General features: G+C 37.9%; 3 protein-coding genes across 3 annotated transcripts; all 3 read left to right on the top strand.

Moving 5' to 3' along the window:
- The first annotated feature begins 3,519 nt into the window (after positions 1–3,519).
- On the top strand, positions 3,520–18,375 carry pygmb (phosphorylase, glycogen, muscle b). The gene is made up of 20 exons (XM_073836311.1): positions 3,520–3,862; positions 5,280–5,381; positions 7,180–7,258; positions 7,911–8,014; positions 8,113–8,244; positions 8,806–8,917; positions 9,024–9,106; positions 9,209–9,352; positions 9,528–9,620; positions 10,904–11,050; positions 11,321–11,484; positions 12,098–12,212; positions 12,680–12,781; positions 12,860–13,007; positions 13,222–13,280; positions 13,363–13,504; positions 13,608–13,815; positions 14,496–14,630; positions 14,760–14,826; positions 16,927–18,375. Exons 1-20 carry the CDS (start codon positions 3,620–3,622, stop codon positions 17,074–17,076), a joined length of 2,529 nt encoding a protein of 842 aa, XP_073692412.1. The 5' UTR covers positions 3,520–3,619; the 3' UTR covers positions 17,077–18,375.
- A 5,057-nt stretch (positions 18,376–23,432) lies between these two features.
- On the top strand, positions 23,433–27,180 carry LOC141331295 (uncharacterized). Its single transcript, XM_073836310.1, has one exon. It carries the CDS (start codon positions 23,735–23,737, stop codon positions 26,609–26,611), a length of 2,877 nt encoding a protein of 958 aa, XP_073692411.1. The 5' UTR covers positions 23,433–23,734; the 3' UTR covers positions 26,612–27,180.
- A 58-nt stretch (positions 27,181–27,238) lies between these two features.
- On the top strand, positions 27,239–55,005 carry clcn5b (chloride channel, voltage-sensitive 5b). Its single transcript, XM_073836312.1, has 12 exons — positions 27,239–27,302; positions 34,841–34,989; positions 35,062–35,161; positions 37,064–37,251; positions 40,022–40,144; positions 41,213–41,419; positions 41,789–41,869; positions 43,871–44,434; positions 45,726–45,912; positions 46,544–46,942; positions 49,096–49,312; positions 51,093–55,005. The coding sequence occupies exons 2-12, from the start codon at positions 34,885–34,887 to the stop codon at positions 51,181–51,183; spliced, it is 2,262 nt and encodes a 753-aa protein (XP_073692413.1). The 5' UTR covers positions 27,239–27,302; positions 34,841–34,884; the 3' UTR covers positions 51,184–55,005.
- The last annotated feature ends 6,191 nt before the right edge of the window (positions 55,006–61,196 follow it).

Below are 61,196 nucleotides of genomic sequence, written 5' to 3'. Positions count from 1 at the left end.
TGTGATGCTTTTTTGGCTAAAGGTTGCAGGCTTGACTTCTACTGGCTTTGATGAGAGGGTCTGTATTACTATTACAGAAAGCGTAATGGTTAACTTGGATCATGTATGTTTTGATAACCAATCACATTAAAGCCCTGACGTCACTGAATTTTAGTCAGTTGTGCGACACTCAATCGCCGTTTAGGGATACCATGGGAATGAATGGAAAGTGCCGTAAATTGAATCCTACCTGTCGCCAAAAGTCAGTGACTTCTCTAATAAAACAGCATTTTTGTCTCAGTGTAAACTCTAAAAATAGTTAATTCCAAAAATATTGTGTTGTGTGAAACATAGAAAACTAGCCGATTAGCATTAAATGATAAGCTGTTTGTTTCCTCTAAAAAACTGTTTATTCAGCATAGTGAAGCCTCTCCACTATTGACATTCTTAAAATTGAATGATGGAAAATAAAACTGAAAATAGAATTGTGATACTCAATCTGTGTTTACGGATGCCAAATGAGAAGTGCTGTAAACTGAATCCTACTTGTCGCAAAAAGTCAGTGACTTCTCTAATAAAACAGCATTTTTTTCTTGGTGTAAACTCTAGAAATAGTTAATTCCAAAAATATTGTTTAGTGTTAAAACACGTTGAAAATTGCCTACAAATGATGCCACAGAATTTACAGGTATTTTTAAACTGATGTGTGAATGAGGCTTTACCGGTAAAAAGGCGGAACATCATTGCCTTTATAAACAGCGCATTTTTGTATAAATTTACAAGTATTTCTGTCTGAAAGGGGCAACTGACGTCAGGTAGGTCCTGTCATCCTGGTTAGCAGGCACGTGCAGAGGGGGGGGGCGGAGGGTGCTTGAGCACCTGCCCTTTTGGCTCCTAGTGATCAAAGTGCCCTTTTGTTAAGATTTGTTTTTTAATTTAATAATATAAAAATAAAATATTTATAAAAATATCGAATTCTAGACAGCCTGCCCAATCGAACTTTTAGTAAAATTAATTAATAATGTTTTAGCTGTAATAGAATGACCCTCGTCACGTGACGACCCCACCCGGAAGATCCGATCATGTTTATAAGGCCAAGGATAGACATGTTCGTGGCTGCTGGTAAGTGGTGTTTTCACCAGATTTAAGGTTACTTATTATCATAAGAATGACGTAAAGGAAAGAGATTATGCACGAGTATTTATACTTTTTTATAGTTTGTGCAAAAAAACAAAAAACAAAAAAAAAAATCGTAAATCTATGGTAAAGGAGAGGGCTCCTGCAGGTCCTTAAAAACTCCTCAATTAGGTTGTGTCAAATTTAAGGCCATAAAAAGTTTTATATATATCAATTAGTATAAGAAAAGACTTAGGCTCCATCCACACGAAGCCGGTGCGTGCCCTATCCGATCTTTTTTTTTCTCGTTCTAAAAAAAAGTTCCGTACACACGAAACCACTGAAAACGGTGTAGTATATATGCCAGACCAGTATGGGGTGCTGTAATTCTGCCATAGATATACACTATACACGGAGAAGAAGACTTTGAGCATGCGCATAACCTTGCGCGCTGTATTCGTACTAAGAAGAAGAAGACGAAGATGTGAACAGTATCGCTTGTTGCTCATAACAGTTGCATAGAAGCAATATATTTTGCTGTAATAAAGCTAGCAGGCTTAGTAGCAACACGAACACAATCATGTAGTCCCCCAATATTGTTGTTGCTGTTACGTGTGACGAAGCCGACACGTGATGTGATGACATCATCGTTTCAGAAAATATACGGATTGGCTGTACACACGAAACCGCGAGGGTGTCGTTTTCAGATTTATCCACTTTGGGACCCGGTTTCAAAAAATAGCGGATTCAGTCTCCTAAAACGCCGGATCCGTGTGGATGACACGCCAATACGATAAAAAATGTATGCGTATACAGCGAAACGCGTCTCCGTGTGGACAGGCCCTTAATTATAATTTAGGAGGTCTTACATTTGGGGACGGAAAGAGGAGAATCGCGATAGGGCTGGATTAAACTTCAAAAGGCAGTGATGTCATTGAATAAATATGCACGCTGCACGTTTCAAAGTCAAAACACGGCACTGATGTCTTTAAATGAATGAATCTGAAGGGAACTGATTGTCCTCAGAAACGTATCGTTTGCATTTTCATTTCACGTCTGATAAAACTGCATTAATGCTGCTGCTTTGTGTTCAGCCGTTCCCATGGAAACCGTAGTATTTCAGCGCTCCTAAAGCGCCCCCTTGTGACAGAGAATGAATTTTTTTCCACATTTTTCAGCTCTTTATGGTCAAATTATTGCAATTATCGACCTAGTTTTTATGCAGCAAACACATAGAGTTGTAAATGTGAAAGATGTTAATGTGCCTTCTAAAAATCTAAACAATTAAGACAGTACTATTTATGTTTTAAATAAAATATAATAAATTATAAACTCCATTTATCCCTTTTAATGGTGTAAAGGCTGACATTCCATTGTAAAATATATTTCGTTTTTCTGTGAACCTGTATCTGAATTATAAATCATGCCATTTTATGCCTTAATATTATACCGTCTACAATCTTACAATACAATACATCAGGGGCCACAGATATTTTCAATAGTGACCACACAGAGTTTATTTTATAACAGCTGTTCTTTATTATTGTGTTAAACAGAGAGAAGAAAATCTTTAGGTTTGACAATTTAATACACAACAATTTCTAATCAAAATTAAAAGATCCAAAGAAAATATTTTTCAATCTTTTAAACATCAAAATGGTCTTTTATGTTCCATTTCTTTCTCAGAACTGCTTCACAGCATTGGCTGCTAGAAGCCTCTGTAATGATATGTATATCAGCAAGGAATGTGTCACAATATACAGTACAGTATTGCTGTACTGATGTTTTGAGCACAGCCCTATTTAGAGTGCCCCTTTTATAGTGATAAAAATATTACTAATTCTATTGTTTGAGTCCTGAACTAAACATAAATGCAATTAAAACTTTGAATAATGCATTATTTGACTTATTAATGACATTGTTACTTATTACGTAAGTAACTGGATGCCTACAATGAGGTGATGGACCCAAGGGGCTCTTAAATGCCTTGTTCCAGGTGCCCTTTTTATACTTTGAGCACCTGCCCCTTTAAAGGTCTCTGCACGGCCCTGCTGGTTAGCAGTGTGCCAATTATCAAGTGACCTTCAAAGTTAACTTCTGTAATATTTTTTAAACATTCGTTTACATGTGCAGTCGCGCAATTGTCTTCTGGTACCCCTACTGCACTTAGATCAACTTAATAAATAAATAACTAGTTTTTAATGTCTGTAGAATAATACAGACAGCGATTGTTGCCATGGTTACCTCCTAACGCAAAGGCTATTTCTGTTCTATATATTTTCTGTTCTGACTACATTGCTATATAAATATACTAGCCTTGCCTGAATTGATTATGACCCGCCCAGCTTGTAAATATATAGTAGCCGTGTATATATATAGGGGAGTGCGCGCCGCCAATGAGCGCGCTTGACCCTGAAGCATCTGCTGGAGATCACGGTGACGCGCGTCGCAACACACGCAGGAGGCATCACGTAGACCAATATCTCCGCTGCACGAAGCCTAGTATTATATAAACATCTACAAGATGTCCAAGCCACTGACGGACCAAGAGAAGAGGAAGCAAATTTCCGTGCGGGGTCTCGCCGGCGTCGAAAACGTCGCAGACCTCAAGACCAATTTTAATCGCCATTTGCACTTTACTTTGGTTAAGGACCGTAATGTTGCAACGAAGCGCGACTACTACTTCGCCCTGGCGCACACCGTCCGCGACCATTTGGTGGGAAGATGGATCCGGACGCAGCAGCATTACTACGAGAAAGACCCAAAAGTAAGAAAGTCAAATGCCGCAGTTTCATCCTTCAGTCCGGGGCCGCACGTACACCACTGACAGACGGGAGGAGGGGTCGAATCACACAACCGGGGACATAATGTTGCGCAGTAGATCCGCAACATTGCAAAATAACAAAAAAAAACATCTCTGTTTTTCTTGCAAGTGTAATATTTTGGCGTTTATATTGCACCAGCGAATGCTGCTTTATGGCTTGGCGGATGGCAATGCTTTTTTCCAGCAATTGCATAATCTCTCCATGACTGATGTCAGGAACGCCTTCATTCAAGGTCCCGCAGATAATTTGACACCAATGTATGGAAAGAGCTTTGCTAGTGCCCTTGACAACTGTATCAACAGGTCAAATTGTAATTTAAGAATTATCAAACGTGCGAGTAAAAAAATATGCGCATTTTATGTTGAAATAAGTAGCCTAAACATAACATCTTAATTTCTCTTATGCCCAATTTGAAACATAGATCAAATGGTTGAACTGCTGAATTTACCAAAATTGAGCAAAAACATTTTTTTGAACAACATGCGGTTTTTGTTTTAATAACCGTTACATATGTAGATTAAAATGAAAAAAAAAAATCGATTGATTTACAATGTTGCTGTCATCATAATGTACATCATGATGTCTTCATAATTTATGCATGCATTATTGTGATTGGTTTTCGTTCGTTTGGTTATTTGCATACAGAATTGTGATTGGTTCAGTCCTGAAACCGGAAAGAGAAGATATGCTGTTGTCACAAGAAAGCTAGTTACATCCTAGAAGTATTAAACCATAATTATAGCAACTTCAATTTTAAATATTATACAGACATTATTTTTCTCATAAATCCAAAAATACTATTTTACTTGAGCTTACTTGAGGAAATGTAAAATTATATATTCAATTTTTTTAATTCTAAAATAAAGAGCTAAAACAAAATCAAAAATAACTGAAGGGTTGTATATTTTTTCTTTGTATTTGGAATCTGTCTGACGTCCTGACAGAATGTTAAATGCTGACAGCTAATGCTGCTATTTTTACATGAGCAACGTGCCAGAGACACAGTACACAAACATTCTTCAGTCCTGAACTTAGTTGTCATTTATAGACAAGAGACTAAATATTCCAAGCTAGTTTTTTTGTGCACTAGTTGTCATTGTGCAACCTTTAACTATTGAATGTATTGCAGTGGTGGTGAATGAGGTCTCAGACATGGAATACAGATTAGGCTTGTGTTGTGCACCTGTCACAATAATACTTGTCACTAGATAGGCTAGTCTGCTCAGCAGGGGCTTTTATGGCTCCTACTTCACCGTTGCTCTAAATGGCTCTCAGCTGTTGGTGTTAAATATAAAAATTTAAATTAAAAAATGCTTTTGTCTTTATTTTTCACCTCTTTGTTCTTTGTCTCACCTCTAGCGTGTGTACTATCTCTCTCTGGAATTCTACATGGGACGGACCCTTCAAAACACCATGGTAAACTTAGCTTTGGAGAATGCCTGCGACGAGGCCATCTATCAGGTGAGAGGACATATGTAGAGTATTTCAAGCAAACCACAAACCCGTTTAAAAAACCCACTGAATTTAGGACAATGAAACCTGGAAATGCTAAAACACTAATTTGTTTCTGGGCTATGGCCTACAAGAATGTCAATCTTGCAGTACTTTATAAGGAAGTGAATGTGAATGAATTGAAGTGTGAAATTTCACCCCTAGTGGCACAGAAAAGAATTGCAATCTACTTGAATGGCCCTACTGCAGAGGTGTCCAAATATGTTCCTGTTCTTGTCAACATCCTGCAGAATTTAGCTCCAACACACTTGCCTGGAAGTTTTTAGTGAGTCTGTAGATCTGTATTAGTTGGTTCAAGTGTGTTTTATTAGGGTTGGAGCTCAACTCTGCAGGACGTCGGCCTTCCAGGAACAGATTTGGACACCCCTGCCCTACTGGGTTCTACATAACAACATTGGCTCAGTCAGTGGTGTGTGTTTGGTGTGGGACTATTCATTTCTCCAAATAGAGGAGATCTATAATACATGGGGAACATTATCAGTTAGTATTCCATTCACCTCAATGCTTTAACATTTTAATATTTAATTTTGCATAAAGAATGAGGTCATTATCGATCATCATCTTCACCAGTGATATTAAATATAGTAATAGTTGTAACTGTTTTTTTAAATATAATTAGAAAATGAAAAGCCAATCATTCTAGATACAAACTGCTGAGAAACTGTTGAGAATGCCTACAAATATGTGACCCTGGACCGCAAAACCAGTCTTAAAGAAACACTCCACTTTTTTTGGAAATAGGCTCATTCTCCAACTCTCCCCGAGTTAATAAGATGAGTTTTACCGTTTTGAAATCCGTTCAGCCGTTTTCCTGTTCTGGCGTTATCGCTTTTAGCATAGCTTAGCATAGATCATTGAATCCTATTAGACCAGTAGCATTGTGTTCAAAAATGACCAACGAGTTTCGATATTTTTCCAATTTAAAACTTGACTATTATGTAGTTAAATCTTGTACTAATACCGGCGGAAAATGTAAAGCTGCGATTTTCTAGGCCGATAAGATTAGGAACTGCACTTCCATTCCAGCATAATATTCAAGGAAGTTTGCTGCCGTAACATGGCCGAAGCAGGCGTAGTAATATCACGCAGCACATGTGCAAATGCTAACCTAGCTGGGAACTAATTTCAGGCGCTGCGTGATATTACTGCGCCTAATAGGATTCAATGATCTATGCTAAGCTATGCTAAAAGTGATATTGCCAGAACAGGAAAACGGCTGAATGGATTTCAAATCGGTAAAACTCAACTTGGAGAATGAACCTATTTCCAAAAAAAGTGAAGTGTTCCTTTAAGTAGCACGGGTATATTTGTAGCAATAGTCAAAAATACATTATATGGGTCAAAATGATAAAAATCATAAGGATATTAGGTAAAGATCATAAAGATATATTGTAAGTTTCCTACCATAAATATAGCAAAACTTAATTTTTTGATAAGTAATATGCATCGCTAAGAACTTCATTCAGACAACTTTAAAGGCGATTTTCTCAATATTTAGATTTTTTTCGCACCCTCAGCTTCCAGATTTTCAAATAGTTGTATCTCAGCCAAATATTGTCCTATCCTAACAAACCATACATCCATGAAAAGCTTATTTATTCAGAATCTCAATAAAAAAATGACCCTTCTGACTGGTTTTGTGGTCCAGGGTCACATATCTGTTGTTGAAAGATGAAACCAGGTAACAGAGCATGTTTTGTGCTTTCAGAGATTACCTTCTTTGCTCTTATATTCTGTTTCTTCTCAGCTGGGTCTGGATATGGAGGAGCTGCAGGACATTGAGGAGGATGCTGGCCTGGGCAATGGAGGCCTTGGTCGACTAGCAGGTGAAATCAGTCTGTCAATATGCCGAACATAAGATTAATAGAGGGTTTGCACTTATGCCACGGTTTGGTCAGTTACCCCGATGCACGGCCATATTGGAGATAACATGCTGTAAACAACAGCATTGATTGCACAGTTAATGTACTACTGAATATGTTGTTCTGCTAATTTATGCTGTCTAAACCATAGAAATAAGGTGTGGAAGCTGCTAAATCATATCGAGTAGGACTTAGTAAGCAGGAAAGGGCGTTATATTTTGACAAACTAAGTTAATAGGTGGTAAAGATACATACAAGTAGTATTAATTCAGATATTAACCTAATATTTCATCTACCTGACCAAAAATGATAAGAACAAACTCGAATGTTGTCAAGATTCTTGCCCTGGAAATCCTGGTTCAGTTTGGCCAACCACAAACACCATTTGTTCCTCAGACAGTTTTTTCACTTTTCTCCTTGATTTGTATAACTTTTGGAAGTTTATAGGACTCCAAATGTTTTCCCTGGTCTGACCGATTTAATACAGTCCAAAACATGACAATAATGGACCATTTTCAGCAGCAATAATCATCAAAATATGCTATGATATTATGCAAAATATTCTATGGAGGGCTTATATTGATCGGTTGGTGACTTTTTTTAACTTTTTCTCCAGCTTGCTTCTTGGACTCTATGGCAACCTTGGGCCTGGCAGCGTATGGATATGGAATCCGCTATGAGTTTGGAATCTTTAATCAGAAAATTGCAAATGGCTGGCAGGTAAAACATACTTGGCAACAATATGTATTGTATTGAATGTATTTTACCTCCCTTGTGGTGGATCTGGCTCTGAGTAAATGACTGACATCATCTGACAGGTGGAGGAAGCAGATGATTGGCTGCGTTATGGCAATCCATGGGAAAAAGCCCGGCCTGAATACATGCGCCCTGTGCATTTCTATGGTCGAGTGGAGCACCACCCTGAAGGAGTGAAATGGGTGGACACACAGGTGAGAGCAAAGAAACCATGGATCAATGTTTAATTGGAATGGAAATGCCATTATTCGTATTGTGTTTTGTTTTGAGTCAGTAAGATTTTTAAAATCATGTTCTTTTGAATTTTCTATTCATCAAAGAATTGGTTTCCAAAAAGCATAATAAGCAGCCAAATTGTTTTCAACATTGATAATAATAAGAAATCAGCATATTAGAATGATTTCTGAAGGATCACTTGACACTGAAGACTGGAGTATTGGATGCTGATAATTTAGCTTTGCCATCACAGGAATAAATTCCGCTTTAATATATATTTAAAGAGTTATTCTAAAGTGTAATAATATTTTACAGTAGTTTTACTGTATTTTTTTGGTCAAAAAAATGAAGCCTAGGTGAGCATAAGAGATTTTGTAAAAAAATCTTTCTGACCCCAGTCTTTTGAACGGTAGTATGTATCAGAAAGGTCAGTAGAGCCTAAAGCAAAACATCTAATATACAGAGCAAGACCTAGATTGTGACATTTTCACTGTGTCTGTACGTCTCCCTATGAAATCTTTTTCTGTTTGGCTCACCAGGTCATCCTTGCCCTCCCCTATGACACACCTGTCCCAGGATACAGAAACAACATTGTTAACACAATGAGGTTGTGGTCTGCCAAAGCTCCATGTGAATTCCACCTCAAAGACTGTGAGTTCTCTTCAACCAATGAATGAGCATCAGACATTTTAACAAGCCCATAAACTGTATCTTTGAGCCTTAGATTTTATAACAGACTTCCTATCTCCCTAAACAGTTAATGTTGGTGGTTACATCCAGGCCGTTCTGGACAAGAATCTCGCTGAGAACATCTCCCGTGTGCTTTATCCTAATGACAATGTGAATGCAACTCTAGTCCTCTCAAGTCATTCATATTAAGAAACCAAACTCATGTCTCTTGGAGCCTAAATGTAAACAGATCCTCCTGTTTGTGTTTGTCAGTTCTTTGAGGGGAAGGAGTTGCGTCTGAAGCAGGAGTATTTTGTGGTGGCTGCGACTCTCCAGGACATCATCCGCAGGTTCAAAGCTTCCAAGTTTGGCTCAACCGAGGTAGTTCGCATGGATCTGACCACACTGCCAGATAAGGTAAGACAGCCCGGGAGCACTTTGTTTCATGTTAAAGCACAGATCACGTCATATCTGGTGTGATTTATTTATATTAATAATACTGAGCAAAAATGTTTATGCATTGACCTGAACAAAATTAGTACATGTGTGTGAATTGCACATTTAACAACTGTTGTTCTGTTGTTTTGTTCAGGTTGCTATACAGCTGAATGACACTCATCCTGCAATGGCCATCCCTGAACTGATGAGAATACTGGTGGATGATGAGAAACTGACCTGGGACGTGGTGAGATGGAAATTCCTTGTTATCTTGTCATTTGTCACCCTCAAAAAAGGATAAACTTAGGACCCAATGAATTTCGTTTTATTATTTCCCAAATTCTGTTGTATTTATTTTATTTGATTTAAAAAACAAACAAAAAAAATTCCATTTGAATTAAAAAGATTTTGGGGAGCGTTTTTGACATTTTTCTTTGATAGGACAGTTGAGATATGATAGGAAGTGAGTGAGAGAAAGAGGGGAGGGTGGGATCGAGAAAGGTCCATGAGGCAGAATACAATCTTGGAACCCATCTGAATTTTTGTGGATTCTGTTTTTTTTTTTTTCTAGATTTTGTTTTAATGGTTAAATTAAAAAATATTAAACAAAAAGTATGTCTGATTAATTGAAATCTTGAAACTTAACAATTTAACAGCAATTTATTAAAAGTTTAACAAAAATTACATTCTTAAGGCCCTATGAAATATGTTTTATTTTTTCTCTCAAATTCAGTTTTATATTTACCAAGTTTTGTCTTTTCCATTAAATTTCTCGATTCAAGTTAAATGATTTAATTCAATTTTAGTAATCAAAAGCATCTCTAATTAGTTGATTTTTTTTTAAATTGTTATTATTTCTTTTCTTTTTTTTTTCAGATATACAGAAACACGCAGAACATGCAGGATTTATATTCAAATAGTATTTTTGCAGCTTAATATTCACATACACTAGTCCATATCATGTTTTGATTTAAGTGTACTGACCTGTACAGTAAATTCAGTTTTTGACCCGATTTCGTGATTCCGTCTGCATTTTCCACATTGTGAAAATCATAGGGCCCTATAAACTGTAGGACTATTACATTTAATTAATAATGGTAATATAAAGATTAAATTTGCTAATTCCTAAAATAGAGCCATTTTACTTACTGTGATGACAGGTTTCAACAAATATTCCCACTGTAAATAAAAAAATTCTGTGTTTTATTTTTATATTTTCATTTTTACATTAATTGTACTTGTTATACAATTTTGTGTTGTATTGCCTTGGCATTACATTTCAGAAAACTATTTAATGTTGCTGAGGTAGTGACTGCAAATTTGACATCTTTCTTTCTTTTGACCACTGTAATGAATCTCTCAATACTTTTTCACTTGTGGGAATGCAAAACGTATTTACAGTAGTTTCTATTCACTACCGTAGAAGATTGCCTAACTATGATGATTTCTGAAAACCCTGTAAATGTGAACATTTCTGTACTTCTCTAACTCTGCCACTACTTGACTTTCTGTCATTCTCTTTCTTCTTAGGCTTGGGACATCACTGTGCGTACTTGCGCATATACTAACCACACTGTCTTACCAGAAGCTCTGGAGCGCTGGCCTGTCGACCTGTTCCAAAACCTTCTGCCCCGTCATCTAGAGATCATCTATGAGATTAACCGTCGTCACATGGAGGTCTGGGAACAGATGTTCTTTCTCTTCATGGCACATTGCATTTGAAATTTACTTGTAGATAAAAAATATGTTTTTAAAGGGTTTGGGAGATCAGTAACTGCATTAGGACTGTAGGACTCTGTCCAGTCCAAATAAGGAGTAAACTGCACAGTTAGGTTGTATAAACAACCTCTTCTGCTCTACATGACTCAGCATCCAGTAAATCGCAGATGAGGAAAGGTGATTTCCCATGTAGTTTCTTGCCCTTACATCTTATGTCTTGTTTCTCAGCGGATCTCTGCGCTCTACCCTGGTGATTTTGATCGTTTGAGACGCATGTCTCTTATTGAGGAGGGTGGACAGAAGAAGATTAACATGGCTCATCTCTGCATAGTTGGCTCTCACGCAGTCAATGGCGTGGCACAAATCCACTCCGACATTATTAAAGACACTGTGTATGCCTCTTAACATCTTTATATTACAACACAGTGGCCCCAAAAAGTATTTGGACACATTTAAGTTTGGGTTAGGGAAGATTTTTATTGCTTCTGAAAAGTCTCACCCAGGTTGCATTTATTTATTTAAAAATACAGTAAAACAGCAATATTGTAAAATATTATTACAATTTAATACGTGTTTTTTTTTTTTATTGTAATATATTTAAAAATTTAATTAATTATTGTAATAGCCAGTCCAGTCTTTTGTGTCACATGATTTTATAGAAATCATTCTAATATGCTGATTTGTTGCTTAAGAAACATGTTTTATTATTATCATTGTTGAAAACAGTTGTGATGCTTAATATCTATGTGGAAACCCCGAAAATGTAATATTTTGTAATGTTATAAAGTTATAAAAGGTCTTTCCTGTCAGTTTAGAAAACCTTCTCAAACAAAAGTATAATTTTTTGTCATTTATTTTAAGGAAAGACAACATAAGCACTTGCATTTTAAATGTCCAAATACTTTTTTTAGCCCACTGTTTATAATTTCATATAGTTATCTCTGGTAAATAATTCGAGATGTTTACAGCTCTATCTAATCTGGTTGGGTTGATTTTTGTGTACAGTTTTAAGGACTTCTATGATGTGGACCCAGATAAGTTTCAGAACAAGACCAATGGTATCACGCCCCGTCGCTGGCTTGTAATGTGTAACCCTGGACTGGCTGAGGTTATCGCTGAGGTAAGGAACATTGATGAAAAAATTACCAATGCATGTATAAACAGGTAGGGGGCACTACTGAGAACATACAAAAAGTATGATGAAAAGTATTGGACCTGAATGTTAGAAGGGTGGGGTGGGAGATGGGGTTTTGAGTTCCTTTTTGTAATAAGCTAAACTCACTGTGTTAGAGTCCTTTCAAGAGAACTTTGATATATGGTCCATTTCTTTCTTGTAAAGATTTAGGCGATACTGTATGTATGTAGGTTTTCTTAATGAAAATGAAAATAAAGAGTTGAAAAGTATTGGACCTGATCCAGCTACGTCATCGTGCTACAGCCGGCAGCGAGGACCTCTTGTAACTAGTTGATATATCTTTTTTAGTCCAAGCCTTTGGAACCCATTCAAGAACTTTGTGTGAAAAACACTATAAATTTAAGTCATTGTTGACAACTTATCCCTGTTCCCTGTTTTATGTTAATCATTAGAGAATTGGAGAGGACTACATCCGCGACCTGAGCCAGCTGAAGAACCTCTTGAAGTTTGTAGATGATGATGCTTTCATTCGAGACGTTGCCAAAGTCAAACAGGTGAGACAAAAAATTTTTTTAGTGCATAGTCCACATGAACATGATGAGCTTTACATTGTGTTGCTTTTCCGTTTTCAGGAGAATAAGATGAAATTTGCTGTGCAACTAGAAGAGCAATATAAGGTGAAGATCAACCCAAACTCCATGTTTGATGTCCAAGTTAAGAGGATCCATGAATACAAAAGACAGCTGATGAATTGTCTGCACATCATCACCCTCTACAACAGTAAGTTGATAATAATTCAGGTTTCTCTTAAAACAGCTTATTATTTCTCTAGTTTTACAAGCTTCCCATACAATGGGGAAACCAGGCTATGCATATTTAGCATGCTACTAGAAAGTTTGTAACATTTCTTTTTATTTTAGTAGGCTGTATACAGTGTGTACTGCGCATTATGTACTAAGATAGTCTACTCAACTTTACTGTTTTGTGTGATCAGGGATCAAGAAGGACCCCAACAAGGCCTGGACTCCTAGGACCATTATGATTGGAGGAAAGGTGAGACTGATCACTTCACTGACCAATCAGATCTGTTCTACTATAGACTGAATGCTAATTGGCTAAATAATGCATCTTCAAGGCCGCTCCTGGGTATCACACTGCTAAGACGATCATCAAGCTGGTCACTGCAATTGGAGAAGTGGTAAATAACGATAGCGTGGTGGGAGATCGTCTGAAAGTCATCTTCCTTGAGAACTACAGGGTCACACTGGCTGAGAAAGGTAGGATGCGAACTTACAGACAGATTTTATTATTGGACCAGCTTCCTGTTTTATTGATTCAAGCACACTTTCACTCCGCTTACTTCATTTTTTCCTTTTACAGTCATCCCTGCGGCTGACCTGTCCGAGCAGATCTCCACTGCAGGAACAGAAGCTTCTGGAACAGGCAACATGAAGTTCATGCTGAATGGAGCTCTGACCATCGGTACCATGGATGGGGCTAATGTGGAGATGGCTGAAGAGGCGGGAGAAGAGAATCTCTTCATCTTCGGCATGAGAGTGAAGGATGTGGAAGCCTTAGATAAGAAAGGGTGATATACCAAGCTTCAATTATTCATTTATTAATATTAATGAAAGCTTTATCAGTTTAGATTTTATTAAACATTCATCCACTTAAAGGAATAGTTCACCCAAAAATTAATATTCTGTCATTAATTACTCACCCTCATGTCATTCCAAACCAATGAGGCCTCCGTTCGTCTTCAGAACACAAATTTGGAAAACCCTGCATAGACAGCAATGCAACTGACACAAAAAGGTAGTAAGGACATTGTTAAAAGTAAAAAAAGGCGTTATTTTTGTGTTCTTTGTGCACACAAAGTTTTCTCATAACTTCATAAAATTGTGGTTGAACCACTGATGTCAAAAGGACTGTTTTAAAAATGTCCTTAATACCTTTCTGGGCCTTGAACTTGGTAGTTGCCTTGCTGACTATGCAGGATCAGAAATCTCTTGGATTTCATTAAAAATATCTTAATTTGTGTTCTAAAGATGAATGAAGGTCTTACGGGTTTGGAACAATATAAGGGTGACATAATGTATAATATAGAAACATAATGTTCATTTTTGGCTGAACGATCCCTTTAATAGAGATGTGGGCATTAGCAAAATAAGAAATAAAATTATAATGTTGTCAATTTTATTGGACTAAAGCAAATAAGATAATCAAATACAGTTCTGCTTGACCTAATTGAAGTTGGTTTGTTTCCAGATATGATGCCATGGAGTATTATAACCGCATTCCAGAACTGAAGCAAGTCATTGATCAGATCTCTAGTGGATTCTTCAGCCCTGGAGAGCCTGATCAGTTTAAAGACATTGTTAAGATGCTGATGCATCATGACAGGTAAGTAAAAGAAATCCTGGCGTTATGTATGTCTCTCTCTCTATTTTTTGGATATCTCTGTCCTTTTATATTCCCTTTCTCATCATTTCTCAATTATTAAAAACTTTGGTTCATCTGGTGTGATTGCAGGTTCAAGGTGTTTGCTGACTATGAAGACTACATTAAGTGTCAGGATAAAGTCAGCGCCCTGTACAAGGTTTGTAATACAAAAAACATTACATGTTTCAGTGAATTTCAGGAAGAGTTTCTAGCCAAAAGGCTTTTGTTTACATCACAGCCTGGCTAAACCTTTATTTGCTACATACTTAAAAAGAAAGGACATTCTCATTCTAGAGAGCATTTTATTAGACAAAGGTGCGTTTACACCACGTTGTAATTACTGTAATTACAAGATTACAACTTGTAAGAAGCAGTCATGTCGTTGTATCACCTGACTGCCACAGATTCAGCCTGTTTAGGTGTTGATAGTGTTGCTATAGAAATGCTTAATTTGAGGATGTGATCAGCATCAAGTAGGATGTCACATGGAAATTACGGTAATTACAAAATGGCGTGAACGCAGCGAAAAAATATGTTGGTACAAAAGTTTGGAGTCAGTATTATGTATTGTTTTTGAAAGTAATCTATTGAAAAACATTCTGAATGTATCACAAAGTCAACTAAATATTAAGAAGCACTGTTTTTAACATTTGAGAATAATACATGTTGCTTGAGCACCAAATCAGCATATTAGAATGATTTCTGAAGCATCATGTGACACTGAAGACTGAAGTAATGATGCTGAAAATTCAGCTTTGCATCACAGGAATAAATTACATTGTAAAATAAATTAGAACAGAAAAGTGATTAATATACTGTATATGACCCTAGTTGTATCTCGGCCAAATACAGTGCCCTCCACTAATATTGGCGCCCTTAGTAAATATGAGCAAAGGTGACTGTGAAAATAAATCTGCATATTTTTTCCTTTAGATCTTTCATTTGAAAAAATCACACAAAATTCTAACCTTTCATTGAAGTAAGACGATGGAAAATGAGGGGAATATCTCATTATGAAATAAATGTTTTTCTCTAGTTCATGTTGGACACAATTATTGGCAACCCTAAAAATTTGTCTAAGTAAAATATCTCTAAAGTATATTCCCATTAATATTACAATTTTTTTTTGCACACCAGGGTGGCTAGGAGTATAAAATTGTCCAGTCATGACTTTCTGTTCCACAGGATTATAAATATGAGGAACACAAAAGCCAAATTCCCTTAATCATCCATCATTGTCTATATTATCCTAATGCACAATAAGGAGGCCAAAGACTCTCCAAGGATCACGGTTGGAGAAAAAGTACCCCATGTCCACGGTTAAAAATACTGCAGGGTCTTTAATGTTGTGGATCTATTTTTCTGCCGGAGGTCCTGGACATCTTGTTTAGATACATGGCTTCATGGATTCTATCAAATGCCAGCAGATAAAAAATCAAAACCTGACTGCCTCTGTTGGGAATCTCTGCCGTCCCAGTTCCCTGACCTGAACCCTGTATAGAAACTGATGAGAAGAAGCACCAACATGAAGCTGTGAAGAGAGAGATTCTGGAGAATCTATCTAGACAGATTCTGTTTGAAGGAATGGTCTCTGATCTCTTGTCAGGTGTTCTCCAAACTCATTAGACATTGTTGGAGAAAACTCAGAGCTGTTATCTTGGGAAAAGGAGGTTGCAATAATTGGGTGCCAATAATAGTGGCCAACGTGAACTAGAGAAAAACATTTATTTCATAATGAGATTTCACCCCTAGGTTCTATTGCTTTACTTCAATGACAGGTTAGAATTTTGTGAATTTTTTTGAATGAAAGATCAAAAGGATAAATTATGCAGATTTATTTTCACATCCACTTTTGCTCATATTTACCAAGGGTGCCAATATTAGTGGAGGGCACTGTATTGTCTATCCTAACAAACCATACATCAATAGAAAGCTGTTTTATTTAACTTTCAGATGTATAAATTTCCAAAAATTGACCCTTATGACTTTGTGGTCCAGTGTCACATATTTGTTCCATTTCGCCTAAATAAGACTGTAAATAGAAATACACTCCAAGTCCAAAAAACACCAAGTTTGGAGCTTTAAATTCAAGATGGCTATTCCATCAGTGACAGAACATAAGTTTATTTTGAAAATATGTCATAATGTAATTCACTTCTAATTGAATGTAATGCTTTATAGCGCTTTAACACTCAACAGAAAAACAACAATGCAGGAACTGACTTGAATCATGTTCCTCTTCCTCATTCTCTAACAGAATACTAAAGAATGGACCAAGATGGTCATCCACAACATTGCTGGTTGTGGCAAATTCTCCAGCGACCGCACCATCGCCCAGTACGCCCGTGAGATCTGGGGCATGGAGCCAAGTCTGGAGAAGATCGCTGCCCCAGACGACCCCCGCTAAGTCGTTCCACAACATCAAAATCTTCTATTTGTCGTAGCTGTTCTCACATTCAGTTTATTAACCATTGTGGAGATGTATAAAGGTGATTTTAACGTTGACATGTCATAGGAGATGTGACCGTCAGACAGCCAGAATACCTCACAACTTCTCTGCATCCCTGCTCCAGCGACCAGCTGTCAGAGCCTCTAGCTTTGTGGCATGTTATATACAGTATATGTTGGTGTAAGAATGTTAGTTTTTTCTGTGAAATATTATGATGTATTTGTCTATCCATGCCAGTAGAACAGCACAGCCACATCCTGGAGAACCGAACATACACTGTGAGGGCAAAGTATAGCAAAAACGTTTATTTTGCCACACATCACAGCACGATGTTGACTGTTATAGAAACAATTTTAGAAACCATAATTTTTTTCTGTTTTGTGTGTTGTGGCAAGAATTTTAAATCACTTATACTCTGTTTTAGTATCGACAGGCAGTTATTACATGAACAGTTTGGGCTTTAACAAGTTCAAATATGATATAATAACAGTCATAACCAGTATATAATACCTGTTGGACTTGTCCGTCACATGTTCTGGCCGCTCAAAGCTACCTGCCTTAACCATATGAGTGTTGTTTGTGTATATTTAGGTCTAAATCGCTGCCTGTCTTTCATTAGCCTGTTGATGCTCATGACTTGTTGACATGTTCTACCACCCGCAGAGCTCCTCGCTTTAGCACTTTAGGCATGATCTGTCACTTTTGTCCTCATCAAGCGTTGTACTGTAATTCTTTCCACATATACTGTTGTAACTCAACAAAATAAGACCTGCAGGAGTGATGGGGCCCTGCAGAAAGCTTGAAACCAGTGAGGTAGCAAAACTAATATAGCACTGAAGTGTGATTCTCTATAATGGCCAGGCTGCGTTCAAGACGCTGAAATGTATTTACTCAAATATTATGATAGACTTGTATATTTAGAATAGGAAATGAATGTATGGTGCAGTGCTTTTGGAATGGCAGGAAGTAACTATTTAACAGATAATACTTCAAATCTGCGATTAAACTAGGCATAAAATTCCTGGATTACTGAAAATGGATGGTGGTTTATTTATGTCACCCCTACATGGACTTGCAACCTAACCCGCAACTTACTTTGTTAGCAGCTCCAGCTGCCACTATCCTCTTCAGTGATCTGGTTGAGTTTTTTGTTCTCTCTGAATGTTTTGCCCGTATTATGGGTGACAACATACACCATACAGTCCTGCTGATGCCCTTGAAGAGTGACAAAATGAAATAAAGTGATTAAGTGATTAATAGCTGTTTCTGCTTTTTGGAAGTATTTTCAAATGATTTTTTTAAATGATTTTGAAAGACGTCGCTTATGCTTACTATGGCTGCATTTATTGAATCAAAAAGACAGCAAAAACAGAAAAAATGTGGGGGAAAATGTAATTTTAATTACCTGTGTTTTATTATAATATTTTTTTTCACTATCAAGGACCACGCCACAACTATGCAGATAATACTTTATTGAAGAAGACAGAAATAGGAAGGGAAAGGGTGAAATGATTCTCTGAACTGGCTGATCAGAGAATCTTGTTGGGGGTTGGAAGTGGGATGAATGGATGAGTTAGAGGGGGAAGGGAGGGTGGGAATGAGAAACTGAGACAAACAGTTCAGAGAAGGTCAATTTTTGCATGAATAGCTGACGGGGAACGGGCTGATTGGTTGAGGTTTGGCCTTGCTCCCGAACTTTAGTTAACTCACCTGAGAAATTATCGCGCTCAAGAAAATTTCTTCTTATTATCAAATTATGTTAAAAATTTAATAGTTTACTATGTAAAAATTTTACTTACACCTTGCAAAATCTGCAAAATGTTCATTATTTTACTACAATAAGAGGGATCATACAAAATGCATGTTATTTTTTAATTTAGTACTGACCTGAATAAGATATTTAGCATAAAGTTTACATATAGTTTACATATAAATTACATATAATTTATAAAAATGACCCTGTTCAAAAGTGTACATACACTTGATTCTAACTGTGTTTTTACCGAATGATCCACAGCTGTGGTTTATTTTGTTTAGTGATAGTTGTTCATTAGTTCCTTGTTTGTCCTAAACAGTTAAACTGCCTGCTCTTCTTCAGAAAAGTCCCACAGATTCTATGGTTTTTCAGCATTTTTGTGTATTCGAACTCTTTCCAACAACGACTGTATGATTTTGAGATCCATCTTTTCACACTGAGGACAACTGAAGGACTCTTATGCAATTATTAAAAAAGGTTCAAACACTCACTGGTGCTTTAGAAGGAAAAAAAAACAATGCATTAAGAGCCGGGGAGTGAAAAGTTTTTGAATTTGAAGATCAGGGTAAATTTAACTTGATTTGTCTTCTGAGGAATATGTAAGTATCTTTTGTAGCTTTTGAAGGGCAGTACAAAATTATAAAATATGATATTTAGGCAAAATAAGAAAATTGTACACATCCTCAATCCGTTCAAAAGTTTTCACCCCTTGGCTCCTAATGCATGGTTTTTCCTTCCTGGAGCATCAGTGAGTGTTTGAACCTTCTGTAATAGTTTCGTATGAGTCCCTCAGTTGTCCTCAGTGTGAAAAGATGGATCCCAAAATCATACAGTCATTGGAAAGGGTTCAAATATACAAAAAATGAAGAAAAACCAAAGAATCTGTCGAACCTGAAGGACTTTTAAGAACAGCAGGCAGTTTAACTCTAACTATTTAATATGAGGTCAACAACTGAATGTATAATTATTCCACAATAATTAGAAACCAAAATGCTTAAAATTGTTTATTTGAAGGATTTAGTCGTCACTGTTACTTCTACTTTGAGTAACTCCCCAAGACGTTGGATGGCGCTATTGACCTCCAAACACGTCAAGTTCAGCCGTTCGAATTTTTTGAGGAAGGGAACAGTTATTGAACTAAACCCACTCAGCGATGCATCGGTACACGGACACCTTCCTATTCCAACTTTATCACATGCGGAAGCTCTGCGAGACTGGACTCAAGACATCCGTGGTGAAGAGGTTGTGAAATGCTTTTCCCGGTTAAACGGTGACGCACCAGTTGACGGAACTGGCAGACAGCTGTGGAAGATTACGTCGGCATTGCTTTACCGAGGGACTTTAAAATCCAGATCACAAGACTTGGAGCCTCCGTGAAGCCCAGGACTAACTAACAGCGACCACTACCTGAGGTCGCAGGGTATGTATTAAACTTTTCTTTAGTCCAGATTCAGAACTGAGTCATTTGGATTTATCGAATCATTCAAAAGAAGTCGCCTGACAGATAGCTACGATAAATGACAGCTGTGTTTAGATGTGGCAAAACATCCAAAGAGAAAAGTGTTATCAGCCACTTGAACTGATTAAACAGAGGACATCAATAACTAGGTCGCTTTATTGCTCTAGCTGCAATAATTGACAAACTACCTGATAACTTGGTCAATAAAATCAGCAGTGTTTTGTTTAGAGTTTAAGAGGAACTACTCCAGAGCCTTCAGACGATGATGTTGTGTTTTTGGAAATAGTTTGTTTAATATTATATTAACGTTAGTTTTGTAAAATGTTTGCGGAGCAACATAAAGGAAGTGGTAGAGTTTGAAACCCGAGTGAGTTTTACTATCATCACTTCAGAGAAACCCGGGTGACCGATGCCCCACTTTGCGGTAGGTTGAAACCCGGTTCTTATGAATTTTAATAGTCTGATAGTGTTTCCTGACTACTTTCTTGACTTTACTAATGTGTAAGGCGATTCTTTAACAAATGACTCGAATGAGCCGATTCTTTTTAGTGAATCAGAACATACAGCGCAGTCAGCGTAGCTCGATTCTTTAACAGCTGACTCGTATGAGCCGATTCTTTTTAGAGAATCAGAAACGAGTCATAAACGGTATAAATTACTTCTTAGTTTATCAATAACATTCAGCGTGACCAGTGTAGTCATTGAAACTTTTGATAAAAACACAGTATACTAGACTTTACTAGAATTGTAACATGTTTATTAGTGATTTGTCATATCATAGCTGATCTGCTGGAACGATGCCATAATTTCGCAACATACTGCTGAGGAAGATAAATAGACGATGAATAACATTTTTTGTTAACTTCCAGTTAACTCGGTCCTTGATGACCTTATGTTCTCTCTGCACTGTCAGGGTGATGATGGACAACGGAGGGTTTTGCAATGATAATTATCACAGTGGAAGCAGTGATGATGAGCTGGTGGTTCTCTTTCATCATCTCGTGTTCGAGATCCACCTATGGGAAGGGCATCCGTACCTGACCTCTGCAGAAGCATCCAATTGCACCAAGTCTGGCTTGACAGACAGGAGCGCGTGCCCACTGGCAGGTAAGGGACCACCCCTTACCGGGCGAATAAAACCAATGCACGCGCTACCTTTCCTCAGTTGACATTCGCTTCTCGCGATCTCTGCACTTACACAGTTCGGCTGGATTACACTGCGCACAGAGTGTCTTCAGGAGGACATATCTTTACTGATCAGCCTCCGCCAGACGTGACAGTCGTCTTTTCAGCCAGGTTAGCTGTGTTCTGCCTCTGTGAGCTGCCCACGCTCTTTATATATCTCCCTTCCACGGCTGCCCGCCACGGATTTTTCCGAGTTTTTCTCCGAGATGTCGCTCTCCAAATCTGCTACTCCCGGGAGCATCTCATCACGGGCCTGCCCGGCCGCGTGTGGAGCTCTCATTGCCGCCAAGGACTCTCACGAGTTCTGCGTGGTATGCTTGGGTTTTAAGCATGCTGAGGAAGCTTTGGCTAATCCGGAGAATTGCAGTCATTGTCTTCTGCTTCCCAAGAAGCTCTTGCGACGTCGCTTGAAGGTTGCGGCTACCCAGTGTCTGGAACCCGGCCTTTCAGACTCGGATGGGGGACACGGTGACGGCGACGCGCCTCCGGGGGCCTCCCAGGGCGCGACGTCTCTTAATTGGGCTGAGCTGCCTAATCCTGCGTTTCCCGAGGAAGATATTTTCTCGGGAAACCTTCCGTTCGTCGATGAACCGGCCGGTTCCGGCGATGATGACGACGCGGGCTTGCTTGGAGTCTCAGAGGACGAGGAGGCCATCCCGCTCTCTGGTGTCGCCCAGGTTAATCCCCCCGCGGCCGTTCCCCAGTCTATTCTCCTGGAGGTGTGCGAACGAGCGGCTGCTCGTCTCAACATCGAGTGGCCGGCCCCACAGAGCGCCACCGACCAGGAGAGGGACGTGTATGATGGGAAGGTGCTGGGACCCCCTCCCGGCCCGAGGAAACAGCTTTTTCCCGTCCTTCCAGCGTGCGCTAAGCACATGCGGCACTACTGGACCGATCCGCTTGATTTTAAGCACGGCTTGACGGGTTTAGAGGTAAAGGATATGGCGACTCTCGGCATGGGCGACCCCCCCGCTGTTGAGCCGTCAATCGCCAGACACCTCAACCCCGCTCAGGGCGGGCTGCTCGCCCCCCCTAAGCCGGTGCTGCCAAGCAAGATGGACCGTTTTTCCGCCTCTGTTCACCAAGCGGCCTATAAATCGTCGGCCTTGGCAGTCAGAGCGCTAAACGTGTCCTCCCTTCTCTCCGCTTACCAGGCGGAAAATCTAGATGATTTGGGGCAACAGCTGGACAAAGGATCGCCCTCGCCTACCCTATGGAAGGAGATCCTTATGGTTAACGACCTCGTCCTCCGTAACGCTCGCCAGGCTGTCCAAGCCAGCGGGCGCGCCATGGCGCTTTCTGTGGTGGGGGAGCGCGCTCTCTGGCTCAACCTGTCAGGACTCCCCGACAGTGAGAAGAGGCGCATCGCAGGCGCCCCCGTCGAGCCTGGTCAGGCTCTCTTTGGTCCCGCCGTGGCTATGATGCAGCAGCGGTGTGATGATAAGAAGAAGGAGGACGAGGCTTTCAAATTATGCCTTCCGAGGAAGACAGGTGCGTCGCGCCAGTTGCCCACTGCGCGTGTGCCCAACCCTCCTGTTACGGGGCGAACCCCGCATCAGAGTAGGGAGAGACACCGTAACAAACCTCCTCCGCGGCAGAACAATCCTTCCGCCGCAAAACCCTGGGGTAGGCCGTCTTCTGCTGCAGCTGCAGCTGCGGCCGGGAAACCCCCCAACCCCACCCCCTCCGACTCGAAACGCAAGCGGCCTGCCTGATGTTCACCAGCTGGGGCCGGAGAGCCCGCGTTCGCGAGCCGCAAGCTCTATGGACTCTCTACCTGCCCCGGAGCCTTCGTCCAAAAGACAGAGGCTCTCCCATGGAAGGGCTGGCCACCTTCCACAGCCAGAGTGTTCAGTGGCTGTTATGTGTTATCCCCCCACGTTCAGGGGGTCAGTTGTCAGGGAATGTGCACAAGCACTGTCACCACACAGCACTTTCATTGTTCCCCAGACCAAACAAATAAAGGCTTCGGCCCCAGTGTTCCCCAACACACAAAACACAAAGAACACACTGAAAGAAACGAATCTAATAAATTCGTTTCAGCGAGAGAACATCTCTCCGGTTCCCTGCACGCCGTCCCTAGTCTGTCCGCTAGATGGCGCCATTGCATCACATATGAGCGATCCGGGCGTATTAGCAGCCCAAAGCTGCTCTCCGGTTTGTGTGGGGTCTCTAATGAATCAGGTCGCAGCCTGGCGGTCAGTGTCAGCTCCCGAATGGGTGATTCGTACTATAATGAAGGGGTACAGACTTCAGTTTGCCACAAAGCCCCCTCTTTTCAACGGAGTTATCTCTTCTCACACGGAAGAGAGCTCCGCTCACATTCTGAAAGACGAAATCTCCGCTCTTCTCGAGAAGGGGGCGGTGCAAGTGGTGCCACCGCACTCAAGCAGTCAGGGGTTTTACTCCCGTTATTTCCTAGTCCCGAAGAAGGACGGTTCTCTCCGCCCTATTCTGGATCTCAGAGTGTTGAACAAACATCTCAGGAAATACAATTTCAGAATGTTGAGCCACTCCTCTCTTTTAAGATCCGTAAATCACACTGCGTTTTTTACAGTGATCGATCTGAAAGATGCCTTTTTCCACATAAGCATCTATCCTCCACACAGAAAATTCCTTCGTTTCGCCTACCAAGGCGTTTGTTACGAGTTCACAGTTCTTCCTTTCGGGCTCTCACTCAGCCCGAGGACGTTCTGTCTGTGTGTGGAGGCAGGACTCGCTCCGCTGAGAGCAGCGGGACTCAGAATCCTGACGTACATAGACGATTGGCTGATTTTAGCCGATTCGAGAGAGGAAGCGATACAAAGCACTGCCCGTGTGCTCGCTCACATCACAGCGCTCGGCTTCAGAGTGAACGTGAGCAAGAGCAATCTCACTCCTTCGCAGAATGTGATTTTTCTGGGGCTGGAGCTGAACTCTATAACAATGCGCGCACGGCTCTCGCAACAGCGCACTCTCTCTCTTCTGAAATGCCTCTCGCTTTTCAGAGAAGGGGCGAGGGTACAGTATCGCACATGTCTCAGACTACAGGGTCTTATGGCTTCGGCTGTCCATGTCCTGCCTTTAGGCCTGCTGAGAATGAGGGCGTTCATGAAGTGGGTTTTATCTCTTCATCTCAGCCCATTACGCGATCTCTGCCGCTCTGTCTCGGTGACGCGCGCTTGCACTGCAGCGCTGCGCCACTGGAGGAATGTGGAGTTTTACGCTCATGGAACTCCCCTCGGGGCAATCATGATGCGCAAAGTTGTGACGACAGATGCCTCCTTAACAGGGTGGGGTGCCACACAGGAGGGCAGAACAGTGAACGGTGTGTGGCCAAACACACTTCACTCAGCCCACATAAATTATTTGGAGCTCCTCACGGTTTGGAAAGCTCTGAATCACTTTCTGCCCCGCCTGCAAGGGCATCACGTGCTGGTGCGTTGCGACAACACCACAGCCGTGGCTTATATCAACCGTCAAGGGGGGATGCGCTCTTCAAAGCTCCATGCTCTAGCTCACAGGCTGTTAGTATGGAGCAGGCGACACTTCCTGTCGTTACGGGCGACTCACGTCCCAGGCGTTCTGAACAGAGGAGCAGACCTTCTATCGAGGGGGAACCCACTCTATGGGGATTGGCGCCTCCACCCTCAGATAGTGGGGCTACTGTGGAGGAGATTCGGTCAGGCGACCGTCGATCTCTTCGCCTCGCACGAAAACGCCCAGTGCCCTATGTTCTTCTCGCTACGGGACGAGGACGCCCCCCTCGGCGTGGACGCACTGGCCCATCCATGGCCCAAAGTGCTTCTCTACGCATTTCCTCCGCTATCGTTAATAGCGCCCACTCTGGCCAGGGTGAAAGAACGGAGCCTGACGCTCATTCTGATAGCACCCAGATGGCCCAAATCTCCATGGCTGGCACAGATAATTCCTCTTCTGTATGCACAGCCGTGGCCACTCCCGCTACGCACGGACCTCCTGTCTCAAGCGAACGGGGAGATCTACCATCCCCACCCAGACAGGGTGGCTCTATGGGCCTGGCCCGTGAGAGGGCGAACTTAAACACGTTGGGGCTCCCCCCACGTGTTGTCGCTACCATTCAGAATGCCAGAGCCTCCTCCACACGCTCTCTTTACAACTGCAAGTGGCGTGTTTTTGAGCAGTGGTGCGATGAGCGCCAGCTGATAGCGTATCAGTGCTCATTCACTGCTATTTTGAGCTTTTTGCAAGACCTTATCGATGGTGGAAGATCTTTTTCCACTATTAAGGTTTACTTGGCGGCTATCGCCGCATGTCATGTTGGGTTCGATGGCACGACAGTGGGGCAACACCCCCTCATTCGTAGATTTATGAAAGGCGCCCGCCGCTCCCTTCCAGTCACTAAAAAAGTGATTCCAGAATGGGACCTCTCCATGGTGCTGGGGGTCTTGTCTCAATACCCTTTTGAACCGCTGGGAGACATTTCTCTTAAGCTTCTGTCTCTTAAGACAGCTCTGCTCCTGGCACTGGCATCAGCCAAACGTGTCAGTGACTTGCATGCACTCTCAGTCCATTCCTCATGCACTAAATTCTCCATCAATGGAGATAAGGTCTTTCTAAGGCCTAACCCAGCCTTTATGCCAAAATGCTTCCCAGCATTTGCGTGTGAGGTGATTCAGCTTTCCGCTTTTCATCCTCCTCCTTTCTCCTCTTCAGAGGATAAGAGGCTGAACGCTTTATGTCCTGTTCGCTCTTTACGGGTTTACATTGACAGGACCAGCGCTTTCAGAAGGAGCGACCAGCTCTTCATTTCTTGGGCCCCCCCTAACACAGGGAATCCCATTTCTAAGCAACGCCTCTCTCATTGGCTTGTGGAAGCCATCTCCTTGGCATATGAATCTAAGGGAGTGCGTCCTCCAGAGGGCCTCAGAGCTCACTCCACTAGAGGCGTGGCAGCCTCCTGGGCTCTGTTTAACGGGGTTTCCTTGCAGGACATTTGTGCCACTGCAAGCTGGGCCTCACCACATACATTTGTCAGATACTACCGGCTGGATGTCACCCAGACCCCGGTAGCTCATTCTGTTTTAGGTGTGGGTTCTTCGTTGGGTTGCGCCCTCGGACCCTTAACACCTTAGGCTTGAGTGGTCCAGCTCAGCTTATTCATGTTTCTAAGCAAGTCATCTGCCCCCCCCTCCCACATCTTTATTATGTGTGCATATATTATTATTAATATATCAGCATGAGGTGTGTGGCCTTATTATGTGCATGTTACCACAGTTCATTCTTGCACGGCTGGTATTCATGCTCATTATGGGGGTCTGATCCTTGGTGACGTGTCAAGCACCGCCTCTCCAGGTGACCGTCCTCTGGCTTACAGGGCCTCACTGTGGGTGTATTGGGCAATCGGGGAGCTGTCCATATCTCCCATAGGTGGATCTCGAACACGAGATGATGAAAGAGAACAATAGGTTACTGTCGTAACCCCGGTTCTCTGAAACATCGAGTGGAGAGATCCACCAAGTTTGCCCCGCTTGCTGCGAGAAGCGAATATGCTCACTGAGGAAAGGTAGCGCGTGCATTGGTTTTATTCGCCCGGTAAGGGGTGGTCCCTTACCTGCCAGTGGGCACGCGCTCCTGTCTGTCAAGCCAGACTTGGTGCAATTGGATGCTTCTGCAGAGGTCAGGTACGGATGCCCTTCCCATAGGTGGATCTCTCCACTCGATGTTTCAGAGAACCGGGGTTACGACAGTAACCTATTGATATTTCAGATGCTACAGTGGACTTCAGTGAGGATGTCCCGCCTCTGGATCGAGATTACAGCACAGGTAGGGACGCACGCACTACAGAAGATGTTATAGAATATGTTATATTGGACACACTGTACTTTTTTTTTTTTTTTTTTTAGCTTTTATCACAGAACTTTATGCTTTTGGAAGATTAAATGGTTTGTTTTGGTGTTTAGACTTATGAACATTTAGATTAGATAAAGGGTAAGCGTTCACACTTGGAGTGGAGTATCACACATTTGTTTTGTAAAACATCTAGGTCTAATCTTTCAGTGGTGTCAGTTTGGTGGGATCAGATCACTCTGTTCTTTGCGCAGATACTGATGATGCTGTGTGTGATGTCATTGACAGACTGGTATATATCAGGAAGTTCCTTTTTCCATGTCTGTATTCAACAATTTATATCTTCCTTATTTTACTCTTCCTTCTTGTCTGAAACTCTTACGGTATAATTGTAATAACAGTTTTAGCTTAACCTTAAAGCCTGATATATGAAATAATAGTCAGAAAATCGTGTTTCTTTGAAATGGAATCGTTTTAGACAAAATCATTAAAAAAAACTTGCATATGTGATCCTGGAACATTTTTTTTAAAACTGAGATGTATGCATCATCTGAAAGTTGAATAAATATGCTTTCCATTGATGAAAATGTGTGGTTTGTTAGGATAGGACAATATTTGGCTGAGATACAACTATTTGAAAATCTGCAGTCTGAGGGTGCAAAAAAATCTAAACATTTTTTTAAGTTGTCCAAATGAAGTTCTTGGCTATGCATATTTGCCTACTAATAAAAAATTAAGTTTTGATATTTACAGTAGGAGATTTACAAAATTTCTGCATGGAACATGATCTTTACTTAATATTCGAATGATTTTTGGCATTAAAGAAAAATCGATAATTTTGACAAGTTTTTTTTTACTGAGTATCATATTTGGTACAATCAATTTTTATGGCTCATATACATAATATAGTGAGAATATGGAGTCAAGGAGTAAAACAAACTCAATGTTTTTCAGAGGTCCAAACTGAGCAAAAATATGCAATTTGGTGCAGCTGTTGATAATTGTGACCCCGGACCACAAAACCAGTCATAGGTAGCAATGGGTCAAAATTATACATTTTTCTTTTATGCCAGAAATCATTAGGATATAAAGTAACGATAACGTTCCATGGTATTTTGTAAATTTCCTACCATAAATCTATCAAAACATAAGCAATACGCATTGCTAATAACTTCATTTAGACAACTTTAAAAGGCCAAATATTGTCATATCCTAACAAATTATACATCAATGGAAAGCTTATTTTTTCAGTTTTCAGATGATGTATAAATCTCCTATGACTGGTTTTGTGGTCCAGGGTCACATTTGTATGGCCAAAAAAATGAAATTCTGATAGCTTGTAATGTAACTCAGTGAGAGCTTATAACATATAGCAAACTACTTGCATAAAATGCATATAAATGTCACAATAATATGGCTTAGTAAGTTGATATTTAATGCCTAAATTGTTTAAAATGCTTAAATGATCAAAGCTCTGTAGTTTGTATTGTTGGGGGCAAAACAAAAAGTGATTTTTCTATAAAAAATGAGATATGGATAATCAAGTAATTATCCATTTTTATCTGCCATGGAATAAGGTAAATAAGGTAAATGTGACCTTTTTATCACAATTCATACTTTTTTCCTCACAATTATAAGAATTAATTTAGAATTCAGAAATAACTCTGTATTGCACTAAAAAGTTTTTTTTTTTCTTGCACTTTCCATGTTTGCATCTCACAATTCTCTGAGTCTCAGTTGAACTTTTACCTTTTATCTCACGGCAGAAACAAGCTTCTATAAATGTAAATTTTGAAATTAATAATAGAAAAGTTATCATGATCATAAAAATCTTACTTTTTCCTAATTTAACTGCTATAAACGGGTCCCTGGTGCATATACCAACCCAAAAACATGAAAAAGGACAACCCAGTAACTTAACTTTTAGTAAGCCTTTCTCTGTAAGTGTATGCTAAGATTTTGCTCCCCCTGTGATAAAGAAAGGGGATCTTATTATAATATTACCTCCCTTTAACCTGCACGTTTCCACCCACGGCACCAAGCGACAACAGCAAAGCTTGCTAACTGTTCTGTTATTGGTGCACAGATGAGCAAAGAACACTATTTAGACTTTATATCCTAATATTTTGTTGTACCTGGTATTCATCACGTTGTGGGGACCGAATGTCCACACAAGGATAGGAATACCAGTAGATTTTGACCTTGTGGGGACATTTCTTAGGTCCCCATGAGGAAACAGGCTTATAAATCATGTACAATGAGTTTTTTTGAGGAAGTAGAGGTGTGCCCAATCTCCTGTGAGGGCTAGGTTTAGGTGTAGGGTAGGTGTAGGGCCATAGAAAGTACAGTTTGTACAGTATAAAAACCATTACGCCTATGGAATGTCCCCATAAAACATGTAAACCCAACGTGTGTATGTTAACATAAACTTGTGTGTATTTGATAGTTTACGCACAATAAGACATGAAAGAGAACTTGGTTTAGTATACACGCCGTGTGACAGACACTTTCTGTGCACATGCTACAGATGTGTTCTGCTTCCACTCAAAATAGCCATTTTAAAAATGATATTACAAGTGATCTTTGGGGTATTTTGAGCTAAAACTTCATAGACCATTCTGGGGACACCTGAGACGTATATTATATCTTGTAAAAAGGGGCATAATAGCTCACCTTTAAGTTTACTTATAAAAATCAGTGTAGATTTCGCAGCAAAAAGACGTCTACCACACCCTGAAGTTGGACATTATTAGAATTAAACTAAAAAAGAGCATTCCTGTTGTACACAGTCTATGCTTTCTGCCTGTCTTCTTCTCCTTGTAGCCTGCAGCTCCAGCCTTGATGTGTGGTGTTCCAGGGAACTTTGTGCTACTATTATGTTAGTGTAGGTTTTTTTTATGTGTGCATGTGTTATGTGTGGGTGTTCTGAATAATATAAATAAGAATCCTTATGAAGACCCTTTATTCTTCCCGTTATTGAACAAACAATGGCAAAATACTAATGAATGTGTATTGTGTGTGCCTGAGGCAATGTTATGCACTGTGTGTGTTTCAGCTTTGTTTTCAGTGATGCATTAAGAGATAAAAGAAAAGAAAATGAGGGAGGAGGGGAGAGATCAATGACAGTGATGATAATACAATAAGTATTAACAATAAGCATAAGAACCGAACTGTGTCACCTCAATTCTGTCTGAGGTCTGATAAACATACAAGGCAGTTATGAGTCACTGTGCCAGGAAGGAAATGTAGTTACAGCCATCGTGTTCAATGTGCATTTTACCACTTGTTGTTGAAGTATGATGCTTGTCAGAACAAGTCACATGACCCATTGCTCAGTATTCATTGGAATTATATCAGTACCCGAGTTATCCTTTAAAGATACCAGCAATTAATTAATTTCTTGTAAGAATGATTAGAAGATTTTGAGAACTGAGAGGAAGTGCACTGAAAGTTCCTTTCAGGTTTAGCCGCTGTGTTTCATGCTAAAGGTCTTTGTTCTCTTTCCTTCTCTTACGCAGTCTTTACTCTTTCTATTCATTTACCTCTTTCCTTAACTAGATCAAAAGTAAAAAACCCAACATATGAGATCAAAGTGAATTGAATGAGACCGTATATTACGCAATAATAATAAAAGCACACAGACTCATTTTTACAGAGCTGCTGGTTCCTCTTAAACCCCCATGCTTGAAACATGTTTTCCTCCTTAATGTTTTTCCAGTAAGTCAAAGTACATTAAACTCAAATAACGGTTTATGGGTCAAAGTCCACACTGCTCCCTTAGCCTTATTTTCCCATAGAGCTATTTTGAGCGCTAAAATTTCCTGTTAACTCACTGCAGCCCATTTGCATATGATTTAGACATTCGAACATTAAAAAAACAACCTAAAAAAGCAACTACAAGATTATAAAGACAAAGCTTTGCTGAGAATGATTTGATACCAGCATGACCTTTAGCGCCTAATTACAATTTAAGATGACTCTTGCACCTGTAATTAGGTGCTGAAGAAGATTTTGTTGTGAGTGAGAAGTTTTTTTTTCCTTTTTCACCATCGCTGGTGGACATCTTTTTTCCTAAAAAGATATAATTTACATCAAGTAACAAACAAAATTTTTAGTCTCCACTCCTTTGTATGGAAAAGAGTAGCTTGAACATTTTGCAAAATATTTTCACTTGTGTTTCTCAGAAGAAAGAAGTACAGGTTTGGAATGTCACAAGATATTTCTTTTTCATTTCGGCTCAGGTTAAGATTCTGATAGCACAGACTGCGCCTTATAGCCGACTGCATTACTGTCCTATATGTCAGATGCTGAAAGTATGAGCATGCTCTTGTGCTGTCAGAGGCCTTGTTTCAAGTTGAACCTGAATCTTTGAATTTGTATCATTGTTTTAGAAACAAGTCTGAAGGCCTGGTGTCTTTTACTCTACACGTGTTAAACCAGCTAAACTTGTTTGATCTTTAACGTGTGACGTGTGTCTTCACGTAATCATCTGTGCAAATTCATTGTGTGTGTAAAAACAGGGCTGGGTTGTATATTGAGTTTGTACGATACATTGTTATATTTTATATTAAGACATGATACCGTATACCGTTTATGCTGATATAAAGTTGTTTATTACAAATGCGTCTGAAAAATATAAGAATATGCAAGTGCATACTCCAATTTGTCCTAAACATGAAACATGCTTTATATTAGAGGCTTTAAAATAACTTAAGATATAGTTGATGTGTAGTTTAATGTGGTTTGCTCCCAGACATGTGTGCTAACATTTTTAGTTTAGTTAGTTTAATGGATTTGAGATGTGGTGTTTTCCTCAGTGCATAACTTACATTTCACAAGCATATGCTTCATCTGTAAATGTTATGAATGTCATGCAAATATTTTCATTTTGCTGTCAGGAGTGCATAAGGGTTCTGCCCACGATTCTCTGCTAAACTTTATAGACTCAAGTCAATGAGCGCCTCATGCTCCGAGACGGAGCGCAAAAAAAAGAGGCACCAAAATATATGGTTTGCTAAAATATTTGTTGTTGGACAGTAAATGTGTAGAAGGTTAACCTACAAGTAAGTGTTTTATAAAGTGTAACTATAAAGTGATTGTTAATGGGGGTAATCAAAATAGCCCATACATTAAATACAATTAGTCTGTGCTTTTGTTTTTTATTGAATTTAATTTTTTTGTTTAGTGAATTTAACACATTTTTGTGTGTGTAATGTTGCAATACTACAGTCAGAGCTGGGTAGATTACTTGCAAATAATACGATACTGATTCCAAATTACATGACAAATTGTAGTTAGTAATGTAATTTATTACATTACACATTTTAGGTAATATAATCAGACTACTTTCAGATTACATTTGACCTATCTAGGATAAACTTGTGCCATATTGATATAAAAATTCAAAGACTAAGAAAATGCATTCTGTTTGTTGTTATTAACTACATGATTAGATTTAAAAAGTACATTTCCATCAAGGTTTCACAAGGAACTACAGCGTCTTTATGAGGTTAATGAAAAGCTAATTAATTAAATCATAAAATTGTTAAATGAGTAAGGTTAAATTGATAAATAATGTTAAAATGAATCAAAATAAAACACTTACTGAAAAAAATTAAATTCTATTTGTTAACTTGCATGTCATGTGTCCGTAACCAACGTTAGAGAACCATGAACATGCAAATGTAATGCCTAATTATTAAAATATTTATTGTAATAGTTCAGGGGAACTTCAAATAAAAAATATATTCGGTGAAAGCGGATCAGATGACAAAACAGTTTGTGAATTTGTGCACTTTAATGTGTTTGAAAGACAAAAGCCATTCAAAGTAATGCATGGTAAAATATCAAAAATTGTGAAATTTATTGTTCATAAATGTATTTGTTCATCAATAGTTGAAAACCTGGAATTTTTGTAAATCCAGTCAAATGTGGTGTAGCCACTTGACTACTGACTGATCTTTGTGTGAATGTCCACAAAACTGGAAAACTTTTCTGATTGTATATAAGTGGTAGGCTATTTTAGAAAGGAAAATATATAATCATGTAATTTATTAAAAAATAAACTGTAGTCTGATTTTGAGTATGACCGTAGCCACAGCAACTTCTGTCTAGTCCGATTGCATAGTATTGATTCTCTATGTAGCATTTGATTACTTAATCATAGTTCTTGAAGAAATTTGTGTTTTCAAGTAGGGCTGGGCGATATGGCAAAAATGCAATCTCGATAATTTTTTCCCATATTGAACGATAACGATAAATATTTCGATATAAGCTCTTGATGTTGCCAGCTTTAAAATAGTATCCCAACAATGACTAAAGCCACAAAAATTAAAGGATTCATTAAATTACATTTTTAAGTATAGTTTATTAACAAAAACAGATGACAGTTTTGGCCTTAAAAATTAAAACAACTTTCTAAAATAAATTAAAAAATAAAAGTTGTGACAGAGTATGGTAAATGAGAGCAAATGTACAAAATGTAAACATAAAATTATTGTAAAAACATAATTTGTAACACAATTATTTATTATTATTAACACAATTGTTTATTTTCTCTATTATAGGTTGAGCTATTTAAATTAGAGGCAACCACTGCATTTTGAAACAATCTACAGTATAAATAACAAAAAAATTACGACACAGTTCTTTCTTAATCGTATTAAGTGCAGACAATTCAGCCATAATCAAAGTAGGCTACTCTCTAAATATTCAAAGTGCAAATAGAGACCGAATATTTCAAGCATGATACAGAGCTATAGACATACACAACCTATCATAGTCTACATACTAATAACAGCCTAGATATGTCATGTAGCCTAATTTGCGTGCATTGGGGAGTCACTCTCTAAACAAGGGGGATTAAAATTGCTTTTGAATGCGCGTGCGTGTTTTGCTTTCGGTTTCAGTTTTAACAATCGCGCCAAACTCTCAGCTGAGCTGAGAGTCACTTTTCAGATAGCCAAACCACTTATATAATGGAATTTGTGCTACCTTTTTTGTTGACAATTTCAACATCTTTGGACAATAACTCGAGTCACTTTCGTCGCTGCTTCCACTCTCTTGTTTCCGAGTAAACATGCTCAAAGTAAAATAAAATTGTGTAAATTGTGTATTGTGTAAACACATGTAACATTCACTGTGTTTCCTGTTCTAACTGGCTTGTATTTTGACTGACTTCATCCACTGTTATTTGTGGTCAGCGTTTGAGGTCGGCTGCAGCACTTTTCTTTTTGTTAAGTCTGTCTGGCTCTGTCACAGTGCATTAGTTTTGACCTGCCAGCGATATCACACACACTAACAGCTCTAATTAACAATGCATTACTGAACTGGTTGTTATCTGTAATTCCTCTCAGACCACAATGGGAATTGTTCACGATTAATTGGCATTTTATTTGCAATCTGCTTGTCTGCTTCTCTCACAATAGAAAAATGGCACAGGCATGCATTGCTGCACGCAAATATGCCGAGTGTCTGCTGGTTTCCCATGAGAATTTGTTGTTTTGTCTCTGTAGGCCGCTGTAAACCGGATTGGAGGCCGAACAACGGTCCTAAGCTGATGGATCTACTGGACGACGCCGTTCCTGGCATTGGCACCTATGAGGACTTCAACACCATCGACTGGGTTAGGGAGAAGTCTAAAGACAGAGATCGGCATAGAGAGGTAAGCTGGAATGACACTGCTTTTGAAACTTCACTCCTCGGTTCCTGTTTTAACACTTCATCTTTCTTTCAGATCACCAATAAGAGTAAGCAGTCCACAGTGGCCTTGCTCCTCAGTGTCAGTGATGCCTTTTCCGGCTGGCTTCTGATGCTTCTCATTGGACTCATGTCAGGTCAGCCCACATCTTGCCCACTTCCTGTTTACTTTCTCACTTCTTGATTGCTGGCAGCAATCAAGCAATTAAAGGAGAAGTTCACTTCCAGAACAAAAATGTACAGATAATTTACTCAGGCCTTATTATCCTAGATGTTCATGTCTTTCTTTCTTCAGTCAGAGGAAATTGAGTTTTTTGAGGAAAACATTTAGAGTTTTCTCTCATTATAGTGGACTTAAATGGTGCCCCTGAGTTCAAACTCAAAATGCAGTTTCAGTGCAGCTGCAAAGGGCTCTAAATGATCCCAGCCAAGGAAGAAGGGTCTTATCTAGCGAAACAAACGTTTTGACAAATTGACAATTTATATACTTTTTGATCTGCATGAACTGCGTATTCCGGTTCAAGACAGTTAGGGTATGTCAAAAAAACTGATCAAATTTTCTCCTTTAACTTCAAAATCGTCCTACATCGCTGCAGAAGTACTAAGATCCAAAATCAAATGCTCTTTACAAAAAAGGGTAAAACAGAAATGTAGGGTGAGTTTGATGTTGGAAAAGAAAAAGAGTTTTTCGACATACCCTAACTTTCATTAACCAGAATACACAGAGATCACGCAGAGCTAGACAAGACGAGCATTTGAGGTCTAAAAGTATATAAATTGTCTTTTTTTTTTTTTTTTTTTGTTTTTTTTTAAATAACCATTTGTTTCACTAGATAAGATCCTTTTTCCTCAGCTGGGATCATTTAGAGCCCTTTGAAGCTGCATTTAAACTGCATTTTGGAAGTTCAAACTTGGGGGCACCATACAAGTCCACTATATGGAGAGAAATTCTGAAATGAAAGAAAGACATGAACATCTATGATGACAAGGCGGTGAGTAAATTATCTGTAAATTTGTTTTGGAAGTGAACTTCTCCTTTAAGTTTTTTTTTTTCCTGCTAAACATCACCACCTTATTGGTCTAGGTGAATATTTTTTTAATTTTACACCACTTACATGTTGAATCATAAAGGTATTTCTGCTGTAAAAGGAAAAAAATGGTACTTCATCATTATAACAAAAAAGTTGAAATTACGAGATAAATGTAATTATGCTACAATTTTGTTGACTTTGTATTGCAGAAATTAAAAATTTCAAAAATTCAAAATGATAATTTTTTAAATTTCATTCATCTCATAATTATGACTTACTATGTCATTATTTTGATTTTATACTCTTTATACACACTTTGACTTTATATGACTTTCATAATGGATTACCAAAAGCATTTTTTTTTCTTATGTTGGAAATGAGCTTTAATAGTACAGAAGCATATATTTTTTTAAGGATGAAATAGAAATGTTGAAAGGATGAAATACTAAGTCATAATAATAAGATAAAAAGTCAGTTATGACCAAAATTTTGGCTTGCTGTCAATAATTATACATTTTTGTCTCTTAATTTTGACTTTGCGTGTCATAATTATGACTTTAAGAATTATGAATAACCAAAGCATGGTTTTTTTATTATGTTTGTCAGAAATGAGCTTCCATATGAAGGAAATTAGTAAGCATCAGTATTAATCTTGCTCAAGTACACAACTCGAGCACACACCATTTGTGACATATAGAGAGCAATGATTACTTAAAATGTTGAAAAACAGATGTGCTGTTACTTCACTGTCAAAAATTTTAAAATCCTTTAAAATTGCATTGAAGAAGGTCCTAGGATCACATCTAGAATATTGTAGAAACTTGAGTAGATGAGCTTGTTTGATTTGGGCCAAACACCTAGCTATTTGCTAAAAACCACACTGTAGCAACCACAATGCAATGATCTGGCAAACTCCCAAAATATATCATCATGGTGACAAATTTGCATTAGGCAAACACCACTCATATGATGTGAATTTAAAAGTCTGTTGCGTTCCATCTCACCCAGGGGCCTTGGCTGGAGGTATAGACATATCTGCCCATTGGATGACAGACCTTAAAGAGGGTGTGTGCCTGAACGGGTTCTGGTTTAATCATGAGCACTGCTGCTGGGCTTCCAATGAAACCACTTTCCAGGAAAGAGACAAGTGTCCTCAGTGGAAAAGCTGGGCTGAACTCATGGTGGGGGTCAATGAGGTGGGTTCTGTATTCAAAACCTATTGTTTTCAGTGTGAGCGTACAGTACCAGGGAGAGAATATTACTTGTGTAATCACTTCATCATTATGTTGTGGCTTTGAATCAAATTTTGCATTCATTTTTCCACTGACATGAGAAAACATTTGTGGTTATTGTTTGTGTAAAGATCAAATTGTTACTGACATCTTGACATGAAGGACAGATGTATGTTCCATTTCATTTTCTGTCTGATTGTTGTAATTATAAAAGTGTTTCCAATTTAGCAGAATCCAAGCTTTACAGGCCTGTTTAGCTCAAAGATTTCCAAATAAATTAGTGTTCTGCAAAGGCCAAATGAAATGAGTTCCAGGTGCCTGTGGATTACAATTAGTTAGTATTAGTATATACTAGCGTTCAAAAGTTTGGGGTCGGTAAAACATTTTAGAATGCTTTTAAAAAAATAAAGTCTTTTATGGTCACCAATGATACATTTATTTGATCAAAAATATAGTAAAACATATTCAGATATTACTACAAATTGAAATACCTGGTTTTAATATATACAGTGGGTACGGAAAGTATTCAGACCCCCATAAATGTTTCACTCTTTGTTGTATTGCAGCCATTTGCTGAAATCATTTAAGTTCATTTTTTTTCTCATTAATGTACACACAGCACCCCATATTGATAGAAAAACACAGAATTGTTGACATTTTTGCAGATTTATTAAAAAAGAAAAACTGAAATATCACATGGTCCTAAGTATTCAGACCCTTTGCTGTGACACTCATATATTTAACTCAGGTGCTGTCCATTTCTTCTGATCATCCTTAAGATGGTTCTACACCTTCATTTGAGTCCAGCTGTGTTTGATTATACTGATTGGACTTGATTAGGAAAGCCACACACCTGTCTATATAAGACCTTACAGCTCACAGTGCATGTCAGAGCAAATGAGAATCATGAGGTCAAAGGAACTGCCTGAAGATCTCAGAGACAGAATTGTGGAAGGCACAGATCTGGCCAAGGTTACAAAAAAAAATTCTACTGCACTTAAGGTTCCTAAGAGCACAGTGGCCTCCATAATCCTTAAATGGAAGACGTTTGGGACGACCAGAACCCTTCCTAGAGCTGGCCGTCCGGCCAAACTGAGCTATCGGGGGGAGAAGAGCCTTGATGAGAGAGGTAAAGAAGAACCCATAGATCACTGTGGCTGAGCTCCAGAGATGCAGTCGGGAGATGGGAGAAAGTTGTAGAAAGTCAACCATCACTGCAGCCCTCCACCAGTCGGGGCTTTATGGCAGAGTGGCCCAACGGAAGCCTCTCCTCAGTGCAAGACGCATGAAAGCCCGCATGGAGTTTAGAACTTTTTGGCCTTAATTCTTAACACTATCTGTGGAGAAAACCAGGCACTGCTCATCACCTGTCCAATACAGTCCCAACAGTGAAGCATGGTGGTGGCAGCATCATGCTGTGGGGGTGTTATTCAGCTGCAGGGACAGGACGACTGGTTGCAATTGAGGGAAAGATGAATGTGGCCAAGTACAGGGATATCCTGGACGAAAACCTTCTCCAGAGTGCTCAGGACCTCAGACTGGGCTGAAGGTTTACCTTCCAACAAGACAATGACCCTAAGCAGTAAGCACACAGCTAAAAGAACGAAGGAGTGGCTTCACAACAATTCCGTGACTGTTCTTGAATGGCCCAGCCAGAGCCATGACTTAAACCCAATTGAGCATCTCTGGAGAAACTTAAAAATGGCTGTCCACCAACGTTTACCATCCAACCTGACAGAACTGGAGAAGGATCTGCAAGGAAGAATGGCAGAGGATCCCCTTTGAAACTTGTTGCATCTTTCCCAAAAAGACTCATGGCTGTATTAGATCAAAAGGGTGGTGCTTGTACTAAAAACTGAGCAAAGGGTATGAATACTTAGGACCATGTGATATTTCAGTTTTTCTTTTTTAATAAATCTACAAAAATGTCAACAATTCTGTGTTTTTCTTTCAATATGGGGTGCTGTGTGTACATTAATGAGGAAAAAAAAAAAGAACTTAAATGATTTCAGCAAATGGCTGCAATATAACAAAGAGTCAAACAATTAAGGGGGTCTAAATACTTTCCGTACCCACTGTATTAAAATGTAATGTATCACTGATTTAAAAACTTTTGTTAAACACATTTGGGCAGATTAATTTTGTTGAAACAGTGATACTCTTTTCAGGTTACATTTATTTGAAGTAAAAATCATTTCTAACATAAATCACTTTTACTGTTTAATGTTTCCCTTATATTTCCAAAAATCTGACCCCAGACTTCTGAGTGGTAGTGTATATCACCCCCTTGTGGTATGAAGACAAAGCTACAATATTGTGTTTGAAGAAATGACAATAAAACATGTATTTTAATCTTAGATTTAATTATATTTTTACTTTTGTGGTAGCGTTTTTTTTTTTTTTTCAATTATTCACTCACCTGTTTTAAATTTTAGCAGCCTTTTTGTAGCAGAAATTTCTGTGGATCATTTAAGATCCTGTCTCTTGAGATTTAAGGCATTATTTTAAAAACATCGAGAAGGGAGGTTCAAGCCTTAAACATTTATAACTATTCAAATCTACAGTGTTTATTTCTTTAATATTTTTAGTCTCAAACTTACAAATCAAGTTTCATAGGACTAGGATGTGAAAAGTATGGAAGAAAAAACCCTCTAACTGTGGATATATCCAGTAGGGGGTGACAGTGTATAAGATCCGTGTGTAAGTTTCATACAATCCTGTGTGTGTCCTGCAGGGGGCCAGTGCATATGTGGTGAGTTATTTCATGTATGTGTGCTGGGCTCTTCTCTTCTCCTTCCTGGCTGTGAGTCTTGTGAAAACCTTCGCCCCTTATGCTTGCGGTTCAGGAATACCAGAGGTGAGATGATTCTCAAATGCTCACACACAATGTGTTATGTGTCTTTCCACACATTCAAGCTCTTTTTCCCAACAAATCACTCAATCTACAACTACAATCAGATTGTCTTAATTACTCAACCCCATGTCGTTCCAAACCCGCAAGACCTTCGCTCATCTTCAAAACACAAATGAAGATATTTTTAGTGAAATCTGAGAGCTTTCTGACCTTGCGTAGACGGCAACACAACACAGACACAGAAGAAATAGTTGAATAAAGTCTTTTTTTTTTTTTCTTTGTGCACAAAGTATTCTTGTAGCTTCATAACATTATGGTTAAACCACGGATGTCACATGGACTATTTTAACAATGTCTTTACTAACTAACTTTAACATGCTCTGTTCAAAAAGCTCTTGGATTTGATCAAAAATATCTTTATTTGTGTTCCAAAGATGAACAAAGGTCTTATGGGTTTGGAACGACATGAGGGTGAGTAATTAATGACAGAATTTTCATTTTTAAGTGAACTATCCCTTTAAATGTAACTTTACAGACATCTCCGTTAAGCACACAGTAGTGAACAAAACTTTGGAAGCCATTTTATATCTAAAACCTGTTCAGTTTTTATTTTAAACTGTCTGAATAAAGTGAGACCATCAAAAAAGACAAGCAGTTGGATGGAGATTATATCAGTTTATTATAGTTTTCAACAGTTTCGACAATTTTCTGTACTGTTTTCAGATGTTCAAAATGTTTTCAGATGTTTAACCACAATTGCGTCTGCTCTCTAACCTTGGCTGAGAGAACAATGAAGGGCTTTCTGACATAAGTCACACTGTCTGTCTGACATAAAACCCATGTTAGATTATTGTAGTTGTACTACTGATTTAAATCCATGTGGAGGAGTTGTCAGCGGAGATTTAAGGACATTTTTAATGTCTGCTTTTAAAACGATCCATTAAGACATGTTTGTATGCCAAGAAAAACTGCTGAAGTGAATAAAAAGCGTACTTTAACTCATGGTCTGGAAAATGGCCAGTTTTTGCAGATAATTTTGAATCCTGAATAACCAGTCTTTAATTCTTACAGATTAAGACCATCCTGAGTGGCTTTATAATTCGGGGGTACCTGGGGAAGTGGACTTTAATCATAAAGACCATCACACTGGTGCTGGCCGTCTCGTCCGGCCTCAGTCTGGGGAAGGAGGGTCCGCTGGTTCACGTAGCCTGCTGCTGCGCAAACATCCTATGCCATTTCTTTACCAAATACCGTCGAAATGAGGCCAAGAGACGAGAGGTGAGAGGAACTGGGGCGGGAGATAAGGAGAGGAGGAATGGAGTGATGGAGAGATAAGGGAGAGGGGAGTGTGGGAAAGACTGACGGAAAAGTAACAAAGTATTTTGTGTCTTGGATCAAAACTTGTAATATAATACATTGATATAAGCCTTTTGGCTTGGTCTCTGTTAACGGATGTGCTGAGAGTTGCCAGTGCCAATTTGGTAATAGAAATAGCGAACAGACGAGGCTCTTTCTAGACTGTCCAGGCTGTTTGTATAATGTTTGTGAATTTAGGAGGGTGAATATGCACTTTATTGTGCATTTTAGTTAGCAAATAAGTATGCAATTAAATGCGAATAAATAAATGTATATTTGTGTGTGTATTAGGTGTTGTCTGCAGCATCTGCAGTGGGAGTGTCTGTAGCGTTTGGTGCTCCTATTGGAGGAGTGCTTTTCAGTCTGGAAGAGGTAAGCATTTTATATTTCTGCAGTCCTTCCATAAACAAAGAGATATGTTTCTAACTTATGTTTCAGTTTTTTTATCTTTTGGAAGGATTATTATACAGCCAGATTAGGGGTGAGCGAGATATCGGTTAACCAGTAGAAATTCATCAATCGATATAGATTTTGGACATTTGTCTCTGTCATGGTTACACACTCATGATGTGCCAAGTGTTCTGTTTCTGAGCTCTGTCAGAGAGGTGTGCATACGTGAAGATGGTGCTCACAGAGCGCAGGATTATTGAACGGTTCATTTTTTTTTCACTTTACAGGCCTTAAAGGAGACGTTCACTTCCAGAATGAACATTTACAGATAATTTACTCACCCCCTTGTCATCCAAGATGTTCATGTCTTTCTTGTTTTAGTTGTAAAGACATGTTTTTTTGTTGTTGAGGAAAACATTTCATGATTTCTCTCCATATAGTGGACTTCTATGGTGCCTGAAAGTTTGAACTCCCAAAATGCAGCGTCAAAGGGCTCTAAATGATCGCAGCCGAGGAAGAAGGGTCTTATCTAGTGAAAAGATCGGTTATTTTCAAAGAAATTGACAGTTTATATACTTTTTAACCTCAAATGCTTGTCTTGTCTCTGCATGTGCCGACCCACTGTTACACAGAGTACACGCAGAGCTAGACAAGACGAGCATTCGAGGTTAAAAACTATATAAATTGTAAAAAAATAAAATAACCAATCATTTCGCTAGATAAGACCCTTCTTCTTTTGCTGGGCTTTGAAGGGTTTAGAGCCCTTTGAAGCTGCATTTAAACTGCATTTTGGAAGTTCAAACTCACGGGCACCATAGAAGTCCACTATACGGAGAGAAATCCTAAAATGTATACAATGTATTTTTGGCTATTGCTACAAATATACCCCAGCGACTTGAGACTGGTTTTGTGGTCCAGGGTCACATATAGGTCTTACAGGCAAAACGTGTAGATTTTTTAAAAAATATTCCAACATAAAATGTCAGCCACCAGTTATGCTTTATTTTCATGGCAGCTGACAGCATTTCATTAGATTTGTAGTGTGACATGTTTTTGTAAGCCTGTTTTCACTGAAGCTGGAGTTTTCAGTCAAAATAAAAGCTTAAAAGTGCATGATGAATTGCTGACAGCTTGTGGTTTAAATGGGCAACGTTACTGCAGTCCAAATTCAAAGTATCTTTCAAGTGTAGAAATAAGGAGAGAAGTATTGTAATTTCCATGCTGTAGTGTAAAGCAAAAATAATATACCTACATATACCTATAAATATATTATAGTTTTACAATAAATGGCTATTACTGTCATAGGAATAAAAATAATATGCAATTGTTATTGTTATTATTATTATTATTATTATATTCTAATTTGGCTTTTTCCCTCTGACTAGTTAAGAACATGGGTTGGAGCTCTTAATTTTGAACTTTCAAAGTGCATTCGATAGATAATTTAACTTTAAAATGTACACAATTTTAATTTAAGTCTTCATTTGTCGTCTTTTTCTTTTTCTTTTTTTTTTAATATCGCAATAAATATCAAATCGTGGACAACATATAGCAATATTATCGTGTTGTGAGATTTTGATATCGTTACATCCCTATTGTCACATGATCCTTTAGAGATGCTGATTTTAATATGTTGACAAACATTTTTTTTTTATTATCAATTTTGAAAGCAGTTATGCTGCTTAATATTTTTGTGGAAACTGTGAAGTTTCTGTTCAGGATTTTTTTATGCATAGAAAATTCAGTAGGACAGCATTATGTCTTCAGTGTCACTTTTGATTTAATGTGTAATAAATTGAAATAATATGTAATTTGATTTAATATGTCCTTGCTGGATAAATGTATCTGTTTATGATATTTTTACTGACCCCAAACTTTTTCCACAGTAGTGCATGCTAAATCTTAAACAAATTGTGAAAACATCTGCTGGATGTTGTTTTAACATCTGACAGTGACCATATTTCTCCTGCATTTCTTTTTCAGGTCAGCTACTACTTCCCTCTGAAGACTCTGTGGCGTTCGTTCTTCGCTGCTCTGGTTGCAGCATTCACCCTTCGCTCCATAAATCCCTTCGGCAACAGCCGATTGGTCCTTTTCTACGTTGAATTCCACACTCCCTGGCATCTTCTAGAACTCATACCTTTTGTGCTATTGGGCATCTTCGGTGGCCTTTGGGGGGCTTTCTTTATTCGTGCTAACATTGGCTGGTGCCGTCTACGAAAGAACACCCGTCTTGGGCACTACCCTGTCCTTGAGGTTCTGGTGGTCACTCTGCTTACAGCGGTGCTAGCGTTCCCAAACGAGTACACCCGGATGAGCAGCAGCGAACTGATCTCTGAGCTGTTTAATGACTGTGGTCTGCTGGACTCATCGAAACTCTGCGACTACACTGGTACCAGTGGAAGCACGTCAGGAAGTGTTAATACTACTGCCGCTAATGGTCTGGGGGCTCGGCCGGCGGGACCAGGACTCTACACAGCTATGTGGCAGCTTGCTCTTGCATTGGTTTTTAAGATGTTCATCACTGTGGCTACGTTTGGCATGAAGGTAACAGACCTAGATGTTTTTATTTTTAAAGGCAACAAAGGACCACAAAACAAGTTTGTAGTGAGAGACAAAAATACTGTACATTTGTACGAGTCAAAATGATACATTTTTCTTTTATGCCAAAAATCATTAGGATATTAAGTAAAGATCATGTTCTAAGAGGATATTTTTTAACTTTCCTACTGTAAATATATCAAAACTTAATTTTTGATTAGTAATATGCATTGCTAAGAACTTAATTTCACAACTTTAAAGGCGATTTTCGCAATATTTTTTTTTTATTAATTTTATTTATTTTTTTATTTTTTGTTGCACCCTCAGATTGCAGATTTTTAAATAGTTTATAATCTCAACCAAATATTGTCCTATCCTGACAAACCATACATCAATGGAAAGCTTATTATTTTAGATGTTGTATAAATATAAATTTCAAAACATTGACCCGAATGACTGGTTTTGTGGTCCAGGGTCACATTTGAATATCACCACAGTTCTGAGAATAAAACCACTCAATTAGTTAATATAATAGTATAATAATAATAATAATCATCTTATTAAAGCTAAGCTATTATAGTATTTATTAATATTTAGATTTTTTTTTTATATTTGTTTTTATTTTAGTTTTAGTAGTTATTTGACTTGTTAGATTTATTTATCAGATTTTGGATTGGTGAATATTTTCAACGTTAATATATAATAATTTAATATATAATTTGTTTTATATAATATTATTATTATTATTATTATTATTATTATTATTATTTAATATCTTCAACTTTTATATAATTTATACAATTTAGTTGGTAAGGCAAGATTTCTTAAGTAGTTTTTAATTATCTTATGTTACCATTTTATCTAATATTTATAATTCTACTTTATTTCAGCTTTGTTTTAATTCATTTAAAACAATCATAATTAATAGTTTTCAATTTTATTAACAATACCAAAAATTATTCCTCTACATGTATTCCAAATAAATTTGGATTTAACAATTACACTGTTATTGTTGCTATTAATGTTATTGTTATTATTTTGTTTTATTATTATCATTATTATTATTTTTTTGTTTCATCAGCTGAAGCTGTTTATTTGTTTGTTGCCTTGGGTATCTATTTATTATTAATACTCTGTAACAGTGGTTGGCATAATATGAAAGGTTTTGGTACTGATTCAACCCAGTCACAATAAAACTTTCAAAATGTCTTGAAGTTGTCAAAGCGCTGAAATCATATCAAGTAAGCTCTGCCATCTCCATTTATTAATTCTGTCTTGCTCCTTGTTCTCTTTCCAGGTGCCTTCTGGTTTATTCATTCCCAGTATGGCGGTGGGGGCCATAGCAGGCAGACTTCTTGGTGTGGGCATGGAGCAGCTGGCCATACACAACCACGAACGGGACATTTTCAGAGGCTGGTGCTCTCCAGGGGCAGACTGCATCACACCGGGCCTGTACGCCATGGTGGGCGCAGCAGCCTGTCTGGGTGAGGGGGGATTCAGTTGCATCTCAGTTGTGAAAGTTAACTGAACTTCATTTTCCAGATGATTTATTTTTCACTTCGCAACCAAATTGCCTTGCGCAGTCTTCCATGCAGAAGTAGTTAATGGTGGCTTTCAGGAACGTAGCTTGACCTTGCTTGGTCGTTGACTGTCACATTTTTAATGAACTGTTTCCAATTATACATCCCAATTATTGGTGCTTGCTAAGGCAAGTTATTCGCTATTACTTATTGCTAATATTTACATTTCCTGGTTTAAATCTGGTTTAACCACCAAGTAACTCATGCATCACATGTGACTCCGGACCACAAAACCAGACAGTTTTTTGAAATTGAGATTTTTACATAATCTAAAAGCTGAATAAATAGGCTTTGTTAGGATAGGACAATATTTAAATCTGGGGCCTTTAAAGCTGACCAAATGGAGTTTATAGCAATGCATATTACTAATTAAAAATTAAGTTTTGATATATTTACGGTAGGAAATTTGCTAAATATCTTCATGGAACATGATCTGAAAAATTGATTAAAAGCCCATGCTACTTACGACTGGTTTCGTGGTCCAGGGTCACACATATGCTAGAGTTTGAATTTTTTTTCCTCATTTCTACTCTAGGTGGTGTGACTCGTATGACCGTCTCTCTGGTGGTCATTATGTTCGAGCTGACGGGAGGTTTAGAGTACATTGTGCCCCTCATGGCTGCCGCCATGACCAGCAAGTGGGTTTCGGACGCTCTGGGTCGCGAGAGCATCTATGAAGCCCACATTCGCCTTAACGGTTACCCCTTCCTGGAGGCCAAAGAAGAATTCCGCCACAAGACTCTTGCCACGGATGTGATGCGACCACGGCGGAGCGACCCACCTCTGTCTGTGCTGACGCAGAGCGGAATGACTGTAGAAGAGGTTGAGAGACTCATCGCAGACACCACCTACAGCGGCTTTCCTGTGGTGATCTCAGAGCAGTCTCAGAGATTGGTGGGCTTTGTGTTGAGAAGGGACCTGGTTATATCCATAGGTGAGTGTCTTTCCATATGCTATTAACAGGGTTTTCTCAGTCAAAGAAAACGAGGTCTGTGTGTGTTTGTTTGTTCATATGTGACCCTGAACCACAAAACCAGTCATAAGGGTCAATTTTTTAAAAATTGATATTTATATATCATCTGAAAGCTTAATAAATAAGCTTTCCATTGATTTTTGTTAAGATAGGACAATATTTGGCTGAGATACAACAATTTAAAATTCTGGAATCTGAGGGTGCAAAAAAATGAAAATACTGAAAAAAAAAATTGCCAAATGAAGTTTAAAAATAATTTTGACCCATACGATGTATTTTTGACTATTGCTACAAATATACCCGTGCTACTTAAGACTGGTTTTGTGGTCCACGGTCACATATGTTTTTAAACACCAAATCAGCATATTAGAAATTATTCCTGAAGAACCATTTGATACTGGAGTAGTGGCTGCTGAAAATTCACCTTTACGATTACAGGAATAAATTATATTTTATAATAAACTTTTTTTTTTTAACGTCTAATTGAAATATTTTTTACTATTTAACTGTTTTCTATTTTAATACATTTTAAAACATAATTTATTCATATGAATTAAAAGAAAAAACAATCTGCAATATCTTTTATCAAAAAAACAAACTATTATAGTTAATTATAGTATAATGTTACAAAAGCATTTTTTTTTCAGATAAATGCTGTTCTTTCTATTCATCAAAGAATCCTGAAAAAATTTACTTAACAATTTTAAATATTATTAATAATAATAATAAATGTTTCTTGAACAGCAAATCAGCATATTTTAATGATTTCTGAAGGATCATGTGACACTGAAGACTGGAGTAATAATGCTGAAAATTTAGATTTGATGACAGGAATAAATTACATTTTAAAATATATTCAAATAGAAAGCAGTTATTTTAAATAAGTAAAAATATTTCACAATATTACTGCTTTTGCTGTATTTTGGATCAAATAAATGCAGGTTTGGTAGGCAAAAGAGACTTTAAAAACTTAATCTTACTGTTCAAAAACTTTTGACTGGTAGAGTATTTTTTTTAATCAAATAAATGCAGTAGCCTTAGTGACCATAAGAACAAAATGCTGTAATTATTACAAGGATTTATGTTGTTGAAAAACCTAGCCTAGGTCACCTAGGCTGCATTTATTTTAAAACCATAATATTGTAAAGTTACTCCAATCTTTAGTGTCACATGATCCTTCAGAAATGCATTTGAATATGGGTAAGTATGATAAAAAAAACGGTAACACTTTACAATAAGGTTCATTAGTTAAACATTAATGTACTAACTAACATGAACTAACCATGAGCAATACATTTGTTACTGTATTTACTAATCTTCATTAACGTTAGTTAACGAAAATACAGTTGTTCATTGTTTATTCTTGTTAGTTCACGCTGCATTAACTAATGTTAACAAGATTTTAATAATGTATTAGTAAATGTTGAAATTAACATGAACAAAGATTAATAAATGCTGTATAAGTGCAGTTCATTATTAGTTCATGTTAACTAATGTGGCTAACTAATGTTAACTAAGGAACCTTATTGTAAAGTGTTACCAAAAAAACTAGTATAATATAACATAATATTCTTACATTTCTAGGCCAAATATTGTTCTCTGTTTGTGTAAAAATTGGTTGTAGGCCATCATGTTATCAGTTTGACTGTCTTACAATCCAGCCAACTGACTGATGCAACCGACCACAGTCTGAAAGCATTTTTTTATATTTTGTTTAAAAAAAATTCTGATATTGAGGGAGATCAAGTTGTGCCTGAGGGCTTCTTATTTACTTGCTACTAAGTGTCTCAAACCAAAACCTTAATTATCAGTCAAGAAGTTGATACCACAAAGATTTTGTCAGACTGGCGCCTTGTAAGTGCAACTTTGTTTCCTGGATGACTGATTAAAACCCGGTGCACCCTGAATCCAAGACGTTTCAGAGCAGCTAGCCAATCAGATTGGAAGCAGTGATTTCAGCCAGTTCTTGCCAGTTTTTGTGCAATATGATGATCTCTGAACAGTCCAAGGCTGCCACAAAAGTTTTGCTAATTAACCCTTGTTGTAACTGATGGATTAGTGTTAAGTTTATCCAGCTAACTTCCCTCTTTTTTTCCCCCACTCCATCATCTTAGAAAATGCACGGCGGAATCAAGAGGGTGTGGTAAGCATGTCTTCCATCCTGTTCACCGAATGTGATCCACCCATGTCATCCAGTGCTCCTCCTGCAGTCAAACTGCGCAGCATCTTGGACCTTAGCCCCTTTACGGTCACTGTGCACACGCCCATGGAAATTGTAGTGGACATCTTCCGCAAGCTCGGCCTGCGGCAGTGCCTCGTCATTCAGAACGGGTAAGGCCAGTGAGGGACTTTGGTGTCTTGAAGATAGTAGAACCACTGCTAAAACTTTTTTTTTTTCGTCAGTTGATACAAAAAATAGGTTTCCTTGGCAACATGCTAATGTCATACTCAATTGGAATCAATTGTGAGTCAGCGCTCACATATTTATGTCATTGCTGCCTATGTTGAGCATTTCGAATCAGAAATTTATATGGGTTCTTCCTCAGTTTGAGTACTGCATTAAGGGATTCTTCGAGGTCTATGACTTTTTCTTCAACTTTTTATTTTACTTCTTCGTCTTTTTCGAATTCTGCTTCTTTGACTTCTGCTTCTTCCACTTTTTCTTCTACTTCGGCCTCTTTGACTTCTACTTCGACTTTGACTTTTGAGATTTGATTCTGACTTTGGCTTCTTCAACTACTTTGACTTTTTTTTCAAACTTCTGCTTCTTGAACTACTTTTACTTTTTTGAAGTCTGCTTCAACCTTTTCTTCGACTTCTGCTTCTTCAACTTCCTTGACTTCTGCTTCTTCAACCTTTTCTTCGACTTCGGCTTTTTCAATATTTTCGACTTTTTCTTTGACCTGCTTCAACTTTTTTTCTGACTTCGACTTTTACTTTTTTTCTGACTTTGACTTCTTCAACTTCTGCTTTCTTGACTTTTTCTTTGAGTTTTGCTTCTTCCACTTCTTTGACATTTTCTTCAACCTCTGCTTCAACTTTTTTTCCTACTTCTACTTCTTCGACCTTTTTTGCTTCTTTAACTTCTTTGACTTTTTCGAAGTCTGCTTCAACCTTTTTCTTCAATGTCTGCTTCAAAATCCTTGACTTCTGCTTTTTCGACTTTTTCTTCGACTTCGATTTCTTATACTTTTTTTCAGACTTCGACTTCATTGAGTTCTGCTTCGACTTTTTTTTTGACATCTGCTTCCTCAACTTTGACTTTTTCTTCATCTTCTTCTGCTTCTTATTTCTGCGTTTTCAACTTTTGCTTCGAGTTCTGCTTCTTTGACTTTTTCAGATACTGCTTAGTCAACTTTTTCTTCGACTACATCTTCAACTTCCACGTCTTCGACAAATTCTGCTTCTTAAACAAATTTGACTTCTACTCCGTAGACTTTTTCTTTGACTGCATGATTTGCAGTGTCAAAAGTTAGGTTTAAGAACAGGACTTCACTTAGCACTAAGATTGTGAGTCGCATTTTAGAAATAAACTGAACTAAGAAATGCACCGCAACTATCCAGTGTTCCACTGAATGAATAAAACAATCTCAGCACTTCTGAGATGGGGGCATTTATACTCATAAAAGTCCATATTAAGTTGTATTTTTTTTTTTTTTTCCCTTTCTTATAAGAGCACTCCCTACCATATATGTTCAAAACAGCTGAAGCTGATTCTTGCTGAAGTTGTTTTGCCTTTTTAAGTAACTGTGTGTGTCTGTGTGTGTGTGTGTGTGTGTCTGTGTGTGTTAATCAGGTCCTGATGTTGAGTGGATCAACGTGGCTGTTGATCTTTCTCAGTCCCTATGATCCACCCTTAAAATCTATCTAGCACAATAAAAGGAAATGACATAATATAAAAAGAGAGAAGACTAGAAACACACATACACACACACTCTTTGAACATGTGGCCTTGAAACTTTATGCAAACATCTCTCTCATGCATATGCTAACTAGGACCATCTGTTCAATAATTGTCTGTTTGATTTGTGTGATTTGACAGATCAGTGATTTGTATTAATTCAAAACAAGAGTCTCTATTCTCCCTCTCTTCTCTCTCTTGCTTTTTCAGGCGTTTGCTGGGAATCATCACTAAAAAGGACATTCTTAAACACATGGCGCAGATGGCCAACAGAGACCCGGATTCAATCCTGTTCAACTGAAGACTGAACGGACAGGATAAACTCACTCCTCCACACACAAACACACATGGAGGACTGAATCATCCTGCGATGATGATGATGATGGTGGTAGGACTGTGTGTCACTGAGGTACTCCTATTATAGAGTGGTGTGAGACTGTCCTAAGGCAGCTTTTCGCTGCTCTAGAACTGGACATGTTCAGACAGGAGCTGTTTAGCCTGTCCGGAGGCTACAGAGACAATAATTATGGAAAACGCTGTCCTCTCACACCTGCGAACCTCATATCAGCCCTGATCTGAATTGTTGCCATCAGGAACTGCTGTATGTGGACCAAATGCTTTTCTCGCCTACATGCATATTTAAATTTGGGGATCAACAACCTTTTTTGTGCTCTTTATTTGTTTATGGTGCTTCGCCCTCCTAAAAAGTAGCTTGAACTATCTTCTAGTCTCTCGGTTGCTGGTTTTGGACATTTATCTGAATGGGAGACTAACCGACTGAGACTGTTTTAAGCCACCCAACAATCGAAGAGTAGTTTAAGCTATTTTTTAAACAGGGTTTCCATCCCTGAAGTGACGTTTGACCTCAAAAGGAACTTCAGAAGGGTGAGAACATTCCTGAGATGATCTGGGAAACGTGCGTTAAGGGTGTCTTGTCTGAACCTGCGTGTGTCGAGCGATCCCTGTGGGAAGATCTGCCTTCTTTTTGTAGAAGTGCAGTGAGTTTTGGTGTATCATGTTGAGAAGTCACACAGACGCACTTACTCTTTATCATTTATGCCCTCAGTAGTGCCGTTCCTCTATTTCTCACTCTTTGAGAAGGTTTTGAAGATCACATGCCACAAGTTTAAAAGTTTTAAAGGGTTAGTTCTCCCAAAAATGAAAATTAGCCCATGATTTACTCATCCTCAAGGCATCTTGGTGTATATGACTTTCTTCTTTCAAACGAATCCAACTGGAGTTACATTAAAAATTATCCTGGCTCTTCCAAGCTTTATAATGGCAGTGGGCAAGTGTTTCTGTTCAACAGTCCAAAAGAAGTCCAATAAAGTGTATCCATCCATAATAAAAAGTGCTCCACACAGCTCTGGGGGGGTGAATAAAGGCCTCCTGTAGCGAATCGATGCGTTTTAGTAAGAAAAATTTCCATATTTAAAACGTAGTAATCACTTTTCTCTAGCTTGTGCTTTCGCACACGAAAGCCGTTCCAGGCAGATGACGTAGGATGTATGCATTGCGCGTGCGCCACTGAGAAGTGACGAATGTGGAAGCGCAGAGTAGAGAGCAAAACATAACACCGGTCAAGAATTAGATGTACAAAACAAGGATTTGTAAAGAAAAATGTTGGAGTATTTTGATATAAGTCAAGAGGAGATTGCTTTTCCTTTGCTAAAGTAAGGAAACTTTGCTTCCTGTGCTCCTGTAAACAAACGTTGGTTTTTGTGAGATCGGCAGCGCATGTGCTACGCGTACATCCTACGTCATCCACATATGATAGTTAGCGCAAGCTAGAGAAAAGTGATTATTATGTTTTAAATATGGATATTTTTCTTTTAAAAACTCATCGATTTGCTACAGGAGGCCTTTATTCACCCCTGGAGCCATGTGGAGCACTTTTTATTATGGATGGATGCATTTTGTTGGACTTCTTTTGGACTGTTAAATAGAAACCCCCATCCACAAGATTTTTAATATAACTCCGATTGGATTCAACTGAAAGAAGAAAGTCATATACACCTAGGATGCATTGGGGATGAGTAAATCATGGGCTAATTTTCATTTTTGGGTGAACTAACCCTTTAACTTTAACCAGATAGAAGCCAACATTGTTTTTTTTTTTTTTATGGTGGAAGGTGCCTTAAAAAGAATGGTTCGTCCAAAAATACTGTAATTTACTCATCCTTTTGACTTTCCAAACCTGTATGAAGCTCTCTGACATTTTGTGAGTTGTCTTAGTGGGTTAGTGGATACCAATAGCAACAAAAACAGTTTGGTTACCATCATTTCTTTAAAATGTTCCTTTATGTTCTGGAGAAGAATAAAAAGTCATATAGTTTTGGAACAACACAAGGGCAAGTAAAAAGAATTTTCAATTTTGTATGAACTCAATATGCCTTCAGTAGTTATGTTGAAGTGCCCTGCTTCACCCTCTGTCATTCTGTTTTTACAACAAGCTATTTGGTCTTACCAGTGGCATATGTTTTCCAAAAAGTTTGCAGTGGCTGCCAGTATCCACTCAGCTTCCCAACATAGCCGAGCTGCAGTTTCCACTTGGCACCACCAGGAGGCACTACATCACAGACTGTTCATTCTGGACATTGCACGCCATCTGATTGACTCTTGGCCTGGTTTGCTTGATGGGTGTGTTGTGGCATGCTCTCATGTCATTACCTTTGGGACTCCGTATATTCCTCCAACTTTATGCTCATATTGAGCACCTGGGCCTCTCCACGCCGTCTTTACAGATGCAAATCCATTCCTCTGTCCATCACCCTCATGTAACTGCACTGTCGTCCTCAGACAACCTCAGCAAAGCATCTCCAGGCAACTCCCTTGTTTGTCCGTGAGGATCTGATCATGACATAACGAGATCCTCCCTTTAATGAAAGGGCTAAACTCGTACTGTAGTCCCCTTCCTTGGCATACTTGATCGACTTTTCATCTCTATGCGTTTTAAAACCTCCACCCTTGTTTTTTTTTCTTCTGCATTGGCATTTGGGTTGTTTATGACCTATTAAAGGCATTTGATTCTTTTCATGCCTGTTTTAAACGCTCTTTCCCTGCTCGCCGTAATTCCCGTGAGTTGTATTCGGGGCAGGGGGGTCGTGTAGGGCTATTGTTCCCATTCGCTCCTGCTCGTCTGGGCTCCTGGTCGCCAGGATGTCCCCTGACCGCTTCCCCCAAGCACCGTCACGCAGCCCAGACCGCCTTCCACTCTTAGAAAGACAATTTCCGGCCCAGTCTTTAAACAACGGCCGATTCTGAACTGTTATAATAGAGCGGCGGGGAAAAAAAGAAATTCTGGCGCTCTGATTACTGAAAGAAAAGGTGTGTGTATGTGTGCAAGTATTTGTATGGGGGGCCGTAGGGGTGTTGGAAGGAGAGATTACGCTTTTCTTTTTTGCCCTCCTAGGAAAACATGGGAATATGGGAGGAGGGAGAGGAGAAAAGGTTAATTAAACAGTGTTCACTGGTCAGTGGAGGGATCGTTTCACAAAGGTCCCTTCTGTGTCACACGGGGGGTTATTGGAGAGACTTGGCACGAAGGACTTCCACTCATTCCTGCAATCCGGGTGGGTGCTGAGCCTCTTTGCGCTGTAACCCAACACTCGATTGGTGCAGAAGGAGCCGGGCCAGGACCGGGACCAAATGAAATGTAGTAATGTAAAACAGGACACGCCACAGACCTCCTATGTTCTTATCTAGAGAACGTAGGCTTCTACTAACTTTTCAACTCAGGAAGCAAGTAAACAGCTGTTTAGTTGCCTTTTTCTATGCAAACAGCCAGTTTAGGGTCGAGAACAAATGCTAAACCTGAGTAAACTGCTTTTAGAGGCGTCAGTGAGCATGTTTACGATGTGTATCCAAAGAAACCTGTGATTTTTCTCTTCAAAAAGGCGATTATTGCCAAATTGCTTAGAAGGAAACGAAATCTGCATAATTTATTCCAAAGCACTCATCGGAGATGAAGTATTGTCCGTTTTATTGCTAAAAGATGTTAACTTTAATATGTATTTATTTGCACAAAAATGTTTTCTATTACAGTATTTGTACAAGGCTGTGATTATATCATATTGTCATATGAACATTTGTCCATTTGAATAAATCTGAATGATGCATTCCATGCAGACTGCATTCATCTGGAGGTCAAAAAGTGTTTGTTTATGCTTTAGACGTATAAAGAATCGCATGCGGATTTAGCTTTTTGGTTTATCGTACATAATCAAAGACTCCAGGACATTAACATTCCGGAAATATGATCATTTTTATTCCCTAGAATCCCAAATTACTCTGATGGCTGTAGAAACAGACCCATGCTGGTTTGTGTTAAATGTGGTATTTGAAGGAAATTGCTGAGGGACTCTTAAAAGACCACAGGATTGTGGGGTGAGTCTTATTTGATATTGCTTCAAAACTTTTGACTTTCTCACACCTTTTGAAAGCCAGTGTTTAATAAATATTATTTTGTATCTTTATTATCAGCAATATAGACATTTGAAAAAGCACAAATGCTTCTTAAAGTAGTAACAATGTGACATGATCTGTCTCAGGCATTTTTTTTTTTTCGAAAATTGTTCACAGATCGGCCTAATTTAGAGAATTTTACATGGATCTTTGAACAAAACGCCCTCAGTATCCTCAGTTCAGGTTCAGTTTGCTTGTAGCCTTTGCTGTAACAAGCATTGCTATTATGTAATTAACAGTTTGTTCTAAACTTCTAAACTCAAGTATTAAACTCCAGCGCATTACTTAAACTGCACCATTAATGCTTTAAGATGGGTGACACATGGAAGCCATTTTCTGCATCTGGGAAACAGAAATACAAAGGTAATTGCAACTTTATATCGAACAATGTCAGCCTCATATGTATCTGATAATTTGACACTGTATCTCACAATGTGAGATAACTACAACTGTGACTTAATATCTTACATTTGCACCTACAGTCAAACCAAAATGTATTCAGACACTTCCAAAATTTGTTAAATTATCAGTTTATTCGCTTTAGTTTAGATTTAATTTATCTTAATATTGTCGGATAATGTAAAGGTATGTAATAGATTACAATCAGCCAAAAATTATTCAGAGAACTGTTAGTATGACAACTATCAATACTTGGCCAAGCAATACTTAATTTTGTTCAGTCCGTAATGTAAAAATGTTGCATTAGCAATTAAAGAAAAAAACACTTTTTGGTCCCAAATTGTTATCAATTTTACTGGTAGTCCACTGTATGAAGACTTTTTGGGTATAATATGTCACAATTTACTTCATTTTGCTATCCTCACTTACATAAATTAACTATTACTAGCACCCACTAGTAAAAAAATATCAAACAGGGTGTCTAAATTTTTTTTGGTTTGACTGTATGTATCTAACATTATTTTTTTATTTTAAACTCCCATTTTATTTTATCTCATTTTAACCGTTACCTGTGTTTTTTTTTTTTTTTTTTTTTTTTTAAATCTGTGAGGCACAATCAGGCTTTCAGAGCAGTGGTGATGGTATTAAATAACTATTACCAATAGTTAGTTTTTTGTATGTAAAATTGTTACATGAATTGAAATAAAAAAAAATAAATATTAGATGAAATTGTTAAACTCGTTTTATTACAAGTAGTGGCCAAGGAAACATTTTTGATTTTGATTACAAAAACAGAGAATAAATAAAACTAATAAATTCCATTTGTAAATAAAATTAATAGAAATATGTATTAAAACTAATAAAAATGACAAAAGCACATTACAATATTGCTAAAACGTAAATTAACTTATAATGAAAATTCAAAAGTAAAAGTAGGGCCCTATGAAATCAGTTTATTTTTCCCCAAATTCCTTTTTTTCATTTTAATTTTTATATACTCTGTTATGGTTAAAATCAAAAAGCATGTCTAATTAATTGCAATCATACAACTTAAAAATGTTAACAGAAATGTATTAAAGGTTTAACAGAAAAATATATTTAAGGCTCAATAAAATCTGAAATTCAGAAAATAAATGGAAAACACAATTTGGTAAAAAAAAAAAAATAATAATAATAAATAAATAAAAAAATAAAAAAAAATAATAAAAAAAAAAATAATATATATTATTTTTTTTTTTATTTTTTTTTTATTTTTTTTTTTTTTATTTATTTTTTTACCAAATTGTGTTTTCCATTTATTTTCTGAATTCCATTTGAATGGTTTCATTAAGTTTTAATAATCAAAAGCATGTCTATATATTTTATTTATTTATTTTTGGATAGGACAATATTCAAAATTCAACAAAATTCATGGAACATGATCTTTACCTAATATCCTAATGGTTTTTGGCATAAAAGAAAAATATATAATTTTGGCTTATGACTGGTTTTGTGGTCCAGGGTCACATATTAAGTAATACTTTTGTCACAAGTTTTTCAGCTTCATATAACAGACACCAGTCTATATCACAGTTTTATTTAAGTATACTGACCTACTTTTGAATTATTTAAAAAAATTTGGCAAATTCAGTAACATTCGCTGTTATACAGTAAATTCCATTTATGTGACTGGATTCCGCTATTCTGTCCGCATTTTCTGCATTGCAGAAATCATAGGGCCCTATAAAAGTGGTTTTTAAATATTAATAAATACAGTATACAAATAATATTAAAATGACACATTTCCATAGATACTATCTTAACTTACAAAATTGTTCTCTTGGCTTGAACCAGTATTCACCTACATAGTAACCACACTAAATGTCTTAGCAACCACATGGGAACCACTCAGAACATCTTTGCAACCATACAACAAAACCACAACAGTGTGCGATGAGTTGTGCTTGCGCAAACACTTGTGTAAACCGATTTGAATAAAGTGTGCAATGTGAAATGTCAAAATTAATTGTTTTAATGTGTAATTGATCACAAACTTGCCTAATTTGTCTGTCTCAGACAGGAGAGGAGACAGATATGGGCCTGAGGGACGATTTCGAAGAAGGAGGGAGATGATCCGGCTTCAGCCCGGCCGCCGCTCTTCCTGTGCCAACTGTCCCATTTGTTTATTTGTGTTTACTCTTTCCAGGCCCTGCACAAACAAATGAGATAAGTAAATCTTATGTGTGTGTGCTGAGATGTTGAACGATTCGGACAGCGTCTGGATGCGATTCCTGTGACATTCCGGAGTGTTCTAGTGGATTCTGGGAATTGGGGAGGACAAGGTTGGGTTTGTGAATAGGAATGCCTGGTGGTCTTAATGAATGGCAGAAAAGCTTTAACGATGACACATATGAGTGACGGATTGCTAGGGAGCGATGGCAAGGGGAATGTGTGATGAAGTGTTTGAGTTGTTGTGAGTGAGGGTATATTTGCGCAGGCGGGAACAAGGGCAGTCTGGGTGCTTGAGTGAGTGAGTGAGTGTGTGTGTGTGGCCACATCTAATAGTGAATAGACTGGTGTGTGGTCAACGCTGAGTTAGTCAAATGGTGTGTAGGTGTGTGTGGCCTGTGAGTTTGCTTTGTTTTTGTGATGGTGCGACATTGCGACCCCAAGCAGAAGTGAGATGATGGTGACTCATAGCTGGTTGTCTGGAAGACTTATGAGAACAGAGAGCTGGGGAGTGATCTTAGACTTGGATTTGACAAAATATCCCTTTAGGGACAGCCTCAATGGTGAATTTGCTTTATAAGCAGGGGAGCGATAGTCTTTATGTGTCTGGCATTGTATTTTAAGAGCTTAGTTTATCTTGGCCGTAGTGTAAAGAAAGCGGTTTGTTAAATGAACAAACTAATGCACAGTTCGTTAGTAAAGATCCCAATATAGTTTGAATTCAACTGCCAGATTTCTAGCAAATTAGTTATGATTATTTGGTGAGCGTTAATATTCTTGAGCTGTGCTGACGAGGTTTGTATGTGACTTCCAACTTTTCATTCGGTTAATTTGTTTTATTTTAATAATAGGTTGGTACTTTGAGGGGAAAAAATAGTTTTTGGATTTTTTTTTTTTTTTTTTAATGTAGTCTCTTCTGCTCACCAAGCCTGCATTTATTTGATCCAAAGTACAGCAAAACAATAAAATTTGTTTTGCTGTATTTTTACTATTTAAAATAACTGTTTTTTTTTATTTGAATATATTTTAAAATGTAATTTATTCCTGTGATTTCAAAGCTGATTTTTACTCCAGTCATATGATCCTTCAGAAGTCATAATAATATTCTGATTTGCTGCTCAATAAATACATTAATATTAATAATAATACATGTTTTATCACTTTTGATCAATTTACCACATCCTTGCTAAATAAAAGTATTAATTTCTGTAATTTCTTTACCAGAAAAAAAATGCTGACTTCAAGCTTTTGAATAGAATAGTGTATAATGTTACAAAAGCTTTTTATTTCAGATAAATGCTGATCTTTGGATCTTTCTATTTATAAAAGAATCCTGACAAAAATGTACTTAACTATTTTAAATATTGATAATAATAAAAATGCTTCTTGAGCAGCAAATCAGCATATTAGAATGATTTCTGAAGGATCATGTGACACTGAAGACTTGAAGTATGCTGAAAATTTAGCTTTGATCACAGGAATAAATTACATTTTAAAATATATTCAAATAGAAAACAGTTATTTTAAATAGCAAAAATATTTAAATTTTTTTACTGTTTTGCTGTCCTTTGGATCAAATAAATCCAGTCTTGGTGAGCAGAAGAGACTTTCTTAAATAAACATTATTAATCTTACTGTCCAAAAACGTTTGACTGTATATACTGTTAAAAGGTTTGGGGATTTTTTAAAAACATAATCTGTATGTTTTTTTGACTCTACTTTAATATGTTTTAAAATGTAATCTATTCCTGTGATGCAAAGGTGAATTTTTAGCAGCCATTACGTCTCAGTTTCACATGATCCTTCAGTAATCATTCTGATAGGTTGATTTGGTGCTCAAGAAACATGTATTATCATTAGTGTTGAAAATAATTGTGCTGTCTAATATTTTTGTGGATACCCTGCACGTTTTTTTGCAGGATGTGTAAGAGAAATAAAAACATATTTAAAACATATTTATTTAATTGTGTTTTTTTAAATAATGACCATCTTTTCTGTCACGTTTGTTTAATTAAATACATATTTAATACCATTTTTGATACCATGGGGAAAAACTGCCACAACTTTAAAGGCATAAAATTGAGGTTTTTATTTAAAGTTAAATATAACAAGGCTAGGACATGACAATGAGGTGTAGTTTTGACTTGAGGTGCTAAAACACTGGAGAGAAACATATGGATTTGCATGTGTTTCTTTAAAATTCTTTGCTTTGAAACTCTAAATTTGCCTCACGTTCCAGGAAAGGCCTAATATAGGCAAAGCCATCAGGCTATTGCTGTAGCTCAATAAAAAGAAGACATAAATGATATAACAACATGAAGACAATAAACACACGACTGGGGCAATATAAGAATAAAGAATCAACTATTTATAATGCAGTTGTCATTTACATAGCTTTTATTAAAATATAGAATACTGTAAAACAATGATTCTACGATAAGAAGCCATATCAGATCACAAAAGTAAGCTATTCAAACACTCGACTGACTTTATCAGGTATGTTTTAAGTAAATCTGATGTATTTTGTTGGACAACATGTTTATAAATGTCCCGCTGTGTGCGTGAACTCACTGTTAGAGAGAAGAGAGCGGGAAATCGCAGCTGGTAGAATCGGTAGTATCCACCTTTTTCCTGAGTAACCGATGAGCGCCGCCGCCGCCATGATGGATTCTACCTTCCGTTTGGATGCTCTAGTTTCGGTCTCCATAGAAATCCACTTTAAAATGGGGTAAAAGTTAATTAAACTGAAACGTTTTGAATATAAAAATGTGTTCTGTGCGTTAATATGATTAAGAAAGTTAACACTTCCGTGTTCAGGAAAAAGTCGAATTCGTTCGCTGTCATGTGAGAGAGACCTGCTGAGCCAGTCAACAGTTAACTTCAGCTCTGCAATGACTGAAGTAAGATTGTAAGCATTTTAAATCGTAGAATACACATTTAACAGGAAACAAATGTGACCCTGGACCACGAAACCAGTTGTAAGTAGCACGGGTATAATTGTAGCAGTAGCCAAAAATACACTGTATGGCTCAAAATGATCGATTTTTTTCTTTATCCCAACAATCGTTTAGATATTAACTAAAGATCATGTTCCATGAAGATGTTTTGTAAATTTTCTAACATTATATATATATATATATATATCAAAATGTAATTTTTGATTAGTAATATGCATGGCTAAGAACTTAATTTCTCAATATTTATATTTTTTTGCACCCTCAGATTACAGATTTTCTACGGAGC

Source organism: Garra rufa, chromosome 3, assembly GCF_049309525.1.
Source record: "Garra rufa chromosome 3, GarRuf1.0, whole genome shotgun sequence".
NCBI lineage: Eukaryota > Metazoa > Chordata > Actinopteri > Cypriniformes > Cyprinidae > Garra > Garra rufa.
Note: the sequence above shows the minus strand (reverse complement) of the source record. Positions and strands in the feature narration are given on the sequence as shown.

Bases quoted from the DNA above. Each gene is read 5' to 3' on its own strand.
- LOC141331295 (XM_073836310.1), top strand. From the start codon at position 23,735: ATGGGTGATTCGTACTATAATGAAGGGGTACAGACTTCAGTTTGCCAC.
- pygmb (XM_073836311.1), top strand. From the start codon at position 3,620: ATGTCCAAGCCACTGACGGACCAAGAGAAGAGGAAGCAAATTTCCGTG. The intron at 9,353-9,527 runs GTAAGACAGCCC...TGTTTTGTTCAG, and splicing joins TGACCACACTGCCAGATAAG to GTTGCTATACAGCTGAATGA. The intron at 12,213-12,679 runs GTAAGGAACATT...GTTAATCATTAG, and splicing joins TGGCTGAGGTTATCGCTGAG to AGAATTGGAGAGGACTACAT.
- clcn5b (XM_073836312.1), top strand. From the start codon at position 34,885: ATGGATCTACTGGACGACGCCGTTCCTGGCATTGGCACCTATGAGGAC. The intron at 41,420-41,788 runs GTGAGAGGAACT...TGTGTGTATTAG, and splicing joins ATGAGGCCAAGAGACGAGAG to GTGTTGTCTGCAGCATCTGC. The intron at 41,870-43,870 runs GTAAGCATTTTA...TTTCTTTTTCAG, and splicing joins TGCTTTTCAGTCTGGAAGAG to GTCAGCTACTACTTCCCTCT.